The 72,089-nt window shown below is 36.8% G+C and overlaps 3 protein-coding genes across 9 annotated transcripts; 2 read left to right on the top strand and 1 right to left on the bottom strand.

Moving 5' to 3' along the window:
- The first annotated feature begins 36,243 nt into the window (after window positions 1–36,243).
- Window positions 36,244–41,327, top strand: LOC113331838 (histone acetyltransferase KAT6A-like). Of its 6 annotated transcripts, XM_026578485.1 has the most exons (7): window positions 36,244–36,500; window positions 37,224–38,019; window positions 38,164–38,266; window positions 38,366–38,617; window positions 39,367–39,573; window positions 39,669–39,820; window positions 40,300–41,327. In XM_026578485.1, the coding sequence occupies exons 2-7, from the start codon at window positions 37,264–37,266 to the stop codon at window positions 40,852–40,854; spliced, it is 2,025 nt and encodes a 674-aa protein (XP_026434270.1). In that variant the 5' UTR covers window positions 36,244–36,500; window positions 37,224–37,263; the 3' UTR covers window positions 40,855–41,327. The 6 variants fall into 6 exon arrangements, 5 of the variants coding, with proteins under 5 accessions (XP_026434270.1, XP_026434269.1, XP_026434268.1 ...); XR_003351224.1 differs by having other exon boundaries at window positions 37,224–38,617; window positions 40,300–40,930; window positions 41,000–41,327; XM_026578484.1 differs by having other exon boundaries at window positions 38,164–38,617.
- Window positions 41,328–41,867: 540 nt separating this feature from the next.
- Window positions 41,868–43,843, top strand: LOC113331773 (60S ribosomal protein L30-like). Its single transcript, XM_026578414.1, has 5 exons — window positions 41,868–42,029; window positions 42,135–42,240; window positions 42,353–42,454; window positions 43,206–43,274; window positions 43,367–43,843. The coding sequence occupies exons 1-5, from the start codon at window positions 42,009–42,011 to the stop codon at window positions 43,405–43,407; spliced, it is 339 nt and encodes a 112-aa protein (XP_026434199.1). The 5' UTR covers window positions 41,868–42,008; the 3' UTR covers window positions 43,408–43,843.
- An 810-nt stretch (window positions 43,844–44,653) lies between these two features.
- Window positions 44,654–47,816, bottom strand: LOC113332104 (protein FAF-like, chloroplastic). Of its 2 annotated transcripts, XM_026578777.1 has the most exons (3): window positions 47,758–47,816; window positions 47,260–47,345; window positions 44,654–46,326 (listed from the first exon to the last, which is right to left on the bottom strand). In XM_026578777.1, exon 3 carries the CDS (start codon window positions 45,920–45,922, stop codon window positions 44,774–44,776), a length of 1,149 nt encoding a protein of 382 aa, XP_026434562.1. In that variant the 5' UTR covers window positions 45,923–46,326; window positions 47,260–47,345; window positions 47,758–47,816; the 3' UTR covers window positions 44,654–44,773. The 2 variants fall into 2 exon arrangements, with proteins under 2 accessions (XP_026434562.1, XP_026434563.1); XM_026578778.1 differs by lacking the exons at window positions 47,260–47,345; window positions 47,758–47,816 and adding an exon at window positions 46,631–46,674.
- Between the last annotated feature and the right edge of the window lie 24,273 nt (window positions 47,817–72,089).

The following is a 72,089-nucleotide window of genomic DNA, read 5'->3' as shown; positions in this document are numbered from 1 at the left end:
GAAGACTATATAAAGGAGAACTCTAGCAAGTGGAAAACCTAATCCCCACACCTCATGTGTGATACTAGTTGCGACTAGAGTCGATTCTCCTTTAACCTTAGGTTTTTCACGAAACCCTGTAGGTTAACGACTTGAAGACTTCATTGGGATTGTGAAGCCAGACCCAACTATTTTTTATGTAGTTGCATGTTCTGATCTTGTTGTTTTCTATCGTGATTGAGTACTATCTTCTATAATATTTGCTCGAGATTTAATCTCCGATAGGCAAGATAAAAAGTAGTCACGAACATATTCGTCTCATCGTTTGTGACATAATATCTTGTTTTGCTACCGTACAATTAAGATTATTGTGAGGTGATTAATATTTCTAGGTTGTTCTTCGGGAATATAAGTCCGGTATATCAATTGGTTCCTATTCACCTTGATTTATCAAAAGACTGAGCAAAACTCATAGGTTTATCTGTGGGAGACATATTTATCAATACAATAGACTTTTCTGTGTGAGACAGATTTGTTTATCAAGTCTTCGACTTTGGATCGTAGCAACTCTTAGTTGTGGGTGAGATCAGCTAAGGGAATCAAGTGCGTAAAGTCCTGCTGGGATTCAGAGACGTAAGGAGCGCAACTGTACCTTGATCAGTGTAAGATTCGTTAGGGATCAACTACATTCCAGTCCGAAGTTAACTTGGAGTAGGCTAGTGTCTGTAGAGGCTTAATGCAGTGTGGTGTTCAAATCTAGACTAGGTCCTGGGTTTTTTCTGCATTTGCGGTTTCCTCGTTAACAAAACTTCTGGTGTCTGTGTTATTTATTTTCCGCATTATATTTATTTATACAATTGAAATATCACAGGTTGTGCGTAAGTTCAATCAATTGTGAATCCAACCTTTGGTTGTTGATTAAATAGATTGACACTTGGATACTGGTTTTTGATACCGTCCAAGTTATTTCTTATATTCAGTCGGGTTCGCAAATTCCTATTTGTTGATTGCGGATTGAATTGAGAAATATAGATATAACTCTTTGATATACTTTTCTTAAGATTGAATCTGACTGTCTAGTTGATTCTCTTGAAAGTATATTAGAGTTAGTCCATACAGATTGCTAAGCGAAATATTGGGTGTAGTTGTTAGACCCCCGCTTTTTCACTTGTATAAAGTACTTTGTATGATTACGAATCAAACCGATTTCGATTCAATTAGTTCATATATATTTCTATGAAATGGTGAACAATTAAACAACTTTATTCGAGATACAATTAGATTCATTTGATTATCTTTCATAATGTATTGATTATCATATTTGATATAGAAGTGTTAAATGAATATTGTTAAGACAAAAGTGTTCATATGGCTAACTTCAGTTAACTGTTATTGAGCCAACTCAATATACACATTTAGGTACAGTTACCCATATCTAAATGAAAGTGGGTCGTGCTGTCACGCGCTGCCGCGCAAGACATTTCTGTAAGCTAACGCTTGCCAGCCGTTGGATATGGTAAGATCTCTATTTTCTGTTTTATTTTATAAAGTAACAGCTGGCGACAACTATCTAAACATATATAATTTCTATTTGACCTTCCAAATTAATTTATATTCATCAATTGCTCCATTTTTGGAATAACAAATGAAAAAGCGGGGTCTAACAACACCACCCAATAATTCGATTAGCAATATGTATGGACAAACTCCAAAAATACTTTGCTAGAGAATCAACTAGACAGTCAGACTCAATCTAGATTAAAGTATCTCAAGGAGTCAATATCTCTCACTTGTTTTGATTTACTCAATCTAAAACAATAGCGAGTCTTTAATCAAACACAAGGAATAACTTGGAAGGTACCAAAGACCAATATCCAAGGATCAATCAATATCAATCAACAACCAAAGGTTGGATTTCCAATTAATGATCTTTAACGCACAACCTGTATTATTTCAATTATATAAAATATAATGCGGAAAAGAAATAACACAGACACCATAAGTTTTATTAACGAGGAAACCGCAATGCAGAAAAACCCCGGGACCTAGTCCAGATTGAATACACACTGTATTAAGCCGCTACAGACACTAGCCTACTACAAGCTAACTTCGGACTGGATTATGGTTGAACCCCGATCAGTCTCACACTAATTCAAGGTACAGTTGTACTCCTACGCCTCTGATCCCAGCAAGATACTTCGCACTTGATTCCCTTAGCTGATCTCACCCACAACTAAGAGTTACTGCAACCCAAAATCGCAGACTTCATAATAAACAAATCTGTCTTACACAGAAAAGTCTATCAAACGATAAATCTGTATCCCACAGAAAAACCCTAGGTTTTGTTCCGTCTTAAGATATAAAATCAAGGTGAACAGGAACCAATTGATAATCCGGTCTTATATTCCCGAAGAACAGCCTAGATTAATCAATCACCTCTCAACAATCCTTCTTGACTACACAAGCGGTTTGTCGAGGAATCACAAACAGTGAGACGAAGATGTTTGTGACTTCTTTATCTTTCCTATCGGAGAAATCTCACGATCTCAAGCCAATCAAAGATTGTACTCGTACGATAGAAGATGCAAGATCAGATCACACAACTACGATAAAAGTAGTATCGGTCTGGCTTCACAATCCCAATGAAGTCTTTAAGTCGTTAGCCTGGTTTTAGAGAAGAAAACCAAAGGTTAAAGGAGAATCGACTATAGCGAGCGCACTAGTATCACACAGACGTGTGGGGATTAGTTTTTCACAATGCTAGATGTCTCCTTGTAGATGGTGGATTTTCAACAAGGGCTAAAATCGTAAACTCGTGATTATACGAGCCTCCGATCCAGCAATCAGACGTGAGTATCGAGGCACGGGTCTCTCATGAATTCTCAACGGAGAGTACTTTCTCTCAGAGTACATGTAGATATGTAGTATCACGGCCGGACAACGACATATCTCATGAATACTGAACAACTTCAGTGATTATTTCTATATAGTATCACGAGATGGACGGCTCCTAGACAGCTTGCTCTGCTAGTATAGAGTGATAACGTCTTCAGGAACAAACAACGAGTTTACCCTGACTATATAAAGGATATGACTTACCAACAAGCTCATATAGGGATAATTAATGCTCCTAGACAGCTTGCTCTGCTAGTATAGAGCCACAAAGTTAATTATTCCTAATTAAGATTAATTCTGCCGTGACATTCACTACTGAATTCCCAGAATAATCTATTATTGCTCCTATTACATGGTCTAATCCACGACTGGTCCCATGGAATGGCAATGACAATTGCTTCTATTCCATGGTCGAATCCACGACTGGTCCCATGGAATGACAACAAACAATTGTTCTGATTCTATGATCGAATCCACGACTTGATCTCATAGAATAACAATAACTATATTACCTCATTATTCTGATTTCATGATTGAATCCACAACTGGTCTCATAAATGGTAATAGATAAATCTTAATTACTCCGTGGTCGAATCTACGATCCCATGGAATGGTAATGATCGCTTTATTATTCGTATTCGAATCCTCAGCCGATCCTATGAATTAATAGTAAACGTCTATTTATTTTATTACTCAGTTTCATGAATTATTCTCCACAGAATTTCATAAATTAATAATAAATAATAAACAACCGGGCGTCTGAGCTACCTCTAAGTAAGCCCTGATTCAAATGGTGAAGGTGTATTCAACGACGATACACTAACAGTCACCGCACGAACGAGTATTTCAAAATACAACGAAACGATGAACCTATGCAAAATAGGGAAGAAAATAATAAATAATTAAAAATATTGACCAGGGTGTTGGGAGCACGGACACACGACCGACCGACCGACCGTGTCGTGGTCAATCCCACGCCAGTTTTATATTTTTAATGCACTTTTATTATTTTCCATGATTTGATGAAAATTCTCTCGTTTTATCAAATCTCCTTCGTCTCGAGGAAACTCCTCGGCTTCATGGTGTTTTCATAAACCCATGAAAATAATATAAAATTAAGGAAAAATAGTGTGGGGCGTGACCATTGGCCAACCGGCCATGCGTTGGTCCCAGCCGTCCCCACACCTTATGGTTCCTCATTATTTTATTATTATTATTATTATTTCCCTGATTTCATGAAAATTCCTTCAAATCATGGTATTTTCAAAATACATAAAAAATAATAATAAAAAAATTAGGGAAACACGTGGGACCGGGCCCTAGCCGACCGACCATGCCTCAGTCGGTCCCACACGCCCATGTATTTTATTATTATTATTTTTAGAATTTCCTTCATCCCATGAAACTCCTTGATTTCATGGTATTTCTCTCAAATTAGGAAAATCCCTTCAAATCATGGAAAAATACATAAAAAATAATAATATAAAATTAGGAAAATACGTGGGACCGGGCCCCAGCCTGCCGGCCATGCCCCAGCCGGTCCCACACGCCCATGTATTTTATTATAATTATTTTTAGGTACAAGACACTTCCAAACACTTTGGATTTTCATGAAGTGATAATCAGGCGGTCACGTGACTACCCAAGGCCGGTTTCATGGCCCATGGTCGGTCTCTCACTCCGTCATAATTAATTAGGTTTTCTCACCTAAGGCTCAGACGAGCATTTTCGAATAAATGATTAAATCAACATTTGATCATTCTTTCACCAACAAATCGTCAACTCTTCAGGAGTTCTTTGTATTTGCTCACGTGAGCATATGGACACTACATGGTTGATCCACGGTCCCATGTAGTCGCTCCCTCGTTCGTCCCATGGTTGAAATTCTGACGAACCATGAATTGATCATCAATTGATCAAATTAGGGTTTCTGAATCCAAGGATCATCATTCCAGATTCCAACCTTAATAATTTTACGACGACCTCATGGTCATTAATTTTATTAATTATGCTCGGTTCAACGACCAGTATTCTAATTACTATTTTTGGTACGCTGCCAATAATCCATCAGATGAGCAACACATTCTCAGACGATCAAATATTCAACAATTCATCACATGAGCAACACTTGCTCAGATGATAAATATTTTCTCAAACCAAGGGATATTGGTTCAACAATCAATATTCAACGATCCACCGAATGAGCAATACTTGATCACTTCATCGTAAGAGCTATACCTCTGTCTCATGACATGTCAACTCATGAGTTTCAGAACATCATGTTCAACTCAGCAACTACATGGACTCATCGTCCCATCAAACCACGAAGTCATCAATTAACTAACATACCACGAGACGTCAATCGTGTCACTTTGGGGGGATGTCACTTAAGGTTTTGGTCTGGCGGTCTACGGCACGTGTGTTCGAACACACGATGGAATGTGAGCAAGTCGTGTAATCATTTGAAGGAATTCACGAGGTAGTGGGTGGAAAATCGACCAAGTCTCCACATGTTTAGCAACTGGTTTCAAACACGATCTCCACTTCCCCACTCCTTGATTCCATCAACTGTCACACTTCATGAGGTCATGGTGTCTAAATTCCAACAATATAAATAAGTCTCTGAATCATGATTGAATCATCAGCATCAACAGTATCATCAATCTCACGTCTCATCGACAACACGAGATCATCAACTCATCAATTGAGCAACTAATCTCAATTGAGCAATTTCAATCATTCAGAGCTTATCATATTCGGAATTCACACACCCACAATCTTTGATTACCATTGATTCCACACATTTCCAGCTTCCCTCCTACAGAGCAACCCATCCTCTCTTGTGACCGAATTTACTCTGGAACGGTCATTGTCTTGATTTAGGACGGAGTACTACAGATTGATCTCTCGAATCTAAAGCACCCCCTTTGCAGCGGTGTATCTGTGTGAGATTTAACATTTCGCTCGGTTCGAGGAGTCTCCTCCGTACGGTCGTCTCCTCAGTTCCTTAAAAACCAGCAAATCGTTTTTCCCCATCTACAGATTGGCGACCACAGTGGGAGATCATTCTCTCGGTTGCAATCTCACAATTCCACAAGATGGTTGATCTCAGGTCAGGTTCCGTTACGAATCCTAACACAAACCGTGCTAGCACTAGTAACAACAACAATCACAATATCCCGGAGACAATTCCGACCTCCAACACTGATGGTGGTGACATTACTCCTCCTCACGTCGAAGGTCATCCGCTGTCCGGACGACACCCTGAAAAAGTCAGAGGAGATCCACCACCTACCATTGTTGATTTTATCAAAGCGCAGGAGACTCTTGTAAAGAATCATACTGACATGGCTGATGCACAGAAGGAGCTGTGTAATTATCTCAAAACTCTTACTGACAAGATGTCAGAGAAAACTCAAGAGAAGAGAAAGGAGAATGAGAAATCCTCAGACGACGATCCTGAAGTAATTCCAATCCATACAGTAGAAGATGACGAAGTCCGTAAAACTGCTGCAGACAACTCATCAGCGAAGGGATCATCGAACTTCATTACTCGCGAGGATCTGGAGCACCTCTTGGATAACCGTGGAAAAGACAAGACATCGCATGACCATCGTCATCAACCTCCTTATCCTGCCGCTACGCAGAGGATTTCACTCCCCAAAGGTTACGTTTCTCCAACTTTCACCTTGTATGATGGAACTGGCAATGCTCGGGAATATGTCTCTCATTTTCTCGAAGCCCTGGGAGAACATGAACATAATCATGTCGTTCATCTCAAGGAATTCTCAAAGTCTTTGAAAGGCAGAGCATACACCTGGTATAACAACATCGCACACGGGACTATCAACAATTGGGGAGAAATGGTTAACGCATTCTATAGGAAATACTTCTTCGTTTCAGAACAAGTCACCCTCTCCGACCTTGGAAGAATGTTTCATAGGGTCAGTGAAAATCCCAATGATTATGTGAAAAGGTTCAGAGTCCAAGCCCTGGATTGTCATGACCCAAACGTCACGGAGCAACAACTGGTGGACTTGTGCATCAATGGAATGCTCTTGGTCTACAGGGCCTTGCTGGAGAACCTTCGATTCCAGACTTTCTCATAGCTTCACGAAGCTGCGAAAAGGTAGGCAACCACTGCACCCGCTCTTTTGGAAAGAGAAAAGTCTACAAAGACTGAGGATTCAAAAGACACTCGAGGAAGCAGGCGTTTGATCAACAAGCAGTACAACCTGCAACCTTCAACAAATGCTGTCGCAGAAGGGAGTAAGCGAAAAGCAGAACCACAGCACAAGCAGACTTCCTCCACCCCTTTAAAAGAACACAAGAAGGAGAATTCGAAAGTCCCTCCTCAGCATACGGAAGATCCAGAAGCACCTGATTTTCCCTGTTCAATGGAAGAAGTTAATTAACTACTCGATGCTTGGATCCAAGATGGTGCAATCAAATTGCCTTATGTCAAGAAGGAACCAACTGAAGAAGCCATGGAAAATCCTCAGTATTGCCGCTTCCATAGATACGCCAACCATCTCACAAGTGATTGCAAAATTTTGAAGCGCATATTCAAAGAAAAGGTCGAATCAGGAGAGATCAACCTGGGGACTGAGGGAGTACACAAAAAACCCCTCCCAGTCTGAACGTTTACTATCTCTGAACCTCCTGTCAAGGAAGCGCTCCAATCTCTGATCGAACATGTCTGCGAGTTATTGTATCTTTCGAAAGCTCAAAGGAAAGACATGTTTGCTGCACTGAACCACATCGTGTCCGAAAAACGCCTGCTGATCCAAGAGACCACCACCGAACTTTCAGCCACCGACAAAGAAATGTATGACTGGGGACTGCTCACCACAGTGCACATTAAAGGAAATCAGTTCAAGAGGGCGTTCGTCGATGTTGGTACCGCTGTTAACATCATCCCTTTGAAAACTCTCAGAGCTGCTGATATTACACGACAGGAAGCCACCCACGCTCCCATAGCAATCAGGGACCACGGAGGAATCTCCAGAGACGCATACGGCTTCATCACTCTCAAAGTTACGGAAAGATTGATCTGCATTAAGGCCAAGTTTTTCATAATCCTAGAAGACCCTGGATACGACATGGTCCTTGGAAGAACTTGGATTCATGCTGGAAGAATAACGATGCCTTCAACACATCCTGTCATCGACAAGGATTTCGAGTCAGAAGACGAAGCAGAGGACGCACCACTGTTTGAGCATCAGGAAGAAGTAAAAACTCTGATGGGACTTACACAGGAACTTGGAGAAAATCCGCACACCTTTGTCAGAAGGTTTCGAGCTCAGGCAAGTCTTATTTATCCTCATGCTCCAATATTACCAATGTTCATATATACTACTATGGCCCAGGGACTCCTCCCCATGAACAATTTAGCAGTCATCAAAAGCTACGAGTGGGTAACTTCACCTCAGCAATATTACACCCAATGGTTGGGTTCAGAACTTCTTCAAATCGGTCACTCCATCGAGAGGTTTATTGTTGAAGATCTTGCTAAACATGATCAACACTATGCTGGATACTCTCTTCCGCACGAGTGTCCATATGTGCCACAATCGTGGAATTCTGTCAAACAGGGAATTCCGAATCAGCGGAAGATATTCAAGGCACGATCGACCAAGCCTAACAAGTTTCATGAAGGAAACCTGGTTCTCAAAGCAGTTCAGCGCGGTCTTCATTCTACAAGGAACTCCAATTGGGAAGGACCATTCATGGTCGCTAAGTCCGTGGCCGGAGGATACTACAAATTGATCAACACAGATGACAGAACCCTGCCAGTAATTCACAAAAATTGGTTCAAGGCGTTTATCTGAAATTATTGGACATTTGAGGTATTGGGCGTTCGAAGCATTCATGGCGTTTGGATTAACATTTAGGATTTTCTTTCATTTGTATTTCAATTCCTCCAAAACGTTTGCAATACTTGCAATTAGTATTTGAATTCAGCAATTTATCAAAATTCAGTTCATATTTCTTAAAAGAAATCAAATCTACAAGAAAATCCTTAACCATCAGTCAATCCAAAACCATATAAATATCAAAACCCAAGTATAAACCTCACATCTCTCAGAAGTTCAGAAGTTCAAGAGATAATCAAAGGAAATCAGCAAGAAAAGGTTTTCGCTCATCAGCATCCTTCAAGATTTGAAAAGCCGCCCTCTCCTTGTTCAACTCCTCGGTCAGCTTGGAAATCTTGTCCTCCTTCTCCTTTACAACATCATTTGGAAAGGGTATGTTCTTCTCACATGAATCCTTGATAACGTTTATTTTCTTGTGAAGCCATTTCACGTTGAGGCCAAGTCTCTCTAAATTCTCCAAGTTAAACTCCCAATCAAAGAGTATATCTGGAATCACAGTATTCCTAGGTATGGCACGCATATCACTCACGACATGAAAGATAACGCCTACTTGCATGGTTAAAGCATAAGCACGCCCAGGATTCCTGTCAACGATCATGTGGCCAAACTTCTTCCATATTGTCTCGTACAAGCGTGCATATCCAATGGGAACGTTGAATCCACCTATCAGTTCATGATGTGGGAGTGAAGTGTTAAATGGATGATCTAAAGCAACTCCTGCAGTTGGATATTCATAAACTATTATGCGGTTCTCAGTCATGGAGCGGCTTCCACAACCAAAGCAATGATTCCTTCGGTATTCTCCGCTGCTGTCTCGATTTCTTCTATCACTGAGGCAACAACCATCTGGGTTTTCATAACATCAGTAGCGACCTTCTCATGGCCTTAAAGTGCAGGATGGTTGTCTCTTCATCAATAACTCCAGAATGGTTAGAGTTATCATCGTTGGCTCCAGTATCCTCAACTTTGGTATTTAGCACCTAATACGAAGATTACATGAGGTTAGAGTCACGAACCCAAAGGAGATTATTCAAAACAGTATACAAGCAAGGCAACAACATCAAGGTTCATCATAATACATTCAAGGCACAAGCAAATAGCATAAAAGTCATGAAAACACGTTTGACGATGAGTCCGTCTGAAGAAACTGAACTCTGCTCTGTACTAAGAGACGAACTGGGAGCAATATACAAGGAATTTGAGGATGGGACATATACCATTCTCTTCGTATGGATGTCCTCTACGAAATATCAAAATTTCATGACAATCCGATGAACCAGCAAGTAGATGTGGCCAAAATATCAAGCGATGCGCAATCTGAAAAAGTCCTGGAAGTCTCCTGGAAGTTTACTATTTCGCCTTTTTCAGGCTATGAATGTGCTCAAAACTTAAAAATATTTTTGATAAAGCTTGGAAATTTTCCGGGCTTGAATTTTCACATGCAGATCATCAAAATCCGATTCTGGACGAAGATTTTATGGCATTTTTACTAAAAAGCTGGGTTCTGAATTTTCTGACGACGAAATTTGACTAAGTTTTCATATACGCACATGGATTCACATTCGTTCATTCAAAAATCAGCACTTTTATACTTCTATGGAGAAGGTACAGGGTATATGCTTACTTGAGAGGTATCCAAAGCGTTCAAGGAGTTGGGATTGTCCGTGTCAACGATGGGAGGATCATTACTTTCATTCGGCTCCAAATCCTTGGAACTTCCCGTGTCTCTATTCTCAAGCGACGGTCGAGTAGCAACACTCTCCATTTCCATAACGAAATCCTCCTGGAAATATTCTCAAACAATTAGCGTTTCATCAATAAAGCATCATAATCGAACATGTGAAGAGATACTTACAGCTTCTTCTTTATCGCTCAAGTCAGGAATTGCTTGCTCAAAGGTGGAGAACCGAAGACCATCAATAGTTGATGGAGCAAAACTCTGCAACGGAATAACAATATCGGTTTCAGGATCCTAATAATATGGGCGAGAAAGAGTCATAACAAAGAAATACTGGAAACTCACCAAAGCACCAACTGGGGACTTTACAGTATTGGGTAACAGCTTATAACCTTTATGCCTGCCTTCTCCGCCATGAATAACCTCCTCAGTCTCTGAGAAATCTACACCGATCCGAGGTCGTATGTTACGACCTTCCTGTGGTGAAATCCAGTAATATAATCAGAATACAGTTCTTATAATTTCGTGAATATTATATGAAGAAACATATCTGAGAGCATCCTGGAGACGACTTTCGTTTATCACCAGAAAGATACTTCAATCTTGGTCGACTGGAAATCATCTCAGCCGAAGGAAGATCCTTGAATGGAGGTCTGGGAAATCTTACAAAGCCACGCAAAATCCCAAGTTGCTGATCCCAGAATTCTACATAACCTGGGGTTACATAGGCGAATCTATCAGAACCAGGAAACCAGTAGCTACTCCCTTCCACGTGAGTATGATCCAAATGAGTCATGAGTTGCTCAACTGATGGCTTCCTTCTCCGTATGGTTGGAACACACTGATCCATACCCATTTGTCGAGCTGCTCTATCAATATTATACTCCTCCACTGAAAGCTCTCCAAACGTGGTTGATAGCAAATGACCAGGGGTGCAAATCAACATGAAAGATCTTTCGCCATCACTCAGATGCGCACCAGACGTCAAACTCGTGCTTTCTCCAGTATTGAAAGTCATCGGCTGAGAAACACAATCAGGGACTGACACCCACGGGAGAAAATTGAACTCATATTCTTCATCTAACACATCAATAAAGCGTATTTTAGAACGAGGCTGCTTTGTGGACCAACGCATGATCCTAGCATTATCTTTCTCAGGGAAAGTATGGCGCGCATCAGTATTCGGTCCTTGCAGAACATTACGTGGAGTAGGTGCATAATTCTTAAAGTGCTCCCACATCAAAGCTTGAAGAAACATCATGTTGGCATAACACTCAATCTTCATAGAGCCGTTCGACACACTAGAGTCTATAATCAAGGAGTCCAGGTTGTAATACAAGGAGCCTAAGAATAAACTACCTATCGGAAGTTGCTCACCTTGAGCCATCTTAATAGAAAAGGGAATCACAAAAGGCTTCAACAAGTTTCCACTGTCTTCAAAAACGTCTCTGGACAACCATAAACATAAGAAAGCAGCAATGGGTAACATACTGTCGATGGGTTTATCAGAAACCTCGTCTTTGGGCCACCAGTGTGTCAACCAGAAAGCATAGCATCCTTTACTACCAGCCTTATTCGTTTTCTCCATTGCAGCTGTCAAGACATGAGAAACGACGGTCTCCTGATCTGAAAGATCCCCAGGAAGATTGCCCATGATTGGGAGATGCATCAGAGCCGCCACGTCTTCCAAGGTAATGGTAAACTCTCCCCATATACATATGAAAGTGTGAGTGGGAATGCACCAGCGAGCAAACAGAGCCACAATACCACTTGCGTTATGATAAATGAACAACTCTCCAGAAGCTTGAATAGCTCTCGTCACCTACGCCTGGTCGAGCATAGTCCTCACATGAGGAAAACCCAACATATGCCTCTCCCAACCGACAAATTTCTCCAAAGGTCGTCGAGAAAGCTTAAACTCTATGATTGATGAGGTGAAGATCCCTCGTTCATGACAAAATCGAATCATTGTCTTAGGAGTCACCAATTTCTTCAGAGTAACAGTTCTGGGATTTATCAAAAGACGATACACTGAGGATTTCAAATGTTGCTCAGCTCTTGGAATATCTTTTTCAAAGAATGCATCATCTATGTTCGGGACATTCTTAATCCCAGAGATTTCGTCTTCGTCTCCCCCAACGGAAGTTTCATCCATGCATGTATCATCTGTGGAGATACCATCATCGACGCACATCTCTTCCCTCGAGGCGTCGTCAGCTTGGGAATTGGTCATCTTTGCTGAGTAGCTGAAAAGGTTCACACTACATTCTACTTCAGTATGTCGTCCATATATAAAAATCAAGGAAATACAAGCAAAAATGGTAACTCTTAACTCTTACCTTTTATACTTCCACTAACAATAGTGATAGTAATGCTAGAGTTAACACCTCAAAATCGTTCGTCTTTTCGAAAACTGCAAAAACGAACGAAACTTTATTTAATTTCCGAAACTGATTTTTCATGAAATCACGAACACAATTTTCATAATGTGAACATTCACACAACTGACCTATAAAGTTTATAAAAATAAAATATATCATCATATTTTGGACAATATATGTCACGGCTGCACATATATATATAAAAATAACTATTTTTCCTTCGTATCGTCGTTATTTGTCTTTAAAACGAAGGTTTATTTCGAAATACTGTGAAAACTCACAATTTATACATATGATAAAGTTTTGTATTTACATGAAAGATCATAAACAAAATTTTATCACTGGACACATGTTCATAATATATATTTTCCTTCGTGTCGTCGTTATTTGTCTTTAAAACGAAGGTTTATGTCGATTTCGTGAAAATTCACTTCTTTTATGATAAAACCTTGGTACACATGAAATCTCATAAACTAAGTTTTATCACTGGACTTAAGTTCATATAAAAAAATCTCTTCTAAATCAGGGATTATTGTTAGTTTTCAAAACTAATGATCAAACGAACATACGTTTTCGAAACAAGGGTTTTCATAAAAAACTCACACCAAAACGTATACAAATATATGATTTCAACATGATCACTCCATGAAATTCATGCAAACATCAAAAAAAAAAAAAATCGCACCTGGTCGGTCGGCGGCGATGGCGACGGTGATCAGGTGGCGGCGGAGCTTCAAGCTGCGGGCGTGAAGGAGGAGAGGTGATGGAGAGCTGGACGTGAAAAATTAAAAAAAAAAAGGATTAATTCCTTTTATACAATTTTTTATTTCCAAAACCTAATTTTCCAAGGATTTCCCTATTGGGCCCGGCCCGCAAATCCTAAACGACCAAGGTTCCATCGTCCAAACCAACGGTTCACACCAATTTATGCTCATCAAATGATGCTCTAATCATGACACTGAAGCCTTCATCAAGTCATGGTTTGCTCATATTCTCGAAATTCGGTAATGTCCTAACTTACGACTAAGTTCAATTACTTGTATAATTTATGGCCGGAAAATCACCATTTAATGCTGACTGAGGAACATGGCTTTCCTCAGTAAGTAGGGGACTTAATGTAAATGGTGGATTTTCAACAACGGGTAAAATCGTAAACTCGTGATTATACGAGCCTCTGATCCAGCAATCAGACGTGAGTATCGAGGCACGGGTCTCTCATGAATTCTCAACGGAGAGTACTTTCTCTCAGAGTACATGTAGATATGTAGTCTCACGGCCGGACAAAGACATATCTCATGAATACAGAACACTTTCAGTGATTATTTCTATATAGTATCACGAGATGGACGGCTCCTAGACAGCTTTCTCTGCTAGTATAGAGCGATAACGTCTTCAGGAACAAACAACGAGTTTACCCTGACTATACAAAGGATATGAGTTACCAACAAGCTCATATCGGGATAATTAATGCTCCTAGACAGCTTTCTCTGCTAGTATAGAGCCACAAAGTTAATTATTCCTAATTAAGATTAATTCTGCCGTGGCATTCACTACTGAATTTCCAGAATAATCTATTATTGCTCCTATTCCATGGTTGAATCCACGACTGGTCCCATGGAATGGCAATAACAATTGCTCTTATTCCATGGTCGAATCCATGACTGGTCTCATGGAATCGCAACAAACAATTGTTCTGATTCTATGATTGAGTCCACGGCTTGATATCATAGAATAACAATAACTATATTATCTCATTATTCCGATTTCATGATTGAATCCACAACTGGTCTCATAAATGGTAATAGATAAATCTTAATTACTCTGTGGTCGAATCTACGATCCCATGGAATGGTAATGATCGCTTTATTATTCGTAGTCGAATCCTCAGCTGATACTATGAATTAATAGTAAACGTCTATTTATTTTATTACTCAGTTTCATGAATTATTCTCCACAGAATTTCATAAATTAATAATAAATAATCAACAATCGGGCATCTGAGCTACCTCTAAGTAAGCCACGATTCAAATGGTGAAGGTGTATTCAACGACGATACACTAACAGTCACCGCACGAACGAGTACTTCAAAATACAACGAAACGATGAACCTATGCAAAATAGGGAAGAAAATAATAAATAATTAAAAATATTGACCAGGGTGCTGGAAGCACGGACACACGACCGACCGACCGTGTCGTGGTCAATCCCATGCCAATTTTATATTTTTAATGCATTTTTATTATTTTCCATGATTTGATGAAAATTCTCTCGTTTTATCAAATCTCCTTCGTATTGAGGAAACTCCTCGGCTTCATGGTGTTTTCATAAACCCATGAAAATAATATAAAATTAAGGAAAAATAGTGTGGGGCGTGACCATTGGCAAACCGACCATGTCTTGGTCCCATCCGGCCCCACACCTTATTGTTCCTCATTATTTTATTATTATTATTATTTCCCTGATTTCGTGAAAATTCCTTCAAATCATGGTATTTTCAAAATACATAAAAATAATAATATAAAATTAGGAAAACACGTGGGACCGGGCCCCAGCCGGCCGGCCATGCATGATCCGGTCCCATACGCCCATGTATTTTTTTATTATTATTTTTAGGATTTCCTTCATCCCATGAAACTCCTTGATTTCATGGTATTTCTCTCAAATTAGGAAAATCCCTTCAAATCATGGAAAAATACATAAAAATAATAATATAAAATTAGGAAAACACGTGGGATCGGGCCCCAGCCGACTGGCCATGCCTCAGACGGTCCCACATACCCATGTATTTTATTATTATTATTTTTAGGATTTCCTTCATCCCATGAAACTCCTTGATTTCATGGTATTTCTCTCAAATTAGGAAAATCCCTTCAAATCATGGAAAAATACATTAAAAATACATATAAATTAGGGAAACTCGTGGGACCGGGCCCTAGCCGGCCGGCCGCACCTCCAGGTCCCACACGCCCTTGTTTTTATTATTTTAATATTTTTTGCTTCCCTGAACTCATGAAAACTCCTTCAATTCATGGAAACTCACTAAATTCATCAAATTTCTCAAAATTCATGATTTTTTCATAAAATCATCAAAATATTATAAAATTAAAGAAAAAGCACCACGGGACCGTGACCACGACCGGCCGACCATGTCTTGGCCTCGGCGGTCCCATGCCTCCTCATTCCTTATTTTATAATTATTTTCCATCATCTCATGGTGTTTTCCTCAGTTTCGTCGAAACTCTAATTTTGGCATATTTTCTCGAATGGATGCTCAATTGCACGACAGAAAATATCAAAATTCTCAGGACTGAGACGGGGATGCCTTGGGGACACGAGCACGCTATCTTGACCGACCAAGATTGTCTCTTTGGCTTACAGAAGCCGGTCCCATCAATTTTCACAGTTTTGACCTAATTTGCACAATTGCACGTATTAGGTCCAAGACTCTTCCAAACACTTTGGATTTTCATGAAGTGATCATCAGGCGGTCACGTGACTACCCAGGGACAGTTTCATGGCCCATGGTCGGTCCCTCACTCCGTCATAATTAATTAGGTTTTCTCACCTAAGGCTCAGACGAGCATTTTCGAATAAATGATTAAATCAACATTTGATCATTCTTTCACCAACAAATCGTCAACTCTTCAGGAGTTATTTCTATTTGCTCAAGTGAGCATATGGACACTACATGGTTTATCCACGGTCCCATGTAGTCGCTCTCTCGTTCGTCCCATGGTTGAAATTCTGACAAACCATGAATTGATCATCAATTGATCAAATTAGGGTTTCTGAATCCAAGGATCATCATTCCAGATTCCAACCTTAATAATTTTACGACGACCTCATGGACATTAATTTTATTAATTATGCTCGGTTCAACGACCAATATTCTAATTAATATTTTTGGTACGCTGCCAATAATCCATAGATGAGCAACACATGCTCAGACGATCAAATATTCAACAATTCATCACATGAGCAATACTTGCTCAGATGATAAATATTTGCTCAAACCAAGGGATATTGGTTCAACAATCAATATTCAACGATCCACCGAATGAGCAATACTTGCTCACTTCATCGTAAGAGCTATACCTCTGTCTCATGACATGTCAACTCATGAGTTTCAGAACATCATGTTCAACTCAGCAACTACATGGACTCATCGTCCCATCAAACCACGAAGTCATCAATTAACTAACATACCACGAGACGTCAATCGTGTCACTTTGGGGGGATATCACTTAGGGTTTTGGTCTGACGGTCTACGGCACGTGTGTTCAAACACACGATGGAATGTGAGCAAGTCGTGCAATCAGTTGAAGGAATTCACGAGGTAGTGGGTGGAAAATCGACCAAGTCTCCACATGTTGAGAAACTGGTTTCAAACACGATCTCCACTTCCCCACTCCTTGATTCCATCAATTGTCACACTTCATGGGGTTATGGGGTCTAAAATTCCAGCAATATAAATAAGTCTCTGAATCATGATTGAATCATCAGCATCAACAGTATCACCAATCTCACGTCTCATCGACAACACGAGATCATCAACTCATCAATTGAGCAACTACTCTCAATTGAGAAATTTCAATCATTCAGAGCTTATCATATTCAGAATTCACACACCCACAATCTTTGATTACCATTGATTCCACAAATTCCCAGCTTCCCTCCTACAAATCAACCCATCCTCTCTTGTAACCGAATTTACTCTGGAACGGTCATTGTCTTGATTTAGGCTGGAGTACTACAGATTGATCTCTCGAATCTAAAGCACCCCCTTTGCAGAGGTGCATCTGTGTAAGGTTTAACATTTCGCTCGGTTCGAGGAGTCTTCTCCATACGGTCGTCTCCTCAATTCCTTAAAAACCAGTAAATCGTTTTCCCCCATCTACACTCCTTTATATAGCCTTCAAATCAGGGTTTTTCCTTAGTTACAAAGCATTCCATATTCACCGTTAGATAAAAACCTGATATAGATTCAAGCTAATATTTCTCAACCGTTAGATCGAAAACTTAGCTTGTCACACACACTTGGATAGACGTTTACTGGGTTTGTGAAAACCATGCCCAAACGTGTACGTGTATGTTGGTTCAACATAGTAACCCAAAAGGTTAACCATATGAGCATTTCATATTAACCTTCTTATTCTTCACCATAACTAGTTCAATTGACTCAAATGAACTAGTTAGAGAGTTGTTCAATTGCTATTAGATCTTATGTAACTACACAAGACATAATTGAAACAAAGATGATTCGATTCGATTGAATCGGCTCATGAACTTTATAGCCACGGTTTGCATAAAGCATTCCTTAGTAATTTAAGTTTCATGTTCAGAGCACATCTTTAGATCATAACCTCTTAAGCTCACAAACAAGTTTGCGGACTTAAGGCAACCGGCAGAGTTTTCCAAACCCAGCAGAAAATCTCGGCAAAGAGACTTCCGCCAGTTTGCGGACTAAACACGCAAACGAGTTTTTGGAAAATCCCAGCAGAAATTCTCGGTAAGTGAACTTCCGTCAGTTCGCGGACTACTTGGAAAAACCAATTCCTCCGGTTTCTCTCAATCAACAAAGTTCGAAAACTTCGGATTAAGGAATACATGGTTATGTAATCTAAACTCTCATTCCAATCACTGAGACATTCTCAGAGGACGTTATATATCCGTTATTCATATACCGTTTCACGTCAGAGCAATTCTCAAATTAATTGAAACTTTTCATGACTTTCGTCACTAGGTGAAGATAAACTTGATCAAAGCGAAACGCTTTACCAACACACGATTTCGAGAAAAAGATAAGTAGTGAATACTCAACTCGAAATGTCAAATGTGTATGATCCAGTCTATATAGCATACGACTTTTTGTATCATAAGAAGTAGGAGATAGAATAGATAGACTTTTGGGTGATAGATAAGTTCAAGTCTCCACATACCTTTTTGTTGATGAAGTTCCACGGTTCCTTGAGTAGATCTTCGTCGTTGTATGATGAATCGCCGTGAAGTCCTTGAGCTCAACTACACTTTTCTATCCTAGTCCGAGACTTAGATATAATAGACTAGAAATCAAGACTCATAGTTTTGATCACTAACATTGACAAACATGCTTGAGATAGCAACGCATGCGAGGTCGACCGAGTATGCTCTAACAATCTCCCCCTTTGTCAATTTTAGTGACAAAACTATTAATACATATGGAATACAAAAAAGATAAACTCTAGTGGCTCCTATTCGATAGTCTAATCTTCAACGTTCCCTGAAATCTTCGTCCTTCCAAGTACTCCAATGATCCCAAAGGTTGTAAGTTTAGCATCACCGTTGTTGAAGATCCGTATCTATAACAATGAGAGAAATCGAGATTCTCGATCATTATTATACAGTGTCATAGTATTATTATGTAATGATTAATAATTTTGAATGATGATGTTGTAGTAATGAGGTTCAAACTCTCGGACTTGTGAAGATTAAATTTAAATATTTAATAAAATTATATACAAAAATATTAACAAAGTGGGCGAGAGGTATGAGAAAATAACCAAGACACTGATTCCACTATTACACATGAATTAATGATGGTAAATAATCCAAAACTCTAATTATCTTTTAAGTACTTTATATCTTAACTCACTAATAATCAAGCAAATTCTCAAACATCAATTGTATCCCTTAAGCATAAATTATATAAACAAAGCATAATCAATCTAATTGAATCACAACTGATTAGGAAAATTACACAAACAATTTAAAACTCTGCAAAAGCAGTGATTGAGTGAATTATAATTAAATATTAGAGAAAATAAAATAGTTACCAATTATTCATGCGTAAATAGCTTCCTCATTGCCTTGGTTGTGGGAGAATTAGCCGCTCATCATGTTGGAAACATGCTCAAAAATCATTATTATTGCTCAAAGGGTGTTTACAAATGATGAAAATGGAGAAAAAATTCAAAACCGGGTTTGTAACAATTATATTTGTTACAAACCAGAGAACTATGACCCACAGTATGTGCCACTGATACTGTTGCTCTAAGACCCACGACTCTGTGTCTCAAACGCTGGAAAATAAGTCTGCCTCTGATGTACGACCCACGGCTGTGAGTCGTTGTCACTGTTAAAAAACGAATGTCTCTGCAGGTCCGTTCTTCGTGTTCTTCATGTTCATCAGCAGCAGAAACCGAGTTTGGGAAAACTCGAATTTCTTCTTCTCGATCTCTCCTCAACCCCCCAGACTCTCGACACCCCTTCTCTATGATCCCATCCACCTATTTATACTCCTTAGACTCATTTAATCACGCCATGATTCTCAATATTCTTCATTGAACTCGGGCTGTAAAGAAAATATTTTGGGAATATTTTCTTCCCTGATTTAGCTTCTCACGCGTTTCTACAGCTGCAAAATCTCCTCATTTATCTTTTTCAAGGTCCAAAGTGTTGCTAGAGTCATCATACATGAGCAGAACACGTTTAAATTCTCCAAAACTCATGTAATCCCGTGAACTGTCCCTCTCATGCACGTGCTGCCCTGATTTCTTCTCACGGATTTTTCAGCCAAATTTGATAGACCAAAACACTTGTAATAGCTTTGTATATGTCCCAGGAAAAATTCCATAAATTTTCAGCCATTTAGTCTCCCTATAACACCTCCAAATCCTTGATTGAAATCTGACAGTTGAGAATAAAATTTTCCCGCCAAAACGAATTTTTGAAATGTTGAAGATGGTTTCCCCCTAACCAAACTGGGGGTGTGAATAGCAGGTGCCCAACTGATGTGCCCCTTATCCAAATTGAGGGTGCCTTTAGTACTTTTCTCCGGGAGTCCAAATAGCACTTTTTGAGCAACTTTTTCCACACAAGTGTATTTCTCCAAAAACACCTACAAACACACAAAACATCAAAATTAGTACAAAAATCGAGCACTAACAATAGATACATTGAGTACAATTTAGACACAAAAATGTGTCTATCATGTAACATCAAAGTCCAATTGTATCACGACTTTAACAATAATACTATGGTGATATATATCACTCCCCCTTAGTCAATACTCCATCTCGATCATGGAAACTGCTCCCCCTTACACATTGATCCAAAAACCATATGTATTTGTAGTGTGAACTACAATATTTCTCCACCTTTTTGTCAATAAAATTGGCAAAGGTACAAGAACGGGATCATAATGAAATTTCCACAAGAAACATTTCATAGACTAAAAGAAAAATACATACCAAGTTAATTTAGATGCAATCATAAAGCCGAAGCTAAATACATTCATCAAGGAGTTTTAAGGTGCAAGATAACCCCTATAAAATTCCACAACCGCACACCCCGCAAGATATTACCATTAAGCACAAGTTCAAAAGAACTCTCCCACATTTGATGTCATTCCCGAAAGAACAACAAGAGCGACCTTAATTTCGAAAGAAAAGAAGGATTTTTAATTGGACACCAAAAACCATGGAAATGATTTTCTATATCCAAAACTCAACCAAATTAATCACAAGTACACCCATGATTAATTTAATCGGAATACGCAACTAAATCAAACCACAAAAGTGATCAATTTAATTGATTGTGCTCAACATAAGAAAAACTCACGGAGCTACGACTAAGATAACCACACGGAGATGACTACCTTAATCGTTCAAATACTCAACATAAGGAAAACCTTACGGAATATACGACTACATCAACCAATAGAACATAGTTAGTACATCTGTTCATATACTCAACACAAGAACTTGTGGAATATATGAAAACACAACTAGACTAATTACAAGAGAACCCATAATTAATCTAATTGGAGTATGAACAACCAAACTAATCACGAAGGTAATCAACTTAATTGTCAAAAGTTTTGCTCGACAAAAGAAAACTTTCGGAGCAAATAACTAAATAACCAATCAAGATGATTAATTTAGTTCAAAAATGCTCGACATAAAGTACCTTACGGAACAACCAACAAATCTAATCACAAAGTAATCAACTTAGTTGTATCGTGCTCGACATAAGACATATTACGGAGCCTCACAGTAATACATAAGATATGGATCAGTGATGATCATTACTGTGGAATACATACAAGGATCTATTCTATTTTTCCATCACTATTTGCATAACGACATAATAGATTTTATCCTTGTCACACAAAATATTTTACCCTATTTTTCGTCAAATAAATAATTGCAAGCATAACTTTTGTATTTGTCAAAAGTCCATTCGTCCTTTCATCAATACGAATATCAATTTATAAACGACTTTACTTTTGACACAATATGGGACCTTCAAGTTCACGGACGCAAACAATACATATCCCATAAAAATATTGCAATACTTCAAAACAGATTAATACTGCAATAATATCATCCTCCAAATATTTTTAGAATTTAATATCAATAAACCTAAAAATAAACACAAGAAGATGAAAACAAATAATATCTATGTGTATTCACAATCGTCCCTATTCCGAACTCTAGTAATCCTTCTCAAAAACAAGAATAAATTCTCATAAGAAGTTTCCTAGGCACCAAGACAAACTCGTAATGCACATATAAGATGATTTGTCCTTAGAGAGTAGAATCAATATTTTTTGCCCGGATTTATACCAAGAATATCTACCAAAGACATATAAAAAGATTTTCAAAGAAGAACATACAAAGTCATTAACGACCATGTACCATAGTTCATATAAAATGATTGTGAACATTCAAGAATCCCATAATAATGCCTACTACTGCCCATTCTTGAACTTCCTTCTTTGTGATTCACCAAAAACATTCTTGTAAAAGCTACAAATGAGCTTAGAAGAGTACTACTCCATGAATCCAAGTGCCCAAGTCCAAGAGAAGTGGAACAAGTGCAACAAAATGGAGCAAAACACTCAAAAACAAGATACAGGACAAATACCAATCTTAACTCATCCAAATTCAAGGTTTCTCATCTCCATTTTGAATAGAATTCAAAAATAAGGAGAATGAAAAAAGAATGATGTCATTCCGAGTTCGGACGAAGAAATTACGGCCAAAACAAGTTTACCGAATATCGACGTCTACAGGCAAGTATGCATACGGGTTTGCAAACGAATTTTCATGACTTTGAGCAGTTTGCAGACTGGGTTTGCGAACTTAAACCCCTGGATTTTGATTTAAAAGATGTTATGCATACTTGGTATTTCTACCATAAAGTCCAAACATCCCGAACTATTATTTTCAAACCTACACATATAAGAACCTTAAACACAGATCAAGTTAGGTAGAAATGAACGATAAGAAAGGTACATAGATCATTATAATTACTCTAAGAAAATAAAAATACAAATATTTCTCAAGTTTATAAACATAACTTTTTAGAAGAATCCAATCATCATACCCAACTTAATATGTATGCCCCAGTTCTTGTGCTTCCCTCACCGTATACATAACAAGTCATTTCTTAGTGAGGATGCACCTTTCAACACAATCAAGTTGTGTTGAGGTGAACAATGTCTTGCTCACCATGGCACCAAGAAATAGTTTCTTTCCAACAACTCTTAAATCTTGTATTGTTGAGAAACACTCAAGGAACTGTTTTTATAAGTCTAACAAAGAACTTCAAGAGAACCAAAAAAGATTTGTGTTTCTGATTTCTTGTTTTCCAACTTATAAAAAACAGTTTCTGCAGATAGTTTTTAGTACTGCGAAGGGAAACTCTTTTGATAAAAACAGACGTCCTAGATTCTTCATAAAAGAAGACAATATTATTATCTTGATAGGAAGTATCAGGAATTGAGCAATGAATCAATTCATGCTTTGAGGTGATACACTCATATGACTGAGATTTAAAATCCTCTTATAATTCGTTTAGTTTATCATAACTAATTGATTACGTAGAGGAGGAGCATTGCTCTCACTGATTAGTAAATCAATATCAACCTCAACATGAATATTATTCATCATAACTTGATTTAGCCTGTCAAGATATTCTTGCTCTTTTTGGAGGTATAACTCAACATCAAGAGATAAGCTCTCAAGATTTTTTTCAAGCCCTGAAAACACTTCAAGGGATTTAAACCAGGTGGAGGTTTAGATAGAATTTCTTCTATAGATTTTATTAAATCAGTCATGGAAGAGAATTCTGAAATCCCTGGATCTGGTGGTGCATTTATTGAGATAACACTTTTGTCCATAGAGTCAGATCGCTACAAACACAGACTTGTAAGGTCTTAAACGTGTTTGCCTGCTCTGATACCAATTGAAAAAGCGGGGGTCTAACAACACCCCCCAATAATTCGATTAGCAATCTGTATGGACAAACTCCGAAATATTTTTCTAGAGAATCAACTAGACAGTCAGACTCAATCTAGATTAAATTATCTCAAGGAGTCAATATCTCTCACTTGTTTTGGTTTACTCAAGCTAAAACAATAGCGAGTCTTTAATCAAACACAAGGAATAACTTGGACGGTACCAAAGACCAATATCCAAGGATCAATCAATATCAATCAACAACCAAAGGTTGGATTTACAATTGATGATCTTTAACGCACAACCTGTATTATTTCAATTATATAATATATAATGCGGAAAAGAAATAACACAGACACCAGAAGTTTTTTTAACGAGGAAACCACAATGCAGAAAAACCCCGGGACCTAGTCCAGATTGAATACACACTGTATTAAGCCGCTACAGACACTAGCCTACTACAAGCTAACTTCGGACTGGACTATGGTTGAACCCCGATCAGTCTCCCACTAATTCAAGGTACAGTTGTACTCATACGCCTCTGATCCCAGCAGGATACTGCGCACTTGATTCCCTTAGCTGATCTCACCCACAACTAAGAGTTGCTGCAACCCAAAATCGCAGACTTGATAATAAACAAATTTGTCTCACACAGAAAAGTCTATCAAAGGATAAATCTGTCTCCCACAGGAAAACCCTAGGTTTTGTTCCGTCTTAAGATATAAAATCAAGGTGAACAGGAACCAATTGATAATCCGGTCTTATATTCCCGAAGAACAACCTAGATTAATCAATCACCTCTCAACAATCCTTCTTGACTACACAAGCGGTTTGTCGAGGAATCACAAACAGTGAGACGAAGATGTTTGTGACTTCTTTATCTTGCATATCGAAGAACTCTCACGATCTCAAGCCAATCAAAGATTGTACTCGTACGATAGAAGATGCAAGATCAGATCACACAACTACGATAAAAGTAGTATCGGTCTGGTTTCACAATCCCAATGAAGTCTTTAAGTCATTAACCTGGTTTTAGAGAAGAAAACCAAAGGTAAAAGGAGAATCGACTCTAGCGAGCGCACTACTATCACACATACGTGTGGGGATTAGTTTAGCACAATGCTAGATGTCTCCTTTATATAGCCTTCAAATCAGGGTTTTGCCTTAGTTACAAAGCAATCCATATTCACCGTTAGATGAAAACCTGATTTAGATTCAAGCTAATATTTCTCAAACGTTAGATCGAAAACTTAGCTTGTCACAAACACTTGGGTAGACGTTTACTGGGTTTGTGAAAACCATGCCCAAACGTGTACGTGTATGTTGGTTAAACATAGTAACCCAAAAGGTTAACCATATGAGCATTTCATACTAACCTTGTTCTTCTTCACCATAACTAGTTCAATTGACTCAAATGAACTAGTTAGAGAGTTGTTCAATTGCTATGAGATCTTATGTAACTACACAAGACACAATTGAAACAAAGATGATTCGATTCGATTGAATCGTCTCATGAACTTTATAGCCACGGTTTGCATAAAGCATTCCTTAGTAATTTAAGTTTCATGTTCAGAGCACATCTTTAGATCATAACCTCTTAATCTCACAAACAAGTTCGCGGACTTAAGGCAACCGGCAGAGTTTTCCAAACTCAGCAGAAAATCTCGGCAAAGAGACTTCTGCCAGTTTGCGGACTAGGTTCGCGGACTAAACACGCAAACGAGTTTTTGGAAAATCCCAGCAGAAATTCTCGGTAAGAGAACTTCCGTCAGTTCGCGGACTTGGCAAAGCCAATTCCTCCGGTTTCTCTCAATCAACAAAGTTCGAAAACTTCGGATTAAGGAATACATGGTTATGTAATCTAAACTCTCATTCCAATCATTGAGACATTCTCAGAGGACGTTATATATCCGTTATTCACAGATCGTTTCACGTCAGAGCAATTCTCAAAGTAATCGAAACTTTTCATGACTTTCATCAGTAGGTGAAGATAAACTTGATCAAAGCGAAACGCTTTACCAACACACGATTTCGAGAAAAAGATAAGTAGTGAATACTCAGCTTGAAATGTCAATGTGTATGATCTAGTATATATAGCATACGACTTTTTGTCTCATAAGAAGTAGGAGATAAAATAGATAGACTTTTGAGTGATAGATAAGTTCAAGTCTCCGCATACCTTTTTGTTGATGAAGTTCCACGGTTCCTTGAGTAGATCTTCGTCGTTGTATGATGAATCGCCATGAAGTCCTTGAGATCAACTACACTTTTTTATCCTAATCCGAGACTTAGCTATAATAGACTAGAAATCAAGACTGATAGTTTTGATCACTAATATTGACAAACATGCTTGAGATAACAACGCATGCGAGGTAGACCGAGCTATGCTCTAACAACAAACAAATTCGACTAAGATTCTCTTCAGTTTTTTGTTCCCGTGCGCGGAAAGTTCAAAAACATTTTAAAACACTCCATATCTTGTTCCAACAGTGAACAAGTTAATGTTCCAAATAAGAAACCGATATGTTGGTGGTCTCACAAGCTAAGCAAACATCTCGTTCTATTCAAGATAATCACTATCGAGCACATGAACAGCTGGTGCAACTGTGCGACAACACCATGGTAGCTGAACTCAACGAAAAATAGATGTCTCACACAACTAGAATTCAAACTCAAATGGACGGTGTAGAAAGTTGATGAATGAAATATATTTCATAATGTAAACCAAAATACTTGTCATATAAATCAAATAAGACATAAACTTTGTCGATGTGCCTAATAAGTTTGAGTAAAAGAAAAATCAGATGTTCATTGCTCATTGTTTGTTACTTTTACATCTAACTTAGAGACTTGTTTGTGGGTGTTGCATGCTGAAGTTCCCCCCTGTCGAACATCCTTGTTGGAATGCATTTGCAAAAAACAGTATTACAGTAAGAGTTTTGCAAATGTTGGTAGAATAACTGATAGAAAATTAAGTATATCATTAAGCATTTAAACACATAGTATTTTTTTTCAAAACAACAAAATTCACTATGTTCATACCTAACAGAGATTCAGACTGGCTGTTTATCTCTCTAAAAGCTACTTTGCTCTAGCCTGCCATAAGATGCATATACCACACACTTAAATGAATGGGGAATGAAGAATATACAGCTAATGACCATGTTAAAAGAAAAACCAAATCATGTAATTAAGTACCCTGTTTCCTAGACTTTGTATTTGGTTGTTTTTCTTGAGTATTGACATTATTTAGTACTACTGGTGTATCCAGCCTGCACATAGTGTAAATAAGTAAAACGAGATCAATATGGAATCGTCAGTATGCACAACTTACAGAAGGAGTACTTTCATATATATATATATATATATATTGCCGACATACCTTGTTGACTTCTTTGATTTTTTTCTTGCTTTCGTTTCAGTACTTTTCCGCTTGTTGTTAAGCTTGTCCATCCATGATCTGAGTGATCCTTTTTTTCCTTTATGTGTTACAATAGGTGGATCACCCAATATATCCCGCATCTGAAGGTTTTCCACTGTGTTTTCATGGCTTGTAATATTCTCATTTTGTGTTGCACCGGACGAACTTTCAGCATTGACTTGAGAGTCTTTTATCAATTTTTCAATATCTTATAAAGCCTTTTGTAACACATGAACTGCGGCGTTGTATATTAGAACAGATGTAGAGCCTTTAACTACGATCGCAGTTTGACAAAGTTTGATATATCTAATTGTAACTGCATCCCGACTATCAGCTATAATTTCTTTACCTTGGTCGAATACTGCTGCTCCAGATTTGGCATCTCTTGTCCACCGCTTTAGTACATAGTGAGTTGGAAGATTCTGGATATTCTCAACTACAAAAACCTTCAAGATATGTCTACACAAATAACCTGCAAATTCTCATCCAATACCATAAAATAATTAGGGTTTTAATTTTGCAAAGTCAAAATAATTAGAAAGAATAATAAAAAATCACAAAGTGATCGAGATGATATACCATTCTTGGCATGTGATTTCTCCCAATTATCATCGACATTATGTTCGCTAGAGTCGAATTGATTTGCTAGGTTTCGGCAAGGGTTCATCGTTTTACAAAAAAAACAGGAAATGGAAAGGCGTGAAAGAGAAAATTTTGTCTATATTGATAAAAGGTCTTTGAATATGAAATATTAAAACTCATAAGGACGAATTGAATTGTATTAAATTAGTAAAGGGCTTGTTTGAAAATATATTTATAGACAGTTAGGCATCCATATCCAATGACTGAAAACTAAATGTAACTTATCATCCAACGACTGTCTGGTGCTAGCTTATATATTCTCCTTGCGTTTTCGTGCGGGAGAGCATTAGTCAATGAAAGTATATTTCTTTTGTGTGTAACAAGCTAAGACTATCTAACGGTGGAGATTAATTGATTTATTTTAAAGAAGATTTAGCTTGAATCTTAAATCAGGTTTTCATCTAGCGGTGAATAATGAATGCTTTGTTACTAAGCTATCTTAGCTTTGACTATAAGCAAACCCTGATTTGAAAGACTATATAAGGGAGAACTCTAGCAATTGGAAAACCTAATCTTGGCACTTTCCTGTGTCCTAGTTGAAAACTAGAGTCGATTCTCCTTTAACCTAGGTTTTTCCAAAACCCCATTAGGTTAACGACTTGAAGATTTCATTTGGGATTCGTGAAGCCAGACCCAACTATTTTCTCTGTAGTTGCGTGTTCTGATCTTACTTGTTCTATCGTGTTGAGTATTATATTCTCTAAGATTTGCTCGAGATTTATCTCCGATTGGTAAGATATAAAAAGTAGTCACAAAGTTCTTCGTCTCAGACTTTGTGATTCCGCAGTGACTTCGTGAGGTGATTGATATTTCTAGGCTTCTCTTCGGGAGTATGAGATAAGATTATCAATTGGTTCATGTTCACCTTGATTTATCATAAGACATAATAAAACTTCATAGGTTTTATGTGAGAGACAGATTTATCTATCAGAATAGACATATCTGTGTGAGACAGGTTTGTTTATAAGTCTTCGACTTTGGGTCATAGCAACTCTTAATTGTGGGTAAAGTTAGCTAAGGGAATCAAGTATGCAGAATCCGGCGTGGTTCTAGAGGTGTAAGGAACGCGATTGTACCTTAATCGGTGTGAGACTTGGTTAGAGCTAAACTACATTCCAGTCCGAAGTTAACTTGTAGTAGGCTAGTGTCTGTAGCGGCTTAATACAGTATGGTGTTCAATCTGGACTAGGTCCCAGAGTTTTTCTGCATTTGCGGTTTCCTCGTTAACAAAATTTCTGGTGTCTGTGTTATTTCTTTTCCGCATTATAATTGAAACATCACAGGGTGTGTGTAGTTCAATCTATTAGTAAATCCGACCTTGATTGTTGGATATGAATTGATTGGCACTTGGGCATTGATATTTGGTACCGTCCAAGTTATTTCTCAGATCAATCAGGCTCATAGATTTCTATCTGTTCGATTGCAGATTGTATTGAGAAATTGAGTTAAGCTTTTTGATATATTTGTTGATTGAGCTCGCTTTTAAGTTGGTGCTATCGGAATTATATTAGAGTTTGTCCATACAGATTTCCGAACGAATTATTGGATGTGAAAATCGCCTTGAAACATCTTACATGATTTGTGTGAGACAATCATTTGGTATCGACTTGAAAAGTTTCGTATTGATTGTTAGAGAAGAGCTCGGTTGAACCCACCAAGCGTTGGTATGTCAAGTTTGGTTGGCATATTTTAGTGAATCAAAACTCATCTAAGAGTCACTTGATTATGTACTAGAGACAACTTAGTTTAGGTTAGACTAGAAAGTCTAGGAATGTTGAGACATACAAGTATTACTCGAAGACCTGAAGAACATGAAGAAGTAACAAACTACAACGACGACATCATCCTTCCTCTTGAGGTTAGTAATATTGACTTGAACTGTTTCACTCCTAACGTATCTTTCAAGTCATGCTATATTGAAAACATAACTGCGAAGCTGTGTATGGATATATTATTATAGTTAACTTCGTTAGGTTAGACTAGGAGCAATAAAAATGTTGAGACTCGCTCGTGTTACTCTAAAAAACCTGAAGACATATCGACATCAACAAACACATCATCTCTTTGTTCGAGGTTAGTGATACGAACTTGAAATTTTCCATTTCTATCCACGTATTTTTCAAAGTATTTTAGATTGAAAACATAATATATGAAATATATTTATTTATCTCTAGTATTGGTGGCTTGATTATATTTCATTATGATCAAAGTGTCAAGGAAGCATATACTAGTTGTTTTACACAACTTTGGTATATTGGATTATGAAGTATACTTTAGCTATTTGGACTTCGTATGTTCAATATAACACTATTTGGTAATTCGTTACTAGTTAGTGGGTTGAACTTTCAAATTGATTCCATACCTAAAAAACTATGTTTAATTATATGAGTTTAAGGAAGTATACTTGAGAAACTTGTTTCGTAGTTAAAAGAAATCAAAGGTCTCTAATAGACCGATCCCTTAAACAAGAATCTCTATTAGGCCATGTCCGAAGGATCTCTAGCAGGACCTGCTAGAGCATAGCTCGGTTGAACTCACCAAGCGTTGGTATGTCAAGTTTGGTTGTCATATTATAGTATCAAAACCCATCTAGAGTCGCTTGATTAAATACTAGAGTCAACTTCGTTTCGGTTAGACTAGAAAATCTAGGAATGTTAAAACATACAAGTATTTTCCGAAGACCTGAAGAATGTGAAGAAGTAGCGAACTACAACGACGACATCATCCTTCCACTTGAGGTTAGTAATATTGACTTGAACTGTTTCATTCCTAAAGTATCTCTCAAGTCGTGATATATTGAAGACATAACTGCGCAGCTGTATATATTGTACAGATTGTATAATACTCTAGTGATGTGACATGATCGTAGTATTAGGGAATTAGACTACGAAGTATAACGCTTATCTTTTGAACTTCGTAGATATGACATCGACATAATCTTATGAATGCTATTATGATTATGTGAATTGGTAAAGGTGAAAATTTCATCCTAAGAAACAATGTTTTACATTTGTTTAAAGGAAGTACATTCAGGAACTTGTTTTATGAATCGAAAGGGAAATCGCTAGGCTTATTAGTACGACTATTCATTGCAAATATTTGGATTATCAATATGTGTGAGATGGTAGAACCGATTGTAACTTTGTTATATATCTTGGTACAACTAATCACAATGCCTGACTTATGATTTGGTATGACTAGTTTTGGTTAATTAGTGTAACCGATCCTAAGTAATCACCTGAGATGGTATGATCAATATTTGTAATTGGTGTGATCGATCACAGAGTGTGTGTAATCGATCCTAGTAATTGGTGTAACCCGGTCCTAGTAATTGGTGTAACCGATCCTAGTGACTGGTGTGACCGATCACAAGCAATACCATGTGTATATGGTAACCGGTCCTGATAATTGATGTATCTGATCCTGGTAACTGATGTAACCTTCCTGGTAACTTGTGTGACCGATCACAAGTGCTTCCATATGAGGGTATAACCGATCCTAGTGATTGGTAGAACCGATTGGACCCATGGATGTGATTTGATATTTGATCAATCACATAGTTATCTTGGAATACAGATGAACCAATTATAAACTAGTTTGGAAGTGTGGTATAATTGATTCCAAGATTGTAAATATGAAAGAGGATTTACGAAGAAGAGATGTCAACATTCTTTAAAGACGTACAATAACTCTTATTTTATATTGTTCAAAGATATTCCTTAATACTCAAGGAGATCCTGTTCCGAAATAAATGAAGAATCTTTTAATTAAGGTTATTAGTTTTATATGATTTAATTACCAGCAATTAGATGCATATCTATAGAGGATAAAAAATAGTAATGTGCATTTACTAATTGGAGATTTTCTATTGAGAGCTTTCAGAAAATATTGGACAAAGCATTTACTGGAATTATGAAAATTGAATGGAAATTTATTGCATATTTTGAGAATACTTTCGGTTTTGGAAATTCCTTGGTGTCCAAACTTCCTTGGTCTATAAATACGTAAGTTTGCATTTCTAGCAAACTATCCTAAGAGCCAGGCAAACTTCATCTTTTTGTTGTTTCTGGTGGAGCCGTCTAATCGGAGAGAAAAGGACCCTACTCAGGCGAAATCTCTTACGACCGCTCGTTTAAAGACTTTCGTGGGATCAAGAAGCTCTACGAGTACCGCTGGTGGGAAGCTAGCTAATTGCAGTGTTATTAGTTTTCGATTGATTTGATTGACTAACGGTTGTTGAAACTTTAATTACATCTAGTTTGTTTATTCTTGAGAATATTCTCTTCTGATATAAGATTCATTCAAACTAGATTGAACTGTTTATGTCGATGGGATCTTTAAAACTGTTTGTAGATCTAAAGACATCTTGTGATAATCCATTGTTAACAGACTCCATTTTGAGCGTGATTGATCACAAGAGATTCAAGTGGTGTTGTGAAGGTTTAATTGAAGATTAAAGAAGATTTGAAGACGAAGAACATTTCTAATTGGTTTCTCATATCTTTATGTTGCACAAACCTTGATCGGCTGGGATCCAACTAGAATGAGATTTATTCGATTCATAGCTGCGTGAGATCGGTAACGCCTAATAGTTCTCTTGAGATCTATTTTGATTGTTACAAATCCGAATCTTATTATTTAGGTAATAAAGATTGGATTGATATAACCAGGCAAAGGAGTTTATTAGCTTAAACGGAAGAGCCTTTGCATATGACTTGAGATATCTTATCTTAAAGAATCAATAGAGTTGTTACTAAACAAATTTGTTGTTCCTTTATTGTTTGGAATACGACCCAAAAGAACTGTTCCAGTGCGTGCACTCATCGAAGTCGGAAGCGCAGGGATACTGAGGAAACTAAGTGAACTAGGGGTAGTTGCTTGATCTCAACTATACGAAGTTGGTTTAGATTTTGTATATCGGCTTAATTCTGAGAGTATTCATTTCTGGATTAGGTCCCGGGGTTTTTCTGCATTTGCGGTTTCCTCGTTAACAAAATCTTGCTGTGTCTTTTACTTTTTTTATTTCCGCAATTATAATTGTTTATTATAATTAAAAGTAAAATACACAAACGTTAACTCTGCTTTACTTGATAGTGATCCTATAGAGTTTGGTTAAGTCCGAGCCTATTATCAAGTAATCACACTTTGGTAGTCGTATTGTCTCGATCTTGTATTCATAGACAATATCACAAAGTGTGAATACCGATTCGTAGCATTGTCTCGACTTTGTCCATAGACAATCACTTTCGGTAAAATGACTTATAGGTGGATAAACAAAAGATTGTGGTGTATTTGGGTACCTTTGTCTTTTCATTGATCATTCGATCACTTGAAAATTACTTGAGGCTAATAGTTTGTGTGAGACAGCTATTGTCGTCTTCTAAGGATGTTTCAATGATTGAATTGTGAGTTTAGAAAAATTAACCTTGTCTGGATACAACACGGTATGCATACATAGTATGCGAAGTGTATTGTTATGATTCAGGTCCGGGAACCTTGTTTGCGTACCTAGTACGCGAACGGTTTTACCTGTAAAGGTACAAGAACCTTGTTTGCGTACCTAGTATGCGAACGGTTCTACATGAGTTGGGTCCGGGAATGCTGTTCACGTACCTGGTTTGCGAACGGCTAGACAAGACCAAGATCCAGAACTGTTGTTTGCTTACCTGGTTTACGAACACAGTGAGTTAAGTTCTAAAATCGGTTAACTATGATTCTCATACTCATGAACTAAACATTTATGAATTAAGAAATGAAATCTTTGCAAACCGTGGTTTAATGTCCGTGAATTGATTCTTGTATAAGTACTTTGTACGATTACGAATCAAACCGATTTTGATTCAATTGGTTCATATATATTTCTATGAAATGGTGAACAATTGAACAACTCTATTTGAGACACAATTAGATTCATTTTATTATCTTTCATGATTGATTGATCATCATATTTGATCTAGAAGTGATAGATTAATATGGTTAAGACAAAAGTGTTCATATGGCTAACTTCGATTAACTGTTATTGAGCCAACTCAATATACACGTTTAAATACGGTTACCCATATCTAACTGAAAGTATATTTCATTTGTGTGTAACAAGCTAAGACCATATAACAGTGGAGATTAATTGATTTATTTTAAAGTAGACTTAGCATGAATCTTAATTAAGGTTTTCATCTAACGGTGAATAATAAATGCTTTGTTACTAAGCTATCTTATCTTTGACTATAAGCAAACCCTGATTTGAAAGACTATATAAGGGAGAACTTTAGCAATTGGAAAACCTAATCCCAGCGTTTTCCTGTGTCCTAGTTGCAAACTAGAATCGATTCTCCTTTAACCTAGGTTTTTCCAAAACCCTATTAGGTTAACGACTTGAAGACTTCATTTGGGATTCCTAAAGCCAAACCAACTATTTTCTCTGTAGTTGCGTGTTCCGATCTTACTTGTTCTATCGTGTTGAGTACTGTCTTCTCTAACATTTTCTTGAGATTTATCTCCGATATGTAAATATAAAAATTAGTCACAAAGTTCTTCGTCTCAGACTTTGTGATTCCGCAATAACTTCTTCTACCACTATATAGTTAAGTTATTGCGAGGTGATTAATATTTTTAGGCTGCTCTTCGGGAGTATAAGAGCGGATTATCAATTGGTTCTTGTTCACCTTGATTTATCATAAGACGGAATAAAACTTCATAGGTATTTCCGTGGGAGACACAAATTTATCTATCAGAATAGACATATTTGTGTGAGAAATGTTTGTTTATAAGTCTTCGAATTTGGGTCGTAGCAACTCTTAATTGTGGGTGAGATCAGCTAAAGGAATCAAGTGCGCAGAATCCGGCGTGGTTCTAGAGGCGTAAGGAACGTGACTGTACCTTAATCGGTGTGAGACTTGGTCAGGGCTCAACTACATTCCATTCTGAAGTTAACTTGTAGTAGGCTAGTGTCTGTAGTGGTTTAATACAGTGTGGTGTTCAATCTGGACTAGGTCCCGGGATTTTTATGCATTTGCGGTTTACTCGTTAACAAAATTTCTGGTGTCCGTGTTATTTATTTTCCGCTTTATATTTTATATAATTGAAATATAACAGGTTGTGCATAGTTCAATGAATTGGTAAATCCGACCTTGATTGTTGGATAGGAATTGATTGGCACTTGGGCATTGGTCTTTGGTACCGTCCAAGTTATTTCTCATATCAATCAGGCTCACAGATTTCTATCTGTTTGATTGTGGATTGTATTGAGAAATTGAGATTAAGCTCTTTGATATATCTCTTGATTGAGCTCGCTTTTAAGTTGGTGCTCTGGAATTTATATTAGTGTTTGTCCATACAGATTGCTGAACGAATTATTGGGTGTGGTTGTTATACCCCCGCTTTTTCAGGAAACACTCAACGTAAGAAAACTTACGGAGTCATACAGTACTTTCACATTAAAGTGGCTTAGGGAAAGATCAATATTGCAGAATTTTTCAAAAATTTATTATATCTTTCATCAATATTTGCATAAAGACATAATAGACTTAACTTTTGAGCATATATGAGATAAGCATAGTTCACGAACGTAAACACATATATATCTCATATGCAATTGCAATTGCTATTCCAAACCCTAGTACACCTTCTTAAACATAAAAATAAGACTGAGGGAGAAGAGAGCAGTTAATTGATCCTGTAACCTAGAACTCCTTAACTTATGGCCTGAACCACCAGACCAACCATAGGTTGGTGTTATTATTCGAAGGTATTCAGTATATATACATTTAGACTACAAAATCATGATGCCCCACCTGAAATTCTATATTTTCATTATTTAATGCATGCCGAATTTCTTAAACCGAATTCCTATTTGAGAAATGAATTATACACGTATGTATACCGTTCCGAACTACTGTCGAATAAGAAACTGTTGATCGGATTTTTGACTCAGTCCGATCTATTCAAATCCGTATAATTTCTGTATGTTTACCGTCAAAACTTTCATGCTTATCTCGAATTGCTAACTACGCGTCATACGGTCATAGTTTGTTTAATATTTTAACCCGCCCTTTCCGGAAAAAGCAGACAAGTACGAGGCTATTTTAGACAATTAAGAAAATTCTATAAACTGACACTAAGGTGCATCCTAGTGTGTTATTCAACAACACACCACAGGCCTTGAGAACGCAAAAAATAAAACCCTAGAAAAAGATAATAAAATAAAATCATCTCTCTCGTCCATTCCTCTAGAAAACCCTCTTTCTTCTGCTTTCAACTTTCTTGTTTTCGTTATTTTCAGCTGTCTCTTGTTTTCGTTTTCTTTGTGTTTCAGGGAAGGAAGAAGATATTCAAGAAGATATCTGTAATGGTTTTTGACATTCCCCAAAATTAGGGTTTTGTTTGACTGTCTTACAGAAGAAAACAACGGTAGATTTTCTCACTCGATCTTTTCTACTATTGTTTACTATCATGACATTTTTTTTTGTTTGAAGCACATTTCTTTTCTTGTTTGAACGTGTTTGATTATTTCCTTAAATTTTCATGGGGGTTTAGGTTTGTCGAAGCTCAGAATTTAGGGTTTTTGATACTAAAAAGTGAGGCTACTGGAATTTCTGAATGCGGTGTTATATGACTGCGAATTAATTATAAATCTGGGTTTTGCTCATAAAGCTTAGATAGGTCTGGTTCTGCTCATAATATGGTCATTGGAGATTCCCTAGAGTTTAGTAATTCATAAGTCAACAACCCGGCTTTTTTTATTAAGCTCGTTGGATTCATTTAGTTCTGTTTGGCGTTTTGTATTGTGTTTAGTGTTATTTTCGGATTTTGTTGAGCGGTTTGATATTGGGTTTCACTATGATCTGTTGAAATCCCAGTATAGGTTTTGTCAGTGGTGAATATTGAGGAAGGCTGATTAGCACCATACCCATAGCTAGTTGGTGCTATGCCAAGCATTTGCTTTCTCTCTTTTCTCTCTTTCATGCTTGTTCTTTTTTCATGATACAGTACTACTCAGTTGCTAGTGTTCTGATTTTTTATTTTTTTTACTTTTGGAGATATTTTACTGATCTGGTTGTTGCTGTTGTAAACTATATTAAAGCTTATGATTTCCATTATTGAAGTATGCTGAATTACTTGTATGTAAAGCAGGTTAGTGCAAGACTAGGTTGAGCAAGCAAGGTGGGGGAAGATGTCGAGTCAATATCCGGTAGTCGACAACAAGCCAATCGATCAGTGGAGGGTGACCGAGTTGAAAGAAGAGCTAAAAAGAAGGAAACTTATCACAAAGGGTTTAAAAGATGATCTTGTAAAGAGATTGGATGATGCATTACGCATGGAGAGGGATGTGACCGAGGAAGATGCAGCAGTTAATGATGATAATGACTCCTGTATTGAAGAAGTACGTCAGGAAACACAAATTGAGCATGAAGGTGGTATTACAAAACCAATGGAAACTGAATCGGTTGAAGATAGTAGGGTTCATGGAGACGAAATTCAAAAGGTCGATGAAAGTGGAACCACTGTTCAAATTGATGAAGAACGGAATGCCATTGCAAAACCAATGGAGACTCAAATGGTTGAAGATATTAGGGTTCATGATGTGGATAATGCTCCAAAGGTAGATAATAAGACAACTGCTGACTTCGATGATCAGCGAGGAGATGTAAAAGCAAACTGCACGGAGACTCGAACCGTTGAAGATGCTGGGTATCACAATGGTTATAGAACTGAAGAAGTCGATGAGAGTGCATCCGCTGTTGACGTAGATAAGAGTTCCAAAAGTCTGGATAAGAGTAGAGCTCAAGGTGAAGATTTAATCAGTTCTGTAGGAATGTATGAGGAGTCTGTGGTTCATTCAGTTTCCGTGGAAACGAGTATCTCAGTTAATGAAACTGTGGTGATTACCCAGACAAAGTTCAGCAAAGAGGAGTCGAATGAAAATCAGGTAAAGAATGAGGATTCAAAGGATCCTCGTGATGCTGTTTTTACTGTTTCTCATTCACATAACCAGGTATCTGAGGCCGACCCTACTTTAGGGTTTCAAGTAAATGACTCTATTTCTTCTGATTCTATAACAATTGATAAACAGAATGTACTAAAGGATTCTTTGAATGCTAATGATTTCAATTTAGAACCCAAAGTTGCTCAGCCACAGATGGTCGAACCATCATCCAGTGAAGTTCCTCCTAAAGGTGGGGTTTTTCATCCACTGGATGAACCTGGTCCGTGTGAGCTAGATGATACCCGCAATGCGATTAATGTTGACCCTAGCAAAAAAATTGATAGTGCAGATGGTGGATCTTCAGAAAAACTATATTTAGATCAAAGTCCAGGGGATGATCTGATGGAAGAGGATGTATTGGAGAGTAAGAACATGGACTCCCATCATATTTCCGATGGTGTGGGAGATGATAAGAAGGAAATGCATATTGTAAAAGAAGGAAGTTCTTTTGATGCTTCAGATTCTGCTGTGTCTAATGACAAGAATATTTCTACTAAAGATTATAAGAGTGAGGCTGCTCCTGAGAAAAGAAAATTAGAAGGTACACTGCACATGTTATTTTCTGCTGTGAACTTCTCTTGGTTGTGCTTTCTTCCATGTTAGGCTTTTTGCTGACTATATTTGGTAGTTCTTCTGCGAAAATTATGTCTAATGTCTTATTTTCGAAGATTAGTAGAGTAAGCTTAAGTGGATAGATTAGTAATTTTTTCTATATTGAAGACATGAAAACTGTGGTTGTTATTGTTTTTTTATGTGATGTTTCAATATTTGCAGTGCGAAATGTTGCCACTGGGTTAGGGTTTAGACATTCAGATAATAGAAGCAGAGATGTGACTTTCACATCTCCAGAGTACTAGACCCATGTTGTATATCCTTTTTAGATTAAGACCTTATTACTTGTAGCATTCCTTGAGTGGTGAGCATACATATATACCTTATCTTTTTTTTCTTCAAATTATTTATCATTCTTAACGTAGTTCGGTAGTTCTTATCCGAAAAAATGTTTAATTTTCTATTTTCTGAATTTTGACTAGAGACTTGGTATACACGCATTAGTGGAAAAAACTTACAGACTTAAAAATCTCATTTGTGTAATTCAAGTCAAAACTCGTCAGACAATGAAGTATGGATGGCTTCACATTTCTCTAAAAGTTGGATAGCTGTTTACATGTTCCTATCTGCATGGCATATTAAAATGAGCATGCTTCTTAGTGGATGTTCTCACGTGTTTTGTTCAATATTATTTTAACATTTTCTAAGATGTTTTGTATTTATCATCTGTTGGTGTAGGTCAAAAAGTAGTGGAGAGCAATGAACCTCCTAAGAGGCAGCGTAGGTGGAATTCAGAAGCCCCAAAAGTTTCTGAACAGCCAACCTCCATTCTCACACCTTCAGCGACTCCAAAAGGCACGTTCCAATCTGTTACTCCAAGACGCAATTTCACTAGGTCGGACTCAGCAGTTAGTAGGGGTGCAGACGCCCCAAAGGAGCGTGTTGGTAAGTCTTCATCAGTTTGGGTGTGTTATTTTGCAAATGAGTAAGAAATAGTTTCTCGTACTTGAATTGAATGAATTTTTTTCCCACATTTCCAGTTCCGCCATCATCGAAACCTCCAACTGATTCCCTTAGAATCGATCGCTTTCTACGCCCGTTCACTCTAAAAGCAGTGCAGGAGCTTCTAGCAAAAACTGGATCTGTCTCCAGTTTCTGGATGGACCCAATTAAGACCCACTGTTATGTTACGGTACACATTCCTGCTACTCTCTTTCTGTCTCTCTCCACAGTGTCACTTTTAAGACCAAGTAATCATGTGGCTTGAAGCCTTGATCTTGTTACGGTTATAGTCTCAAATATATTTTTTGGACTCGGTTTATGTTTATCATCCGCGGCGATTGAAGCCAAGGGAAAGTTATTGAGTGGTCCTGCACACAAAGGTGATAGTTCGTATAGCTACACCACTGATCCTTGGATCAGTTAGACTATGAGTTTGATTTAGCCGTTATTCTGGCTTATCTCCATGTGTTCGGTCTTTCTAGAAAGGAAGTTGTGATGTTTAGTTTGTCACCCCGGACTGCTGAAGCTAATACAGCCCACATGCTTTTATTTGTTTGTAATTCTTTGTGCAGGTTCATGTGATTATGGATGTGATTCTTGCATCATGGTTTTATACTGTTGGATCTAATGTTACACCCTAACCACAATTTTAAATTTTGGTTGTTGCAGTACTCATCAGTGGAAGAAGCAAAAGATACTCGAAATGCTGTGTATAATTTGCAATGGCCTACAAATGGTGGACGGCTACTGGTGGCCGAGTTTGTCGACTCGCAAGAAGTGAAAATGAGGGTTGAAGCTCCACCTCAGTCCCCAGCAACACGTGCAGCTGTCAGCTCCAGCCCAGTCACACCTCAGGCACCGTCACCTTTTGCAACCAAACATTCACCTCGTCAGCATCTACCCAAGGGGCAGCTCCCACCACCCCCACCACTCCCCCTCCCGCCACCTCCACCACTATCACATCCACCTCCAGCTAGGGAACAGCTTCCGCTTCCACCTCCACCCCCACTTAGGGAACAGCTTCAGCTTCCACCTCCACCCCCACTTAGGGAACCGCTTCAGCTTCCACCTCCACCCCCACTTCCCGTTAATATGGATGTTCCAATCCTTACCCTTGATGATCTTTTTAAGAAAACCAAAGCCACTCCTCGTATCTACTACTTGCCATTGTCAGAGGAACAAGTTGCTGCGAAGCTTGCAGCTCAAGGAAAAAACTCCAAGTGAAATGTGCATGTGCTCAGAGAATCGCCATGAGTTACTCTGATGCAGTTGGAATCTTTATAAATGTTGGTTAAGTTTGGTATGTATGGCGTTATAGTTTATATTAAATTAATATCATTGCAGGTCTAAAGGTGTTTCTTGTAAGCAGGCAAATTGTTGGCCTTGGTTATTTGCTCAAGGAGATCAGGATCGTTCGTTAGAGCTTCTTTTTATTTGGCGTGATTAAGCCAAGTAGGGTTTTGTTTAATGTTCTTTTTGACAACGAAGAACATTATTTCGGGTCTAAGAAACTCGAGGGAGGAGCCTCAGTTGATTGGTTACAGTTGACTGTAAAAACCTAAAAATTGTGTTTCTGGGTTGTCTCTTCAACCATGGTTGTTATGTTGTCGTACTTAAATACATTAGTTTGTATGGATCTGAATTCCTGATTTGTCAATATTGTAGCTGATAGGTTTTATAAACCTAATATTGGATCATCTCTGCTGCAATTCTTATGCCTTCATTTACTTTTATGTGACATGATTATATACATATTTTTATATGTAGTTTCTTGATCAAACAACAAAAATTTGTTGGTTAGGTTCAGTTTAGATCTCCTGAAAACAAGAACTCTCTAGGTCTGCCTGGAGGTGCCTTTCTGAGTTGCGAAAATCTAAATTCGTTATTGCTTTGGCAGTGCATTTAGTAGTCTGTTGTTGTGGGCTCAAGATCATACTCGCGCCTCAGGTTTGGTAACTGGTAAGTACCAAGCATTCCGCTAGAAGTAATTTATCATCCAAAGTACAAACCAATGTTGCCCATGAGTCTGAATTTCAGGCCAAATAATTTTCTTTCGGTAACTTTGCCAACTTCTTCTGAATTTAATCCGGAGTCCGGACTCCGGAGACAAGTTCGCCCGAGGAGTAATTTGGTAATTTTCTTATCTTTATGTAAGGTAATTTGGTCTTTTCCTCTCGCATTAAGCTGTCCCTTATCATATCAATTCAGGTTGATATAACTTGGGTACTCCCCGAAACCAGGGTTCCATTATAAACCCTAAAACCATATTCTGTATCATTTCTTCTTCTTCTTCTTCTTTTTCCATTATAGATTCGCTGCCGGCTTCAGAGAAGTGACAATCGAAATCTCCATTTCCGTTTCTCTTGAAGTAAGCAAAGATGGTGGTCGCAAAGAAAATGGTACGAAAAGAAATATTCTTCCCTTTTCCACGTTTTAGGTTTTTCTGTTTATGTTTCAGGGTTTGATTGATTTGGATCTATATTTGTTTTGGTTGGTTTTCGCAGAAGAAGACTCATGAGAGTATTAACAACAGACTTGCTCTTGTGATGAAGAGTGGGAAGTACACCCTTGGTTACAAAACAGTCCTCAGGACTCTCAGGAGCTCCAAATGTAATTATCCCTTTGTTCACTTTTCATGTGATTTTCGGTGTTTTTGTTGGTTTATTGAAAATATTTTTGTTTTGAGGATTAGGGTTACTGATTTAATAGTAATTTCTTGCAGCAAAGCTCATAATTATCTCAAACAACTGTCCTCTCTTGAGAAAATCTGAGATTGAGTACTATGCTATGCTTGCCAAGGTTGGAGTTCACCATTTCAATGGAAGTAAGTAGTCTATCCGATCTTTTTGTAGTCTACATGTCCATTGTATTTCTTCTTTTTGTGACTGTGCAGTATTATTTCAGCTACTTTTATTGATTGTTTTTGCGGTGTTGTCTGTTTCTTATGTGTTTGTGATGTACAATACGACTATTAAAAAACCTTCATTTGATTAGGTGGAGGTTAAGAGTTTCTTATATACATGGCCAAGGCCTGACATGTTAGCGTTGGATATGGTTAATAGATGTCCCCTTGGTGAAATGATACATTTAAACAGTTAAGCTTTAGTTTTTGAGAAGAATGCCACGGATCAGCAAAAAAGAGCCTCATTTGCATTTTTCAAAAGTCAGTTACCATTAACAATCTTTTGCCCTGCAACTAATGATTTTATTTAGCAGAGATGCATGTTGCCTTCATTCCCAGGGTGTACTGCTATAGGTTGTTGTTTGAGTCCAGTCATAGCATAGTCTAATGTGTGCTGAAGTTTTCTAACTCTGTTGCTTTTATTCGTTTTGAGGTTTCATATTTCTGGGTTTTTTTTTTTTTTTCCATTCCTTTTGACCTTTTGAGGTAGTTTGGGGGCCATTTTGGTGAACTTCTAGTGCTTGCATAAAGTAGATGTTCTTCCTAAAAAAATGACTGATAATGTCTCCTTGGAGTTGTTTCTTCAGATATATCTCTTTTTTTGGTGCCGTTCCAGTTATCTTGTATATCTTTCACGCCACTGATACATTTTTATCCTTCTGGGTTGTTTCAGACAATGTCGACTTGGGAACAGCTTGTGGGCGATACTACCGTGTATCATGCCTGAGTATCATCGATCCAGGTGAGACATAAATATCCTTTTTATTCAATTCCATGTGTTTACTTGATCTTTTTCTTTTGCCTTACACTTCTTTTCCTGTGTTTGTTTCCCAGGTGATTCTGATATCATCAAAACTCTTCCTGGTGACCAGTAAGCGGAGAAAGCTAGGGTATCCATTCACTTGATTCAGATTTTCCTTCTGGTCATCTCTTTTTCTCCTTTTCCCCTATTTAGCTTAAGTTGAGTCACAGTTGAATTGAATCGAATCAAACTTTGTAGGTTTATTTCAAATCTGTAAGGCCGGAAGTACACATAGATACAATGGTTTTGGAAAGTGAAAGTATGCTCTTGCACTTTATGAATATCGTGTGAGACTATCTTTTTTGTTTGTGTTTGTCCATTTCAGCCTAGAAGTTTCCAAAATCGCCAGTCTTCTGGTCATTAGTACTTTATCCAAAATTGTTGCTGTTAGCATTCAGTGGTGGTGTAAACTGCCTAACCCTCACCTGAGCTTAGTGTTTGCCATAAGCTGTATTGGTGCTAGATTTGTTTGATGGGAGTTGTTAAGAATTTTTCCATGTCTTTATATACTTCCTATTTGCAAATCATCTAAGAAGCCCTTTTGCCTCATTAGTGCTTTGTGGAGTCTTCGGACTGTGAATCAAATATTTTTCTATCACTTTATCTTTGTTATTCTTGAAGAGGCATGTCTTACCACTCTAGTATGATAAGTTAGAAAGGTCGGAGGATTTAACCCTCGTGTGGAGTAGGCCACCATGTGTTATCTCTTCGCTCTGGCTTGTGTACTATTTTCTCTTGATAATCTGTCTATAGATCTCTTCTTGTGTTAACAGTTTGATCCTCTTGATGTTTCGGCGTATATTTTAGTTGTTAAAACCATGGTCATGCTTACATGTGAACAACTGCATTAGCTACTTGTAGGAAGCATTATTTAAATCATAATTTATAAGTCTCTACTGCGATTATTTAAATCATAATTTATAAGTCTCTACTGCGATGATATGAGCATAAACCCGACCAACAAGGTTTACTGAAGCTAAGCCGTTGCACAGGCATCAAGGGCACTGAATCATCGATTAAAAACTAAACAAAGAAAATGAATATCATCACCTCCTTTTCCAAAATATTTTAAGAGCCACTATCCACCCGCTTTGACAAACACGCTGGCCAAACAGACGACACGCTGGCCAAACAGACGACTAGTTTGGAGCACTACATGTACAACCCACCAATCCCACGTAAAGCTAGAATGAGATTCTAACATAAACCGAGGAAAATTTGGATTATTTTTGAGTAGTTGTCCAAAGAATGTAATTAAACAAAAATGAGGACTTTAAACAAAGATACGGAAGATATGAGAAAAAAGAGGCCAGTAAAAATCCACAAAAATTTATGTAAAATATTTTAATCATGATATTATTAACTGCTACAAAACATCTCAAAATGTCATCGTTATTCTTCAGAGCTTAGCCTTTCTAACCCTAGCTAGACTAGTTTGATTAACTATGCACCGGCCGAACTGAAACTATTGGCAGTCGAAAAAGATTTGATTTTCTATAGTCATTTGGTTGACACATCCCACGTACTCTCCCCTCTGGCAACGATGAAGCTAGTATCAGTGGTTGTGAACAGTTTCTCAAGATTTCACCGTCAAAGTCTTGTTTTCCTTCTCTCGTCTCATGAATCTGACATTGTGGTAATGACGATGATGGTTGTTCTGATGACAATAATGGCCTAAACCGCTGTCGAATATGATGGAGTGGGTCAGCCGAAGGCCTCTCTACTTTCTCTGCTTCTTCCTCTTCATCCGATCCTTGTTCTTGTTCGGATGATACCCCATCACTTTCATCATCATCCTTCTTATTATCCTCATTATTTTTTTCATCTTTATCGTCATTATCAAAATCAACTAAATCATTTATATCTACATTGTCTTCTTCCTCCTGTTCTTCTTCCTCCTCGTCTTCTTCTCCTTCAATGTCATCAGTTGTGGGAGTAGTAGAAGACGTATCATTGGGAGGAGGATGAATAGTGAGATGATTCATATGCATTAGTTGAAGAGTAAGACGGCCATTAGATCTATGAGCCCTAAAATACTCATGATGCTTCACATTAACCTCTTTTATAACCAATCTTCCATCTTTATATGATCTCTTCAGTACCCATGGCATATGACATGGTAAATTCTCTGTTCTTGCGAGTAATGGTATCGGTGGTGGAAACTCCCTCCTTATTCCCGACCTTTGATTTCTTACAATGATCACATTCTTTCTATGATCATAAAAGGGTTTCTCTGTAGTCTCTTCCTCTTCCTGCTTGTGATGATGATTCGTGACAGGGGTTTCATCAGTTGAAACTGTAACATCATCATCAACGCTATGAAAAGAAGATGATGATGAAGAAGAAGAACAACAAGGAGATATAGATACAGGAGAAGATGGAGATGTACAAGAAGATGAAGCTGATGACGATTGAGGTGAGATATTGAATCTGTTGATCATAGATGAATGATTATGATTTAATGGAGATGTTAATGATTTAAGACCTGTTTCTTCTTCCTGTGAATTTGTAGCTGTTTCCATTGTAGTTGAAGAGGAAAAAAGGGGTGGAGATCTAGACTTGAATAAGATCGATGAGAAAAAGTGCATGGTCTTATATAAAGGAAAGAAAAAGAAAAGGGGGAGATGATTTCTAGAGACAGAAAAAATTAGTTGGAAATAGAGAGAGATAAGAGGATGACTGACTAAAGAGAGGATTTGGAATTATCAAAAATTAGGTTTGCATGGCATGCAAAAGAGACACCCTGGTTATGGCCTATCTATCTCTCTGTATTCTATAAATAACAAAACAAAACAAAACAAGTTAAGAGATTCTCTTTTTAGAGAAGAACAGAGAAGAGAGTTATTGATATTGAGAAGAGCAAAGGTGTATTGAAAGATGAGAGGAAGGAGGATGAGATGACAGCTAATAACAATTGGGGTCATGAAACGGCTGTAATTATTTCTCTGTGTTGGCAAGAAAACCAATTTTCTTCTAAATTTAACAGCAACTCCTGCAGTCAAAAATAATAATATTGAGTAATATCATTAAAATGGTTATATTTACATAAATTTCGAACAACCAATTAGGATAAACATCAAACACCAAATATAGAAATTATGGACTATTACTAGATAGCTGTTATATTCTGTCCTTTATTTTTTCTGGACCTAATTTTGGTTGGTATGGGTCTCAATAAGAAATATAGCAGAATTATGCAATCTACTGAGATGAAGAGAAGTATGTAGATATCCAGTTTTATCATCTTTGTAACACTACCGGAATCGAATTTACTAGCATAGCAAATATGTACTTACAAATTATAAATCCCCTAAAATCCTCCTCTCCTCCTAATCTTCACCTCTCTCAAGTCACAACTGTAGATCAGAGAAATATTTTGAGCTCAAATGTCTATCCATGATCCATGCATTTACCAATTAACCTTTTAACTAAAGTAACAGATAAAAAATCTTTTAACTCTTTTTTATGTTGCTGGTGTTGTCGTTGAAGATTGTGTGCATGCATATGGGTCAGGAGGAGTTAACAAAATCCATACGTGGCAGAATCAAAGGTCAGAATCTGATCAACAAAGTCTGCGAACTTACAAGTTACAACTTACAACTATGCACACCCTGTAATCAACTAGGAAGATTTTCCTCACTTTAAAATCCTAAATAAAGCTAACAGAATATTCATAATCACCTATATTGACTAAAATAATCCTTTAAATAAGTCGTAATTAGGCATATCTAATCAAGTTCCAGGGGTATGGTTAGTAATTTTCCACTAAAACACCAACTGGAATCAGAGCTTAGCAGAAGATTCCCGGGTCCCACTGGGTACCATACTTGGTGAGTAATCCTCGAGAATAAGAAGAAAAAAAAGGAGGAAAATTTGTTCCAAATTAGGCATTTTTAAGGAAAGAAAAGAAGGAAAACGAGATTACCTGAAAATGATGAAGAATCGTATCCAGACCTTTCTCTGTTTCCCTCAACTGTGGATACACGAATCCTGGAGGGAAGCAAGCAAAAACTGCAGACAAAATAAGAATAAACAATTGAAGCACACATTCTGGAATAAGTTTGGTTTAATCCATGCCTACATATAAAAAAAAGAACTTCAAAATTCGGTTCCAAGATTTTCGTACAAATCCAATACTAAATGTCACCGACATTGGAATTCAGAAACAAGTGTTTTCAACACCCAGAGAGATTCCATCCAAAGAAAGGCAAACTACCAAAGATGTTCAAATCGCTATACCCAATTGAATCAAATTGCACATACATAAGTGATTTTTTTATCAAGAAAATTATCTTGCGACCAAATCGATTAAGCCACTGAAATTGAAGTAATAAAACATGCTACATCAAAACCCGGTTCTTCCAATCACCGAAGAATATACAGAATAGTAAAGAAGAAGAGGTTGTGCTATTAGTTTACGTACCCCAAGTGAAGAAGACATAACTCTTGGGTATAGAGAGAAAGAAAGAGGAACAACCGAACTGAAAGTTGTAGAGAGAAAAAAATTTGACCACTCGATATATAAGATACGCTACGACCATCCTCCGCGTATATGCTCCGGTGGGACCAAGTGAAACTGAATCTTGACATGGGACCCACACCACCGTAGAGCACAATAGATTTGGGAGTCTTAATATCGTAAACGTGTCTTTGTTTTATGACTTTGACTATTCGTTTGATGGTTTTGCACGACAGCTAATCCCTTTTCTTTTTATTTTCTGTATAGGTTTATCGACTCATAATCATTAATTAATTAACACTAGTTTGAAACCCGTGCTACACACCGGGACTGATGGAATTTCTTACACCGTTGGATCATGTTCACTGAGACGGGGCTTCGTCCTGCACCCGTCCTAATAAAATTTCTAATAAGCTATCATAGAATTACTATCCAACATATTGACAATAAACATTTAAAACTTTCAAATAATCAAATGTACGATACTATTATAATTAAAAGATTTCACATGGTTTTGAAAACCAATTTCAAACAATTTAATAAAACATTAATCAATTCGACAAATAAACAAAAATAAATAGATCTAGATAATCTCAAAAATAAAACAATTTAAACTCTAAATACTAAATCACTAAACCTCATTCAAAATCTTACATATTAAAAATAAATATCTTCGCTTATCAGTAATTCTTATTTATAAGTAAATATTTCATTGCCATCTCCATCTATTTCGACCAACGGTGGCATCTTTGGATCCCTTTCTCCCAATTCACCATTATGATTATCGTCGCTCTCAATAATGTTGTGCTTTCACCTAATCTAGTATTTAATTTGTGTTATGCACCAAGCACGATGATATTTGATCCCATTTGGTGGGGCGGGTTTTGTCCCACAACCGTCCCAGAAAGGATCCCAATTAATAATTGCATTGTATAATGAAAACATATATTATCATTTGGTAGATTAACAGTTGGAACCAAATTCACCAACTACGTATTGTTTAAAGTATTGGAGATAAATAAAATACTTGTGAAAAATTATACCAACATTTGAAATTAGTAAGTAGTTCATGACATTGCCAACATCAGTACAATTGGTAGTTAATTTTTTTTTAGAGCATTCGTCTTTTCAAAAATAAAAACGCTATTAATATAAAATATATTGCAAATTCTAAATAGTGCAAAGCATATGAAGTGCTTCCCGTCAAAGAGTACGTAATCAAGAAAATGTACTGATATGTCGTTCGATATATCAGTAAAATGGATTGTAAACTCTAAATAGTGCAAAGAAAATGAGGTGCTTCCCGTCAAAAAGGACATAATCAAGGATATTTACTGATATGTATTAAAAATCATACTCACTATATAGTTGTATCGATATCTCATATTAGAGACACTAAAAAAAAGCGCGGTATTAATAAAAAATAGATAACAAACTCTAAATAGTGCAAAACATATAAAGTGCTTCCCGTCAAAGAAGGTGTAATCAAAGAAATGCACTGATAAAGCTTTCTTCAGAAATCATATACTTGTGTTAAGAATTAAGTGACCAACTCAATTACTCTTCCAAACTCCAACTTCTTGTACTTTTTTGCTAAGTCCATGATCTAACTTTTGTAGTTAAAAGAAAAATCACTCTCAATGTATAGTTGTATATCTGACATTAAAGGCAATAAAAAGACATAATATTAATATAGAATTAGATTACTAACTCTAAATAGTGCAAAGCATATGAACTGCTTCCCGTCAAAAAATGTCATCAAGGAAATACACTGATATATCTTTGTTCTGAAATCATATACTTTCGCTAAGGCAAATTCAAATGGTCTTCCAGGCTCCAACTCCATGCAGTGATATGATAATCACACCAACCATATAGTTCTATTGATATATGATATTAGAGAAACAGAAAATACACACACTATATTGATATGAAATAGATTGCTAACTCAAATTTATGCAAAGCATATGAAGTGCTTCCCGTCAAAGAATAGGTAATCAAGAATATGCACTAATATATCTTGCCTAAATTATATATTTGTACATAATTTAATCAAAGGTACGTGATATATATAGAAGCATGGTTGCGAATTTTAGAAAAATATAGTATTTTAAAACTCGATGGAAGTGGCGGTGAGATACTTTGAAGATTTTAACTTCTATTATATGCATGTCCAAGATACTGGAGCAAGAACCGTGAAGAAACCCGACACAAAAAATTGTGTCCAGTCCCGTATCCAATGGTACCCGGATGGACGCGGACCCATCAACAACCCTACAGTCCATGGCATGTGTCCTTTTGCTTATGCTTCATAAACAACAACCAAAATCCTTGCTAATTTTATCACTTCCTCTAAAAATAAATATTTTTGCAATATATATTCACCAAATTATTTTAGCAATAAAAGAATTCCTTAATTTTTTTTTTACAGTATTCTACTCTTATATTTTGCAAGATTAAAAATAATTATAGCTCGCTTTAGGGTGTAAAATTTTGAAAAATGTTATCTAAATAAGCGCGTTCATATTCGTATAAACAATAACTCATAGTATATGTTACAGTAGTTAAAGAACGGATTAAAAGACTTATTAAATAAAAAGATAGAGAAGCAACATAATATTATTAGGAATACTGACACTTAAATAATTATACGAAAGAAGATTAATAAGTACTAAATCAAGTGTACTTGAAGAAACTAAATTTGCTCCCACTTGGGGAGGCGGGGCTTCCCCCGCACCCATCCCAGAAAGGGTTCCAATTAATAATTATAGTGCATAACGAAACCATCAATTCTAATTTAGTATATAAGCAGTTGGAACTAAATTAATCAATTACATACTGTTTAAAGTTTTCGAGATTAATAGATCCTCTAAAAGAAAATACTTTTGGAAAATCATATCGACTTTTGAAATCATTAAGTAATTCATGACATTACCAACATCAGTACTCTAAAAATAATCGGTAAGGATAGATTTGAAGTCATTTAATCCAGTAACACTACAACGAAACTTAGTCTTGCTAGATTTTAGAATACTCATTTCTTGCTTAATCCATGTTGGAAACTTAAAAGTAAAGAAACAAAGTCATAATAATATTCTGCCTCAAAACTCCAATAATGGCTTTCAGTCCAGCCAAATATTGTTCGTACTTCACCCGTTATACACTCCCCACGTACCTTACAACCATATCATATACTTGTGTTAAGAATCAACCCACCAACTCAACTGCTCCTCCAGGTTCCAACTTCATATAGTTAAATGAAAAAGAAATACTAAAAAGAATCACCCACTATATAGTTGTATCAATAGTTATATTAGATACACTAAAAGGAAACACGATATTAATATAAAATAGATGGAAAACTCTAAATATTGCAAAGCATATGAAGTATTTCCCATCAAAGGAAATATAATGAAAACTCATGTACCTACGTCAAGAATCAAGAAACCAACTCAACTCACTGTAGTTAAATGAAAAGTCACACTCGTTGTATGGTTGCATCAATGCCTGATATTAGAAAGATATTAGAAAAAATGATATTAATATAAAATCAGTTGCCAACTCTAAAAAGTGCAAAGCATATGGAGTGTTTCCTGTCGAATAAAGATATATCAGTGCTTCAACTTCTTGTAGTTAAATGAAGAATCACACCCACTATATTGTATTAATCAATATATGATATTATAGACGCTAAAAAAGTGATATTAATATAAATAGATTGACAACTTTAAATAGTACAAAGCATACGAAGTACTTCCCATTGAAGAATATGTAATCAAGGAAATGCATTGATATGTCTATCTTTACAAATCATACATATATATATAGACTTGCTTTAAGAATCAAGTAGACAACTCAACTCGTTGTAGTTAAATGAAAAATCACACTCTATAATTGTATCAATACCTGATATTACTGTCACAAAAAAAAGGTATATAAAATCGATTGTCAACTCTAAAATGTGCAAAGCATATGAAGTGCTTCCCGTAAAAGAATATGTAATTGAGGAAATGCGTTGATATATCTTTATTCGGAAATCATATACTTGCGTTAAGAATCAAGTGTCCAAAACAAATGTTCCTTAAAAAATCACACTCATCATATAGTTGTATTAATAGTTACAATGGAGATACCAAAAAGAAACATGATATTCATATAAAATAGGTTGTAAACTCTAAAAAATGCAAAGCATATGAAGCGCTTCCCGTCGTAAAAGTCGTAATCAAGGAAATTCACTGATATATCTTTTTCCAGAAAACATATACTTGAGTTCAGAATTAAACAACCAACTCCTTATAATTAAACTATGGTTGATATGCAATTTTTTATTTAAGGAAAAGGCTTTGTATCTCAGTATTTTAACCCAAAATTATTAAGAGAGAGAGAGAGTAGGGACCTACTTCCGCACGCATCAATACTGATGATAGAAAGCATAAATCCCAAAATCATTGGGCGTCAACGTAGCATTGTTGTTTCTTGTAATAATTTTATGAAAAACAAAACAAAAAAAAGGATAATTGGATAATAAGGTATTTAACATACAAATTTCTAACTAAAGAAGATTTTGATTATCTGAGGAGAATCTTGATCGTTTTAAGCTGCCCCGGCCAATGGAAGGAGGGTAAGCTCCTTGAATTATTCCGTATCTGATATGTTGAGATTTGCATGTACTCTCGTTCCCATAATGGATAAATGGAGAGATATCTCCTATGATTATTCACATTTGTGGAAGTTCAATCTAAAATTATTTTTTTCCCAAACATAGAATATATAGTTTTGAATGTTATCCCTACCTTAAAAATTTTCAGAAATATTTTTGTAGCATGGAATCACTTAACTAAACAGCGGAAAGCTCCCATAGGGTTTGTCTCGCCAAAATTGCATTGTACGTTGTATCCAATAATTATAAGATGAATCCATGTATTATAGGTGAGAGTTGACTTTGGAAAATAGTTACTCAATTTCAATTGTTTAGCTGAATAACTATACTTGGTTGCATTGAGTTATTAATACCCATTCAATGAATTATAGGATGAGATAGTGCATCCGACCACACACGTCTTTTGAATTACATGAAAAGTACGTACTTTTAAAAGTTCTTTTTGTTCACCGTGAAGTAGGGTATCTAAGCAAGCCGTATTAGTGGGTTGTACTACAAATAATATGTTTACATAGTAAGTAGCCCGTTTCACATTTGTTGTTTTTTTGTTAATTATTTTTCTTAATTAAGTTTTACTTTCTTCATATATTAGTGTTTCCTGAGTTAGTGCAACTCAATTTTATTATCAAATGATGAATTGTATATGTACACATTGCGGTTGAACGGTGAATTGCATTTGTAGTCATAAAAAGTTAGAAGAAAAACAATGCCTTAAATTACAGCTCAGCTCAATAGTGCTTATTCCCAAGTACGTACAAATTTTTTCATTGTATCCACTACTAATTTAAAGCAAAAATTAACACTATAAAATTGTTCTACGTATTTGATTTGCATTTGTTTTTAGTAATTCTGACCATCATTTGTTGTCTATTTTGTTTTTTTGTATTCCATTTTGTTTTGAGCATAATAAGCTTTTCCAACGTTCAAAATGAGGCTAGCCTACGTAATATTTTTAGTAATATTTTTAAATTTGTACATAAGTATAATAGGAATTTTTACATTTCAATTAATTGAAAAAAATGCATATAAACCATGAAGATATATTTCTTGCATGTTGATCAACCTTACCCAAGTTCAACAAAACAACCTATCACGATTATATATTAGTCTCTTCCTAGTAAAACTCGTGGTATTACTGGGTACCGGGTTATGCAACAGGAACTTGGTTGATTATATCATAATACTATTTGACTGTAGATAATTGGATAATTTAATATTTCAAAAACCAACTGAAAGTTGCTGTAATTCCTGGGATGCAGGAAGCGTAAAGAAAACATCATTTATATCTTAGAAAAAATAACCTAGCTTCCATTTTTATTTCTTTTCATGTACAATTCGATCTTAAAAAGATTAACCTCTCATTTGGAAATGAGATATGCTAGAAATCACATTGTTAGAAAGTGCTCAGTTAATTATGGTGGCGGCAACAACCAGTACCACTTTTGGAACATCATATATGAAATTGTTTCGTTTTTTCTTTTTAGGCAAAATCTAAACGATATGTCAGTTTTTCTGTACAATCGCACTCACCATAATCATCGCATTGTCTTCATCTTCACTGAATACAACGAAGTTCGGGATACGAGAAGTAGTTCGGGATGACATACATACGAAAATTATACGGATTCAGATAGGTCGGTTTCGGTCAAAAATTCGGTCAAAAATTCGGTCAACGGTTCGTTGTTCGGGGAGTAGTTCGGAACGGATACGTACATGTATAATTCGTTTTAAGAATATGAGTTCGGCATTCAAAATTTGTTATTATTAAATAATAAATTTTTAGAGTTTTAGGGTAGGGTATCATAGTTTGTGCTAAAAATGTTACTAACCTATATAAAATATCATCCATTTATATCAACCAACAACGGTTGGCGTGGGGGTTTAGAGATAATCCAAGCTAGCTGGAGGTCATGATCATGGGATCAATTCTCATGAAGCTTTTTGGTGGAAAACCACATTACAAGGAACTGAAATGGACAGTTGGGCCGGGAATGGGCACGAATAATTGGCGCACAATTCGGAATACCCATATAATCCGCATACTTAGGGCGGAGTTTGAATTATTCGGTCCTATGATTAGGATTCGACCAATTCGGATATGTTCACGAATTATTCGTGAATAGTTCGTCGAATTACTAACTAAGGCTGGACTTAGGTTTTGTTTTTAAACCATGTGGTGTCAAATAATCTAATTTGGTTAGAGAGGTATTACAGACATTTTAGTCATTTTTTTCCCAAATGTGCCATCATCCATTCAGGGATCAAATACGGATCGATTAGGAGAGCAATGTTTCGTATTGTGGTTTTGTCCTCCACTTGTGCCAATTTCTTAGAAAGAAAAACTGCACGACACGACACACTTAATTTTCCTGCATAACATATTTTAAATTTCTTGATTGTATCAAATGTGTATCAAGGCGAGAATAACATTATAGGCAAGTAAATACTCCCTCCGTCCCACTATTAGTTGACCTATTTTATAATTAAATTTAGTTATAAAATTGGCCAACTAATAGTGGGACGGAGGGAGTATATCATATGGATGATATTATATCCAAACCAATGGAAATAATCAAATATGATTTATTTTTTTCTTTTGGTTAATCTCAATAAATAATATTTTTGTACTAACTAAAAAAGACGTTAATCCGAACCTAGAAACGTCAATCATATGTTTTTAACCCAAAAATTATTAGATTATTTATTCTTTTATGTCAAATTTATATTATTAGGGAAAAACCCGCTTATGGAATATCAAATACGACCATAACCGTATGCAATAACTTCAGACAATATCCAAAATTTTGATACAAAACTGGACGAATACCTTGTATTCAATTTGTTAGACCGTTGATTGGTCGAACTCGTAGGTTTTGATATCTCAAGCTTCTTGTCAATGTTAGCTGGAAAAAATTATAGCTTGATTTCTAAGCTATTTAAGTCAAGTATCGGACTAGGATTAGAGTTTTTTAGTTGAGTATCAGACATCACTGAATAACCCTCGAAGATTGAAGACTGAAGATCAAACGAAGACATATGGAGAACTTCATCAACAAAGAGGTATGTGAAGACTGAACCATTTTATTTAGTCACAAGTATTACCATTCTAGACTATGTCATATGACTTCTAGTAGATACTGCAAAGAAGAAGTTTCGAGTTAAGCTTGTTTTGTTAAACATCTCGAAATATGATTCAACCAATGGATGTTTATAGGTCCTTAGCAATCTTATTCGAAACAATTTATTGTTCATGAACTGTGTTTGTCGATCATTTGAAAATTTCTCAAGCAATAATATTTTTATCTATAGCTATTAGGAATGTTTCAAACATCTAAAACAGAATTTTCAGAACTATTGACATCTGAACTCATGAGGGTACGCATACTCGGTACTCGTATCATGGTCATCCGAGGTTCCGAAACATAGGTAGGTACGCATATGCAATACACATACTATGATGTTCTGAATGCGTGAATGAGGGAGGTACGCATACCCAGTACGTGTACCTCAAAGGCCTGAGTTCGTGAATATCCTTAGGGTGCACATCCCCAGTACGCGTACCCTTTCGCATACCCACCCAGTAAGAATTAGCAGATGCTCATTGTTGATACATGAAAATAGTTAACCTCTAACAGGGCTAGGGAGTTCCCAAGAGAGAGGGTAATCCCACTAAGAAAATAAAGACTTGGGTACTAAAACCCAAGTCCAATAAAGTATGTTCATGGAATAACAAGGATAATTAAGGGATTAACAAGAAACTAGGGGTTATATCAAGGAGAGTGACAACAATAGTAAATAAGAAGGTTTTTAATGACATGTGTCATGATGTCATGAGAAGAAAGGATTTTGGGAAAAGCCTATAAAAGGAGGAATATAGTACAATGGAAAGCAAGCTCTCTATCATACTATTTTAGGAAAAGGTGTAGTCATTGTTGTGACCAGGACGTGTAGGACCTATATCAACTTTACCCTTCAACACTCGTGAACTATTTTTATAAATATGTTTAGCATTACTACAACTATCGTAGACCCCTCTAAGACATCTTTGATCACTAAAACACCTTGTGTATGTGCATCATGATTCAGGTCTTAAGTGTTTAAATGAACATGATATTGCTTATTAGTTCTTAAAGGATACTTGCCATGAACTATCACTAGATAACTGCTGCAGCAGTAGAGGGACGACCAAAGAAAAAAAAAAACTTAAAAGTAACAAGCGATACTTGTACATGTCCGTGATAATCTTTTTTGTGCGGCATTTTATCAAACAGGTTGGATAATACTGTTTTGTTCCTTTTTTTTGGCACATAGAGCAAATTTGACTAGAAGGAGTCATAAAAAGTGACAGAAGAGATACAAAATCTGTATTAGTCAAATTGACACATTGGTTCCATGTTAGTTAAAACCTTAACACACCCACTTCTCAAAATCACCCATTCACTTAAAATTAGGATACAAATTACATTTCCACTGTTCATAATAATAGAAATCAAGAAGGATTTTGGTTAACAACCCCATACCTTTGCCTAGATTTAGCTCAACATAAGAAAAAAAAATTGTCGTTTTGAGTTGTGTTCGTTGTCATTGAAATTCTTCTGAGTACTGCTTGCAAAAGATAAAGTATAAAGAAGTATAAAAAAGTGGTTTATGGGTTTCGGGTTTTAACCGAACCACGACTGTATCCGAACCGCAACTCCATCCTGTTAATCCGAAAGCTGAAGAACATCTTTGTTTTTCTGTGATAGATGATCAACTCTGATCTTGCATAATTTCTTCATATGTAGCGTTTTCAGTGGTACAAACCAGTGATTCCTTCACTATTAATTCACTTGTAAATGTGGGTTTTGAAAATGAATGAAGTATAGTTGTTTGAACTATCAAAATATGATTGATTTAACAAAAATTGGAAAATTGGAAAAGTGATTTTGATTTCCTGATTGATCAATTCTGATCGATGTAATGGATATCTTAAGAAATCTTAAACTGTAACTCTGTTTCTTTGGTAAGACTTGAATGTAATTCGCAATCAATTTAGTTGATTATCTCAATTCGAATGTAAATTTAATGAAATTGAAAAATCAAAAAACCAATTTCAATTTCTCTGCACATTTATTGTGACGGACAACATTGGTTATTTTTCATCACATAGGGACTTCCTTTGGTCGTCCAATTATACACGGTTCTAATACTGCAGACCATATTTCTTCTATGTAATTTCAAGACAAACTTCTCACATGCTTACATGAACTTCTAACAAGAGTTTCATCTAAACAGATAAACTATTTGCTTGAATCTCAAGTTATCTTAGTTTGAATTCTAAGCAACCCTAGTCTTGAAAATATATAAATAGAGAGACTCAAACAACCAGGAAATTCAATCCCTGACACTTATGTATCCTAGTTGTTTGCTAAAGTCGTCCTATGTGAACCTGGGTTTCCTCTGAGAAACGTATTTATGTTTGCAACTTAAAGACTTCATTTATTTATTCGTGAAGTCAGGTCCGATTATCTTTACCTTGATAGTTTGTGTATCCTAATCTTATTCTTTCTTTTAGGTTTTAGTAATATCTTTCAGGAACAAGATAAATAAAAATCGCAAAGTTCTTTTCGTCTTATACTTTGTGATTCCTCAAGCTAAATATCTAAAACTCTTCTTAATTGATTGGTTAAAGATTTTTCTTAATAGGTGGTTATTAATCCAGGATTCTCAGCTAACTGAGTGTAAGTGTTCTGAATTTGTGAGGTCCGCTAGCTTTGTCTATTGCAAACAGATTTCCAAACCTTGATCTATTGACCTAAAAGGAAATCAAATAGGCTTATCTGTTAAAGGCAGCTTGGTATCAAAGTTTTCACTTAGGTTGAAGTAACTTTTAGTCTGTAAAGGACGTCAACTAAGGGAATCAATTGCGTAGAACTTTGTGAGGTCAAGTGACGTAAGGAGCACGACTGCAGCTAAATTGCTTGGAGGATGAATTCGGTCATAACTACACTCCAGTCTAACGTATGATAGTAGACCTAATACATTTCGGTGTTCAAATCTGGACAAGGTCTCGGGTTTTTTTTTTTTTTTTTTGCAGTTGCAGTTGCAGTTGCATTTTTCCTCCTTATCAATAATTCCGGTGTGTCTTCTGTTTTCCTTTTCCGCATTATATTGTTTTATCTTTATAATAGGAATAACACAAGTAGTACGTAATCAACTCTAGTAGATAAGTCTATATTAACTGTGATCAATTATAAGGCTCGTTCTTGTAGAATTCGCATCTTGAAAGATATATAACAAGTTTCATACTTGGAAGAATTTGGATTCGATTATATAAGTCTTGGATGTTGATTTTTGAGATCGTCCATGTACTCATCTATACAGTCAGGTTTATGGACATTGTTGTCTTGACTTTCTGATTAGGAAGAGAAAGTGATATAAACTCTATATACATATTTTCAAGGATCATTAAGTTGGTTTACATGAAATTGTATTAGGTTTTGTCCATACAGATCGTTGAACGAAAAACTTGGTACTGTTACATGTCGTAAGTGCAACATATTAGTCGATTTGTTTCCCACAAATTAACTAGTAATATAGCAGTAGTAAGGATCATTTCCAAAGAGAGTTGTGTAATTGATAGGTTAGACGGATCAACAAAATAAAGTAAATAACTAAGAGGATTGGATTTATTAACTGAAAATAATAAGAAAAAAAAATATGATTAAGAATTACTTCCGTTACCAAACTCAATCTGTATACTTATCTATCTTTCTTCAGAACCATTCATCACCCACCGTACATAAAATAGCAAGTACGCTTAGCTATCCCCAAAACTCTTTGTATCACAAAATAAAAATTACGTTTAGTCACCGGATTTTATCCAACTGAGCCACCTTGGGGTACGCTTTGTTAGATCATAGCTCTGTCGACCTCGCATGGGTTGCTATCTCAAGCATGTTTGTCAATGTTAGTGATCTAAACTATGAGTCTTGATTTCTAGTCTACATAGCTAAGTCACGGACTATGATAGAAAATTTTAGTTGAGCTCAAGGACTTCATGGCGATTCATCATACAACGACGAAGATCTACTCAAGGAACCGTGGAACTTCATCAACAAAAAGGTATGTGGAGACTTGAACTTATCTATCACTCAAAAGTCTATCTCTTCTATCTCCTACTTCTTATGAGACAAAAGTCGTATGCTATATAGACTGGATCATACACATTTGATATTTCGAGCCGAGTATATCTCGCTTATCTATATCTTGAAATCATGTGTTGGTAAAGCGTTTCGCTTTGATGGGGTTTATCTTCACCTAATGACGAAAGTCATAATGTTTCAATCACTATGAAAATCGCTTTGACAAAAAATAGTGTAACAACTATATAACGTCCCTCTAAGAATGTTTCAATGGTTGGAATGAGAGTTTAGGTATATATAACCAATGATGGATATAAGCATTGTGTGGAAACACATATGTGCATAAGTCCTATTCCTTAATCCGAAGTTTGCGAACCTTGTTGATTAAGAGAAACCGGAGGAATTGGCTTTGCCAAGTCCGCGAACTCAGTTTGCGAACTCAGTCCGCGAACTGACGGAAGTTCTCTTACCGAGAATTTCTGCTGAATTTTCTAAAAACTCGTTTACGTGTTTAGTCCGCGAACTCAGTCCGCGAACTGGCGGAAGTCTCTTTACCGAGATTTTCTGCTGAGTTTGGAAAACTCTGCCGGTTGTCTTAAGTCCGCGAACTTGTTTGCGTACTTGAGTGGGTTATGATCTAAAGATGTGCTCTGAACATGAAACTTAAATTACTAAGGAATGCAGTATGCAAACCGTGGCTATAAATTTCATGAGCCGATTCAATCGAATCGAATCATCTTTGTTTCAATTGTGTCTTGTGTAGTTACATAAGATCTCATAGCAATTGAAAAACTCTCTAACTAGTTCATTTGAGTCAATTGAACTAGTTATGGTGAAGAAGAACAATGTTAATATGAAATTCTCATATGATTGACCTTTTGGGTTACTATGTTGAACCAACATACACGTACACGTTTGGGCACGGTTTTCACAAATCCAGTAAACGTATATCTCAAGTGTGTGTGACAAGCTAAGTTTTCGATCTAACGGTTGGTCAACATTAGATTGAATCTAAATCAGGTTTTCATCTAACGGTGAATATTGATTGCTTTGTAACTAAGGAAAAACCCTGGTTTGAAGATTATATATAAGAGACATCTAGCATTGGGCAAAACTAATACCCACACGTCTGTGTGATACTAGTGCGCTCTCTAGAGTCGATTCTCCTCTAACCTTTGGTTTTCTTCTCTAAAACCAGGTTAACGACTTAATGACTTCATTGGGATTGTGAAGCCAGGCCGATACTACTTTTATCTTAGTTGTGTGATCTGATCTTGCATCTTCTATCGTACGAGTACAATCTTTGATTGGCTTGAGATCGTGAGAGTTCTCCGATAGACAAGATAAATAAGTCACAAACATCTTCGTCTCACTGTTTGTGATTCCTCGATGTCGTCTTGTGTATTCAAGTAAGACTGTTGAGAGGTGATTGATTAATCTAGGCTGTTCTTCGGGAATATAAGACTGGATTATCAATTGGTTCCTGTTCACCTTGATTTCATATCTTAAGACGGAACAAAAATCTAGGGTTTTTCTGTGGGAGACAGATTTATCCTTTGATAGACTTTTCTGTGTGAGACAGATTTGTTTATTATCAAGTCTGCGATTTTGGGTTGCAACAACTCTTGGTTGTGGGTGAGATCAGCTAAGGGAATCAAGTGCGCAGTATCCTGCTGGGATCAGAGGCGTAGGAGTACAACTGTACCTTGAATTAGTGGGAGACTGATTGGGGTTCAACTATAGTCCAGTCCGAAGTTAGCTTGGAGTAGGCTAGTGTCTGTAGCGGCTTAATACAGTGTGTATTCAATCTGGACTAGGTCCCGGGGTTTTTCTGCATTTGCGGTTTCCTCGTTAACAAAATTTCTGGTGTCTGTGTTATTTCATTTTCCACATTATATTGTTTATCTTTATAATTGAAATAATACATGTTAGAACATTAACTTTCCGATCAACAATGAGGGCAAGATGCCGAGCTTTGACACAGTCCAAGATGAGTTTCTTCTGATTCCTGTTCAAGATCTTTTGATTATCAAGGATTTTGATCTGACCATCAATAAGCTGATTTATTTTCAATTGAAGATTTGCAAATTCGACCCTAGAGTCATTCTGAAAAAGAATTAAGTCTTTGACGAATTCTCCAATCCAGGAGTTGTACTCTTTCCTTTCAATCATTTTTTTCAAGACAAGTTCTTGAATAGAATCGCATCCTTTAATGTCTTCTTCCATCTCAAGATTTACCACTTCTTGAGGTCTTGAGGAGTTCTCCATTTTTCTTCCTTTTTTATTAGGGAAGGAAAAAACAATATATATGTTTACAAACAAGAGAAGGACACCCTTGTTATGGAAACCTTAAAACTCCAAAGAAAGACACAGACGTTCGTGGAATAGATGTGGAAGACAAATGGATCAGAAAAGATCCAAAAAGAAATACTTTATGTTTTTCAAATATCTCTTACCAACATGGCTCAAAATCTAAAAGATTTAATCAGAGCATACAAAAGAGATACATTGGTTACAAGGAGTCAAGAAATGACTCAACCTTCACATAAGAGAAAAACAGTTAAACACAAGACAGATGGTAACCAACAGTAGACTTGAACATCTCACAAATATCATCCTTGCAACTCTCAAGTTATATACAAGGATAAAATTACCTAGAACTAGGTAGCAAAGTGAGATACAATCCCACCATGAGTATTGAGAGGTGAACTGTGAATACCATCTGAGAGTTTGATCCTAGTATTTCTTACCTTCCTTCGGCTATTTCTTATTCCAGAGGAACTCGACATAACCTTTTTATAAAGACCATCAGATGGATTTTTCTGAGGATTAAGTCTAGGAACTCTAGAAATCGGTTCCAGAGGATTAGAAGAGAGAGGTCTCCACCTTCTAGACTTAGATGTACCAGAATTATCCTCATAAACACCGGAAATGTGTATTTTAGGAGAAAACGATCTCTGTAGAGATTTCGAAATGCGTGACTATTGAAGTCCCTTTTATGAGAGTTCTGGCTTTCTGCAGGAAAGAAATCCATTGTAGATGTTGTCAGAAAATTTACTCTGTCGACTGTAAAAAGAAGTACATCTTGAAGATCAGAAATCTGTTTATTTCTAGCAAAACAATGTTGAACATAGTGATTCTTTTTCCCACAGAAGGAACAGGTTCGTGGAAGAGAAACATTGGACGGAACCTGTTTTAAATTCATAGCCCTATTAGAAGACTGCAAGTTATGTAAACCATTCTTAGCATGATCTTTCTTTGGAGAACTTTCCTTCATGTATTGTAATTCTATTTGAGAATTAGTGATTGACACAAAAGATTTTCTCATTAAAACAGAGTTTTCCTCTTTCAAGGATTTGCACTGCTTTTGGGCTAGAAGAAGGGAAGTAACCAATTTCTCTTTTTCAACACGAAGGCTGTCCAGATCTGATGAATGAGTCTCGATCAAACATTTTTCTCTAATTGAATCTTCCTTAACAATATCCTCAAGAGTACTAATATTTTCACGCTGTAGAGTAGTTTCTTGAACAAGTTTTTCGATATTGTTAGAGAAGGACTCAATGACGCTATAGAGTTCCCGTTCTCGATCAAGTGATTTCTTAAGTTCATCAATAAGCTGATCATGTTTTCTTCAAGAGATTTTATCTTAGTATCTTCAAAAATAATAGCCTCAGCAGTATTTTTTTGATTTCTGGTGAGTTCCATTTCAGTTTTATACATGGAGCTAAATGTCTCATAAGAGGAAATGTTATCAGAATCTGATAGCAAAAAATTCCTACCTCGGAATTCGGAAGAATCAGCAAAGTAGTTATCCTTGGAGGTAAACCCAAGACATTTGGCATAATTAAAACTTTCAGAACTCATTTCTATGTGTGCGAGTTTGAGATACACGAGTATCCACATAAATCATATTGCCATAAACACAGACTTATAAGGTCTTAAACATGTTTGCCTGTTCTGATACCAATTGAAAAAGCGGGGGTCTAACAACCACACCCAATATTTCGCTTAGAAATCTGTATGGACTAAATCCAAAATACTTTGCTAGAGAATCAACTAGACAGTCAGACTCAATCTTAAGAAAAGTATATCAAAGAGTTATATATCTATTTCTCAATTCAATCCGCAATCAAACAAATAGGAATTTGGGAGCCCGATTGAATATAAGAAATAACTTGGACGGTATCAAAAACCAATATCCAAGTGTCAAGCATTATAATCAACAACCAGAGGTTGGATTAACTGAAAAAGCGTGGGTCTAACAACACCACCCAATATTTCTCTTAGCAATCTGTATGGACTAACTCCGAAATACTTTGCTAGAGAATCAACTAGACAGTCAGACTCAATCTAGTTAAAATTATCTCAAGGAGTTAATATCTCTCTCTTGATTTGATTTTTACTCAAGCTAAAATCAATAGCGAGTCTTTATCAAATACAAGGAATAACTTGGACGGTACCAAAGACCAATGTCCAAGGATCAATCAATATCAATCAACAACCAAAGGTTGGATTTCCAATTGATGATCACGAATGCACAACCTGAAAATTTCAATTATATAAAATATAATGCGGAAAAGAAATAACACAGACACCAGAAATTTTGTTAACGAGGAAACCGCAAATGCAGAAAAACCCCGGGACCTAGTCCAGATTGAATACACATTGTATTAAGCCGCTACAGACACTAGCCTACTCCAAGCTAACTTCGGACTGGACTATAGTTGAACCCCAATCAGTCTCCCACCAATACAAGGTACAATTGTACTCCTACGCCTCTGATCCCAGCAGGATACTGCGCACTTGATTCCCTTAGCTAATCTCACCCACAACCAAGAGTTGCTGCAACCCAAAATCGCAGACTTGATAATAAACAAATCTGTCTCACACAGAAAAGTCTATCAAAGGATAAATCTGTCTCCACAGATAAACCCTAGGTTTTGTTCCGTCTTAAGATATGAAATCAAGGTGAACAAGAACCAATTGATAATCCAGTCTTATATTCTCGAAGAACAACCTAGATTAATCAATCACCTCTCAACAATCCTTCCTGACTACACAGGCGGTTTGTCGAGGAATCACAAATAGTGAGACGAAGATGTTTGTGACTTCTTTATCTTGCCTATTGGAGAACTCTCACGATCTCAAGCCAATCAAAGATTGTACTCGTACGATAGAAGATGCAAGATCAGATCACACAACTACGATAAAATTAGTATCGGTCTGGCTTCAAAATCCCAACGAAGTCTTTAAGTCGTTAACCTGGTTTTAGAGAAGAAAACCAAAGGTTAAAGGAGAATCGACTCTAGCGAGCGCACTAGTATAACACATACGTGTGGGGATTAGTTTTGCACAATGCTATATGTCTCCTTTATATAGTCTTTAAATCAGGTTTTTGCCTTAGTTACAAAGCAATTCGTATTCACCGTTAGATGAAAACCTTATTTAGGTTCAAGCTAATATTTCTCAACCGTTAGATCGAAAACTTAGCTTGTCACACACACTTGGGTAGACGTTTACTGGGTTCGTCAAAACCATGCCCAAACGTGTACGTGTATGTTGGTTCAATATAGTAACCCAAAAGGTTAACCATATGAGCATTTCATATTAACCTTGTTCTTCTTCACCATAACTAGTTCAATTGACTCAAATGAACTAGTTAGAGAGTTGTTCAATTGCTATGAGATCTTATGTAACTCAGCAGAAAATCTCGGCAAAGAGACTTTCGCCAGTTCGCGGACTTACACGCAAACGAGTTTTTGGAAAATCCCAGCAAAAATTCTCGGTACAAGAACTTCCATCAGTTCGCGGACTTGGCAAAGCCAATTCCTCCGGTTTCTCTCAATCAACAAAGTTCGAAAACTTCGGATTAAGGAATACATGGTTATGTAATCTAAACTCTCATTTCAATTATTAAGACATTCTCAGAGGACGTTATATAGACGTTATTCACAGACCGTTTCGCGTCAGAGCAATTCTCAAAGTAATTGAAACTTTTCATGACTTTCGTCACTAGGTGAAGATAAACTTGATCAAAGCGAAACGCTTTACCAACACATGATTTCGAGATATAGATAGGCGAGATATACTCGGCTCGAAATATCAAATGTGTATGATCCAGTCTATATAGCATACGACTTTTATCTCATAAGAAGTAGGAGATAGAAGAGATAGACTTTTGAGTGATAGATAAGTTCAAGTCTCCACATACCTTTTTGTTGATGAAGTTCCACGGTTCCTTGAGTAGATCTTCGTTGTTGTATGATGAATCGCCATGAAGTCCTTGAGCTCAATTACACTTTTCTATCCTAGTCCGAGACTTAGCTATGTAGGCTAGAAATCAAGACTCATAGCTTTGATCACTAACATTCAAAAACATGCTTGAGATAGCAACGCATGCGAGGTCGACCGAGCTATGCTCTAACAATCTCCCCCTTTGTCAATTTTAGTGACAAAACTATTAATATATATGAAATACAAAAAAGATAAACTTTAGAGGCTCCTATTCCATAGTCTAATCTTCAACGTTCCCTGTAATCTTCGTCCTTCCAAGTAATCCAATGATCCCAAAGGTTGTAAGTTTAACATCACCGTTGTTGAAGATCCGTATCTATAACAATGCGAGAAATCGAGATTCTCGATCATTATTATACAGTGTCATAGTATTATTATGTAACATCAAAGTCCAATTGTATCACGACTTTAACAATAATACTATGGTGATATGTAACACTCCCCCTTAGTCAATACTCCATCTCGATCATGGAAACCACTCCCCCTTACACAATGATCCAAAAACCATATGTATTTGTAGTGTGAACTACAATATTTCTCCCCCTTTTTGTCAATAAAATTGGTAATGGTACAAGAACGGGATCATAATGAAATTTCCACAAGAGACATTTCATAGAGTGAAATAAAAATACATACCAACTTAACTTAGATGCAATCATAAAGCCGAAGCTAAATGCATTCATCAAGGAGTTTTAAGATACAAGATAACCCCTATAAAATTCCACAGCCGCACACCCCGCAAGATATTACCATTAAGCACAAGTTCAAAAGAACTCTCCCCCATTTGATGTCATTCCCGAAAGAACAACAAGAGCGACCTTAATTTCGAAAGAAAAGAAGGATTTTTAAATTGGACACCAAAAAACATAGAAATGATTTTCTATATCCAAAACTCAACCAAATTAATCACAAAAGTAATCAATTTAATTGTCAAAGGATTTGCTCGACAAAAGAAGACTTTCGGAGCAAATAACTAAATAACCAACCAAGATGATTCATTTAGTTCATAATGCTCAACATATAGCATCTTATGGAACACCCAACAAAGCCAATAAGAAAAATCGACTTAGTTGTATCGTGCTCAACATAAGACACACAATGGATCCTTCACGGTAAAACATAACAAAATGGATCAATGAAGATCAATACCGTGGATAACATACAAGGATCTATTCTATTATCCATCATAATGATATGATAGACTTTATCCTTGTCAAACAAAAGATTTTATCCTATTTTCCATCAAATACATGACTGCATAGGCATAACTTTTGTAATTGTCAAAAGTCCATTCGTCCTTTCATCAATACGAATACCAATTCATCAACGACTTTACTTTTGACAACATATGGGACCTTCAAGTTCACGGACGCAAACACTACATATCCCATCATCAAATTGCAATATCACAAAATCATGATGATCAATACTGCAATAACATCATCCTCCAAATATTTTTAGAATTTAGAAACCAATAAACCTAAAAAATAACATAAGAAGATGAAAAAAAAATAGCTATGTGTAGTCACAATCATTGCTATTCAAAGCACTAGTTAATCTTCCGACTAATACAAAAAGAAGATATACTAGGCAACAATTCCTTTGAGAAATTATTTATCATTCCCGAACTCCTTGTTATCGACAACCATCGGGACATAAGGTCACGGAGATAAGTATCAATACCCACGAACTGTCTTGGCTGAAGAGGTCGAATTAGGGTCCTATGAATTTCCAAAGATTTAGACACGAACGTCTTTATTTCATAAATCTCCCTTCTTATTTTCTTTAACTCATCAAGAACATCGGAAAACTTCTGAGAGTTAGAAGAAACAACCCTGGGTTTTCTTGTATTCCTTCTTTTTCTTTTCAGGGTGTGAGTGGGGAAAAACGATTTGCTGGTTTTTACGGAATTGAAGAGTCGACCGTGTGGAGACTCCTTGAACCGAGGGAAATTTTGAAACTCACACAAATGCACTGCAAGAAGGGAGTGCTTTAAGTTCAAGAGATCAATCTGTAAGACCCCGGCCTAAACCAAGAACAATGGCCGTTCCAGAGTCAATTCGGTCACAAGAGAGGATGGGTTGATCTGTAGAAGGGAAGCTGAGAAATGCGTGAGATCAATGGTGATATGAGATTGTAGGTATGTTGTGAATTCAACGTGAAAATGCTCCGAATGATTGAATTTTTCTTAATTGAGAGCAATTTCTGTGAGTTCGTGTATACGAAAGATTGTTTGTATGAACTTTTGATGAGAAATTGCTCGTTTTGGCGAATGTTGTTCGAATGTTCGAAAACTTCTGTCCTTTCAATCAAGATTCAGAGACATTTTATAATGCCGTAGTTGAAAACACCATGATCCCATGAAGTGTGACAGTTGATGGAATCAAAGAATGGGAAATGGGGAAATCATGTTAAAACCAATTACTCATTGTGCGGAGACTCGGTTAACTTTCCACCCACTACTTTGCTGACTCTTCCAACTGATTGCACGACTTTCTCACATTATCATCGTGGGTGAACACACGTGCCGTAGACCGCCAGACCAAAACCCTAGTTAATATCCCCCCATGTGACACGATTGAAATCTCGCTATTTTGGAGTCAGTTGCTGAATTTATGGGACAATGAGTCCATGTAGCGCTGAGTGGAACATGTGTGAGTAAATGTTTCGAAACTCATGAATTTAACGTGTCTTTCTGAGACGAGGTATCATCATAACCTAAGACGAGCAAAACTGTGTTGCTAAATTGTTGAATATTGATAGTTGAACCAACATTCTCTAGTTTGAGCAAATATTGCTAGTCCGAGCGATATTGCTAATTGATTAAATATTGCTAGTTCGAGCAAATATTGCTAGTTCGAGCAAATATTGCTAGTTTGAACAAATATCGTTCTTTTAATGAATTGTTGGTAGCTGGACCAAGTAAAATATTAATTTAAGTTACTGAATGATGCGTCGAGCAAAATAAATACGAATGTTAATCATGGAATCAACATAAAATTATCAGAGTGTTCGAATATGCTCAGAATTACGTTTCTGCAGAGCTCTGGATTCAAAACCCTAATTTTACCGAGATAATGATTTATTGCAAATCACATAAGACCGGCTACATGGGATGACGGGTTCACCATATAACGCCCAGATGCTCTAATGAGCAAAAATACCAAAGTCTCTTGAGGACCAGTTGGTGAAAGAATGATTAAATGTTGGTTTAATCATTTACTGAAATAATGCTCGTGTGAGCGATAAATCATAAAACCTGGTTTTATGAAAAATATGAGGGACCGGACAAGAGGTCATGGGACCGGCTCTTGATGGCCATGGGACCAGTAGATGGTCATTTGAGCAAACTTCCAATTATTTGGAAAGAGTTTGAACCTAATATGAGCAGCTGAGAAAATTAGGTTAAAACCATTAAAGCACGCGGGACCAGCTGTTTGCAAGCCTCAGGGTGACCCTTGGTAGGTCAAGGGGATGTGCCCATGTCACCATAATGTTCACGCTTCAGTCCTGAGAATTTTGATATTTTCTGGTGCACGTTTGAGCAAAATTTGGAGAATATATGCAAAATCCATGGTTTTGCTGAAACCGGCAAAAATACATGAGATGATGAAAATAATAAATAAAACAAGGAATTACAAGGTGTGGGACCGGCCACGGCCAGGGCATAACCGGCCGGCTGACACGCGGTCCCACATGCTTTTCCCAGTTTTATGTGATTTTATGTATTTTTCTCTGATTTAAGAGAAATTCCCTGAAACTGGAGAGTTTGGAGAAATTAGGGAACTTCCATGAGATGAGAGACATAAATTAAAATATAAAATAGGGAATGGTAGTGTGGGACCGGCAGTGGCCGTCCAGCCAACGGGCGCGGTTCCCAAGGCACTCTTCCCAATTTTATGTAATTTTGGTGATTTTAGATAATTTTCATAAAATCAAAGGGATTTGTTGAAATCAGGGAGTTTACATGAAATCAGGAAACGAAACACCAAATAATAATAAAACAATGGGCGTGTGGGACCAGGTAGGGCATGGCCGGCCGGCTAGAGCCCGGTCCCACAAGTTTTTTCCTAATTTTTTAATATTTTCCATGATTTTAGAGAAAATACATGAAATTAAGTAATTTTAGGAAAAATTCATAAAATCAAGGAATTTTCATAATTTGAGAAGGAATAATAAAATAATGGGACGTGAGGTGTGGGACCGGCCACGACCAAGGCATGACCGGCCGGCCGGCGGTCCCGCGTCACCTTTCCCTAATTTTGTTATTTTTGATAAAATCATGTGATTTAGATAAAAATACATGAAATTAGGTAATTTTCATGATTTTAGGGAAAATTCATAAAATCAAGGAATTTTCATAATTTGAGAAGGAATAATAAAACAATGAGAAGTGAGGTGTGGGACCGACCACGGCCAAGACATGGTCGGCTGGTGCTCGGTCCCGCGACACCTTTCCCCAATTTTATTATTTTTGATAAAATCATGTGATTTAGATAATTTCTTTGAAATAAAGGAAATTTGCTCGAACAAGAGGATTTTCATGAGATCGTGAAGATAGTAAAAATATGATAAATATAAAATTGGGCGCGAGACTAGTCACGGCATGACTGGCCGGCTGGTGAGCCTAGTCCCCTGGCGCTTTTGCTTAATATTTTATTATTATCATTTCCCTTCCTATTTTGCATAGGTTCCTCGTTTGTTCGTATTTTTGAAATGCTCGTTCGTGCATTCAAAATGCTGGTCTATGCATTATCCGCTAATTACACTTGCACCATTTTTGTCAGGGCTTATTCGATGCTCAGATGCCTGTTTCGTTGAATATTTATTACTAACCTGTGGAATTCTGCTGGGAAGAACCACAAATTTAAGTAACAAAATATAACGAGGAATCGTAGAATATTGCTGGATATTCTGGCGATTGATTGACGACTCGTAGAATGTTGCTGGATATTCAGGCGATGGCTCGTAGAATATTGCTGGATATTCTGACGATTTAAGATAATTAATTGTTGGCTCTATACTAGAAGGGCTTCCTGTCTAGGAGCATTAATTATCTGAGGGTTGGGCAATATGAGCTTTCTGGAGTGTCATATTCCTCTTGCATAGTCGGGGAAAACTTGGTTACATCCCGAAGACGTTGTCGCTCTATACTAGCAGACATGCTGTCTAGGAGCCGCCCAATCTTTCAATTCTATACAGTATGAGATGTGTCGTGGCCTCAGCTGAGAGACTACACATCTACATCTTCTTTGAGAGACTTTCTCCATCAGAGGTGGCATGAGCTTTCATGCATAGAGACATGAGTCTCTATATTCATCCGATTGCCGGATCTGGAGTAATTACTGAAATTGCTCAGTATTCATGAGATGTATCGTGGCCTCAGCTGAGAGACTACACATCTACATGTACTCTGAGAGACAGCCTTCTCGGTCAGAGATTTTATGGCATGAGCTTTCATGCTTTGATGAGAGACATGAGCCTCAATACTCATCCGGTTGCCGAATCTGAAGTATAGTTTTACAATTCCACCCTTTGTCAAAAATCCACCATCTACATTAAGTCCCCTGCTTACTGAGGAATAGTCATGTTCCTCAGTCAGCATTGAATGGTGATTTTCCAGGTACAAACAAGAATAAGTAATTGAACTTAGTCATAATATAAAATATTACCGGATTTCGACTGAATGAGCAAACCATGGTTTGAGCGGAAACCTCTGTGGCATAATAGAACATCATCCAGTGAACATAAATTGATGTAGAACCGCTGATTCGATGGTGGAACCTTGGTTGGTTTAGGATTCACGGGCCGGGTCCAAAAGGAAATCCTTATGGAATTAGGTTTTGGAAATAAAATTAGGTATAAAAGGGAATTAATCCTCTCTTTTTTTTCTCTCTCATGTCTACCACCTCCTTCATCTCCCTCACGTCCGTGCATCAGGAGCAGCAGGAGATTTTCTGTCGCCGCCGTCCGGCCGACACCGTCAGGTGAGTCGATTTTTTTTTCTCCATAGTTTGCTGATTTCATGAGTTTTTCATGCTTTCACCATGTAAAAATTCTATACATGTGTATATGTTGATGTGAGTTTTGTAGAAAAACCCTTGTTTTATCAAACGTATGTTCGTTCGATCGTTAGTTTTGAAAACTAATAAAAATCCCTGATTTATGAGAGATTTCTTTATATATGTGGAATTAGGTCCAGTGATAAAACTTAGTGT

This window comes from Papaver somniferum, unplaced genomic scaffold (genome assembly GCF_003573695.1).
Source record: "Papaver somniferum cultivar HN1 unplaced genomic scaffold, ASM357369v1 unplaced-scaffold_128, whole genome shotgun sequence".
NCBI lineage: Eukaryota > Viridiplantae > Streptophyta > Magnoliopsida > Ranunculales > Papaveraceae > Papaver > Papaver somniferum.
The sequence above is the reverse complement of the archived record's forward strand: the minus strand, read 5'-3'. Positions and strand labels throughout refer to the sequence as shown.

What these genes read in the sequence shown, in the direction of transcription:
- LOC113331838 (XM_026578481.1), top strand. Translation starts at nt 37,264, where the DNA reads ATGTCGAGTCAATATCCGGTAGTCGACAACAAGCCAATCGATCAGTGG. An exon ending in TGAGAAAAGAAAATTAGAAG is followed by an intron (nt 38,618 to 39,366) that starts GTACACTGCACA and finishes CTGTTGGTGTAG; the next exon opens with GTCAAAAAGTAGTGGAGAGC. An exon ending in AGACCCACTGTTATGTTACG is followed by an intron (nt 39,821 to 40,299) that starts GTACACATTCCT and finishes TGGTTGTTGCAG; the next exon opens with TACTCATCAGTGGAAGAAGC.
- LOC113331773 (XM_026578414.1), top strand. Translation starts at nt 42,009, where the DNA reads ATGGTGGTCGCAAAGAAAATG. An exon ending in TGGTGGTCGCAAAGAAAATG is followed by an intron (nt 42,030 to 42,134) that starts GTACGAAAAGAA and finishes TGGTTTTCGCAG; the next exon opens with AAGAAGACTCATGAGAGTAT. An exon ending in CCTGAGTATCATCGATCCAG is followed by an intron (nt 43,275 to 43,366) that starts GTGAGACATAAA and finishes TTTGTTTCCCAG; the next exon opens with GTGATTCTGATATCATCAAA.
- LOC113332104 (XM_026578777.1), bottom strand. Translation starts at nt 45,922, where the DNA reads ATGCACTTTTTCTCATCGATCTTATTCAAGTCTAGATCTCCACCCCTT.